The sequence below is a fragment of the Hevea brasiliensis genome, chromosome 13, assembly GCF_030052815.1.
Source record: "Hevea brasiliensis isolate MT/VB/25A 57/8 chromosome 13, ASM3005281v1, whole genome shotgun sequence".
Lineage (NCBI taxonomy): Eukaryota > Viridiplantae > Streptophyta > Magnoliopsida > Malpighiales > Euphorbiaceae > Hevea > Hevea brasiliensis.
In genome coordinates, this window is record NC_079505.1 from 78731648 (window position 1) to 78803736 (window position 72089).

The window sequence follows — 72089 nt, forward strand, 5'->3', positions numbered from 1 at the left end:
ATTTATTGATAATTTTAATTATTATTGTAGAGTGTAATTATTATAAACTCATTACCTTTTTATGGAAATTACAAACTCATTATTATATGGAAAAAAGTCCAATAATTTTTAAATTAAATATTTATTATAAAATTTGTGAATATTCAATGAAAATATACATAATATTAAAATTATAAATATTTAATCTAAAGAATGCATTGCATTATTACCAAACTGATCATTAAATGAATAAATAAATGGAATATTTATGGACGTTAAACGAAAAAAAAATTCTCATTCCCATTTGCTCCTAATTTGGTGGGTGTGGTTGAAGTCCCATATGAGCACCAGGCTTCCATCCATTCTTCTCAGTACAAACCTCTCAACCAGCACGTAACATCCAAATTTCTTCCGCTCACCAATTCCCCCGAATTCCTCCACTTTTTTCACGCTCACTCTCCTCTCTCTCCCACCATCCCATCCCACTCTTTCTTGCTCCCACTTCACTCTCTCAACAACTGCTAAACTCAATCCCACACTTGCTTCTCTTCCCCCATCATCACTGCTCCTAAACCACATCACCCCACCATCAACCACATTCTTTTCATCCAACACACCTTCCCTCCCTGCAACTGCAACCACTTCTTTTTTAACAACAACATCCACAGCCACTGAGTTCTTGCCTTCAATATTATCACACTCAAAAATTCTTTCCCATCTTTGCTCTAGTGTCATCGTATAATACCTTGAACCACTCATCTGACCCTTCAGCTTTCCTTGTTCTTTGATAAACATGAAAGGACAATACCATTTTCCTACTACTACAGGTGCACAAGTTTTTTCTGATAATGGGAAGTTGAAATCTGGCAGGCGTGCACGGAGATTTCTGTCAAGCCCTGGTGCTTCATTCAACGTGAAATCATATGGAGTTGAGGCTGACACTCGCCATCCTTTTCTCCTTAAGAATCTTGGAGGATAGCCATCTGGAGCTACAGACTTGGCAACATAGCCGCCCCAGTCTCTTTTCTGTACCTCAAATTGTTCATATATGTCTCTCGGATCCAAAGCCTGTGGCTCCATATCAGAAATACAGCAACCAAAGCAGCACATTTCCATGTTGTCCTCATCATTTGAGCTTGAATATGCTTTCCTGAATTAAAATATATATTTTTGGAAGATCAGAAAGATTGTCAATTATTGAGCTATTAGTCCAAGGGCATTAACAAATGCATCTTAATGAATATAAACATACCCTTTATCCGATCCCTTTCGCTCAATCACGTAGTACAGATTGGAAGAAAGTGGGAGATTAAGCACAGGAATAAAAAGAACACGGTTAATCGAAACATGATTGTGCTCTCCACCAGAGTCATAGAGAACTTTAAGATTCTTGTTTTGAGGGAAAGGCAGGTTCTTGACTCGATGGCTCTTGAACAATCCAAAACAACAAGTAGGCTCAGCTTCTTCATCTTGGATTACCAAAATACCAGAATTTGGGCCTTCTGGAGGTGGTGATGAAAGGGCTGAGGGATCTCTTTTGTACAAAGAAAGAGGCCTGGTCACATACATTTTCTTTTTATTTTCTTTTCACCTATTCTTCTATTCTGTTTTGGCTTTTATATTGATCGCAATCTTGAAATGTATGTGTGTATATATATATATATACATAGAAGAGGTAAGATATGAAAAGTCAAAATATTTATGAGATTGACAAATAGAAAAGTTAGATGGGGTTCTTTAAGGATTACAAGTCAAAGGGTTTTATTATTATCGGTTTGATCATTGCACACCCAGAAGCTATTTGAACTGGGTAATCCAGCAACAATTCTAGCATTCATTTCATACCCAGAAGCCAGAAACATTTTGAACTTGACCCAATTGAATGCTGATTGGGTCAACATAGCTACACAAGGCATACAATATGTGGTCAAATGCACATGGAAATTTATCAGGTACGAAACCTGAGATTGAGATTTGGTCTAACAAGATGAGGAAACGTAGCTTTTGCGTGCAAAAAAAAAAAAAACGCAAGGTTCATTTCCGTGCACGAGTGATCTGCTTGAAATTATAGGGTAATAATACCAATTTAGTCAACGGATCCAACTATCTCATCTTTCCATGTTCCTTCTTGGATAAACAGGAAATGTCAAATTGATTTACAATAGCCTTCCCTACAGAAACAGGTCCGCAGTTCTGATTTGATCTGTATAGGGTAAATCTAGATGGATATTAAAATCTATTATTGGTTTTTTATCTATAAATTTTGTTATGTTGAGATTTTTTGAGACAGTATTAGAATCTCTTTAATCAAAATATTTTTTACGTTGATGAAGCATTCTTGCAATTGTTTTTTGTAGTGATATACACTGGAAAGGGGAAATATGGCAAAAATCTGGTTAATTTGTTACAACTAATTAGTTCATTATGATGAAAAATCCTATAAGGATGATTAATTGTTAACCTTTTTTCCAATTTTTTTTCTAAGAGCAACTTCAACTCTGAATTTCTGTTCATATGCAAGTAGTAAGTTAAAAAATTGCGGGCGAGTTCAAGCCCAGACATGCTTAACATGTAACAGAACAATCAAACTTAAATTGGTGCAGAAGAACAGCTACTGCAAACTTGGGAAGAAAAATAATGAATGTCATTCTTTATATCCGATGATTATATATATATATATATATATATATATATATATATATATATATTACATTATAAATAGGTTTAATTTTGTCTCACAGGGCATCTATAATTTTCTCATTCCCATTTGCTCCTAAGATGCTGAGTGTGCTTGAATTCATAAGTAAGCACCAAGCTTCCATCCATTCTCTTCAATGCAAACCTCTCAACCAACAGATAGCAACCAAATTTCCTCCACTCATCCATGCCTTGAAGCTCTTCCACTTTGTTCACCTTCACATGCCTTTCACCAACACCAATCCACCCAAACCTCTCTTGCTCCCATTTCATTCTCTCAAAAACTGCTAAACTCAAGCCTAAATTTGCTTCTTCTCCTGCATTGTTAATGCCTTTAAACCACATCACCCCGTCAGCCACAATGCTCCCAGCTTTTCCTCCAGCAACTGCAGCCACTTCTGTTTCAACGACAGCGTCCACAGTCGCAACGTTGCCATTATTATAGCTATTTTCGCAAGCGAAAATTTGTTCCCATTGTTGTTCAAGTGTCATCTCATAGTACCTTGATCTATTCACCTGATCTTCAAGAGTTCCATCTTTGATAAATATGAAAGGACAATACCACTTTCCTACTACCGCAGGTGCGGAACTTTTTTGAGACAATGGGAAGTTGAAGTCTGGAAGGCGGGATCGGAGAATTTTGTCAAGGCCTGGTGCTTCATTTAGCTCGAATTTAGTTGAAGTTGAGGTTTGCACTGCCCAACCTTTTCTCCTCAAGAAATCTGGAGGGAACCCATCTGAAGGTACAGATTTGGCAACAAATCCCCCGCACCAACTTTGAATCTCAAACTGCTGATATATGTCCTGAGCCTGAGGATCAAAAGGTTGCGGTTTCAAATCAGAAATACATCTACAAAAACAGCACGTTGTCATGTCCTCCTCCTTGGAGTTTCTGTAAGCTTCCCTGAAAGTAAATTCAATCAAATGTGAATGAAAATTTCCGAACCAAATTACAAAGCAAGCAAAATAAAAAGAAAGATAATACATGTACCCTTTACGCTTTCCATGTCGTTCTATGCAGTAATATTGATTGGAAGATAGTGGTTGGTTGAGAACAGGAATGAAGATGACAGAGTTTGGGGAAGTGTCTGTTGAATACTCTACCGTCAAGTTCTTGTTTTGAGGAAAAGGTAAGTCTGTAACTTGATAACTCCGGCACAATCCAAAACAACAAGTAGTCTCAGCTTCTTCATCTTGGATTACCAATATTCCAGAATTTGGACCGTCAGGAGGAGGTAATGAAAGAGCTGAAGGATCTCTCTTGAACAAAGACAGAGGCCTCGTCACGTACATTTCTTATCTTCTTCTCCAAAATTTCCTTGGCTCTTCTAAAATACTTATCCTTTGGAATTGGAATTTTAAATGAGTATTTATCTCAATCTTGTTTTGTATAAGCTTGACAATTACAACACAGGATTCCTCCATGCCGGCTGGACAAACCGAGTTGAATATTCTAAGGGTGGAAGGGGTCAATTATTGAAACAGCCCCGCCGGCGCCGCTTTTAACTCAAAATTTTAGAATTAATTTAAACAAAAAATTGAAAATAGGCTAAACTAAACTTCTTAGCGTGAGATTGAAATCCTGATGGTCAGCAGATTGCTTTCTCATTATCTTTGTGACTGGTTTTTTTTTTTTTCTAAATCTTGAAAATTATTAACGAATGAATTATCAGAGTTTAAACACTTACTATCTTTTATTATGAGACATATACTCAATAGTTAAACTACCAAGTAAATAATATTAATTTGTAATTTACTTTCATAAATTTTCAAATGCCTCCTTACCTATTTATATATGAAAGAGAAAAAATATATATCTTTTTCTCAATTTAATGAATTATTAAATGCATTTTTAATCAAATTTAAAATAACAGGGATAATTTTTGCTCTTTTCTTATTTTATTATTCTAAATTCTTCTTATTCGACTCACTTGCTCCCTTCTAGCAATATAAGAAAAAATATAATCCATCTTTCAATTATAGTTACATAAATTGAAACCCACTCTAGCTTCTCCTCCCATGTTATCAAGGCTCTTAAACCCCATCACCCCATCAATTATGTTCTCCTCACTTTGCGGCACAGTTTCTGTTAGAAATTATCCTAGACACTGCAAAAAATAATAAAATAAAAAAAAATATATTGATTTCGTCAATTTGTTAGACGTGCTCTGTTTTTATTTCTTTTATGCTCAAGTGGATTGTAAAGACGTGGTCTGGTATTGTTAGGTAGTCTTTAGGAAGTTTGTTATTCATGTTTGTTTTTGTTTCCATTTATTTTATCATGGCTAGAATCATGGATCATGATCCTTATCGTTAGTTTTTTTTTTCTTTGTATTTAAACAGTGTTTTGTTCAATGAAAATAATTAAGTTGTTTTAGTCTCCATTGTTTTATTATTAACAATTGGTATCAGAGCCCTTATCTTAAGGGACTTGTTATTTGGGCGTGAGTGTTATTTGCAAACACCAACTCTCAAAATTTTAGATTACTCATTCCAATGTCTTCAAAAGATTTTTCCCCTGTTCCACCTCCTGTGTTCACTAGCAAAAATTATCAATCATGGGCAATCAAAATGACTGCTTATCTACAAGCGTGGGATCTCTGGGAAGTGGTTGCTGCTGAAGATCTTGAAATCGATCCACTACTTGAGAATCCAACCATGCAACAAATCAAGATACACAAGGAGAAAAGCACAAAGAAGTTTAAGGCCATATACACAAGTAGAAAAGCACAAAGAAGTTTAAGGCTAAAACATGTTTGTATTCAGCAGTGTCTGAATCACTTTTTACCAAGATCATGAACCTGGAAACAGCTTTTCACATCTGACAATACCTCAAGATAGAGTTTCAAGGTAATGCACGTACCAGAAGCATGCGTGTCTTGAATCTCAGAAGACAGTTTGAACTGCAAAAGATGAAAAACTCCGATACTGTGAAGGAGTATGTTGATAGGCTACTGGAAATCGTTAACAAGCTCGGGTTTCTCGGTGAAGATATGCTTGATAGTAGAATTGTTGAGAAGATTTTGGTAACATTACCATAGAGATTTGAAGCCAAAATTTCTGCCTTGGAGGATGTTCGAGACCTTACAGAAATTTCTCTAGCCGAGCTATTGAATGCTCTACATGCACAAGAGCAAAGAAGGTAGATTAGAGAAGATGGCTCAGTTGAAGGCACAATGCAAGCCAAGTTGTAACTTCAGGACTTTGGAAAAGGCAAGAAGAAGAAAGGAAAGAAGAACAAAAGCAATCCAAGTGCTAGTGTTGGAAATAATTCAACTTCTAAAGCAAGCAGCAATGGTGTAATAGGTAACAAAGGAGGTCATTATCTTCCTTGTCAGCATTGTGGCAGAACCAATCATCCTCATTTCTGATGTTGGAGCAGGCCTGATGCCAAATGCAATGGGTGCAATCAAATGGGGCGTGTTGAAAAGATTTGCAAAAACAAAGGCAACCAGCTAGTGAATGAGGCTCAAGCTGTGCATCAAGAGGAGGAAGAGCAACTGTTTGTGGCATCTTGCTATGTTAGCAATATTTCAGTTGATACCTACCTTGTGGATAGCGGTTATACAAATCATATGTCCAATAATGCAGAACTCTTCAAGGTTCTTGACAAGACTGCAATCTCAAAAGTTCGAGTTGGGAATGGAGACTATATTTCTGTGAAAAGTAAAGGTTCAGTTGCAATTGAAAGTATTTCAGGAACCAAAGTCATTACTGATGTGTTGTATGTACTAGATATTGACAAAAATCTTTTAAGTGTTGGTCAATTACTCGAAAAAGATTTTGAGGTGTGTTTTGAGAACAGGTGCTGTATTATTAAGGATGCAAAAGGACTGGAGGTGTTCGTAATCAAGATAAAGGGAAAAAGCTTTCCTTTTGATCTGATGGAGGAGAAGCATTCGGCCCATAAAGCTTCTGTTAAAACCACAAACCTTTGGCACAAGAGGTTGGGTCACTTTCATCACTCAGATTTGTTGTTTATGCAGAAACATGAGACGGTGCAAGGCTTGGCTTCACTTGAGCAGGAAATATCAAGTTGCAATGCTTGTCAGTTTGGGAAACAAACTAGACTACCTTTTTCCCAAAATGGCTTGGAGGGCTTCTCAAAAACTTCAACTTATTCACACTGATCTTTGAGGACCATACCGAACACCATCACTTAAAGGCAATAAGTATTATATTGCCTTCATTGATGATTTAACCTGAATGTGCTAGATATATTTTCTCAGATTCAAGTCAGAAGTTGTTGGAGTATTTTGGAGATTCAAGGCTTGGGTTGAAAATCAAAGTGGATGCCGAATGTTGGTGCTAAGATCTGATAATGGAAAAGAATACACTTCAAACCTATTCAACAAATTTTGTGAAGAGGCAGGGATTGAGCACAATTGACTACTCCATATACTCCTCAACAGAATGGAGTAAGTGAGCGAAAAAACAGGACCATAATGGAGATGACTTGTTGCTTGCTGCATGAGAAAGGTTTGCTAAAAAAATTTTGGGCGAAAGCAGCTAATACGGCTATATTTCTATTGAACAAATTGCCTACCAAAGCTCTTTAAAAACAAACTCCTTATGAAGCATGGTATGGTCATAAACCCTCTCTCACAAATCTAAAAGTGTTTGGATGTCTTTGTTTCTCTTATGTTCCTCAAGTTAAGAGAGACAAATTGGATAAAAAAAATCTGAGCCTGGAATTTTTATAGGCTATAGCAACATCTCAAAAGCCTATAGAATATTTCAGCCTCAAACTGAGAAAATCATAATCAACAGAGATGTTGTTTTTATGGAGGAATTTCAATGGAATTGGAGTGCAAGTGACAACGGTCAACATTTGGGTATGCAACAGCCTACTGAGAGACTTGTCTGCTATCTGAAATCTATGCAAGTTGCAATGTAGCAGTGTTCGAAACAGCAGGTGTTGCTGAAGTAATGAACGAGCAAATATGGAAGTCTGCCATGGAAGAAGAGCTACGAATGATTGAAAAAAATCAAACTTGGAAGCTTGTTAAAAGACCTTAAAATGGAAAAGTGATTTGGGTGAAGTGGGTTTTCAGGACAAAGCTTAATGCTGATGGTACAATAAATAAGCATAAGGCAAGGCTCGTTGTGAAGGGCTATGCTCAAGTCTTTGGTGTGGATTTCTCAGAGACTTTTGCTCCTATTACAAGGCTTGATACTATCAAGTTATTGTTGACTATTGCAGCTCAAAAAGGCAGGAAGGTGTTCCAACTGGATGTCAAATCTGCATTCTTGAATGGTTTTTTGGAGGAAGAAATTTATGTTGACCAACCAGAAGGTTTTGTTATGCAAGGGCATGGAGATAAAGTGTATTTGCTCAAGAAAGCCCTGTACGGTCTTAAGCAAGCACCAAGGGCTTGGTACAGCATTATAGATGATCACTTGTTGAGCTTAGGCTTTGTAAAATTCCTTAGTGGACCAACACTGTATGTGAAGAAAATGGTACTGACCTAACCATTGTTTCCATTTATGTTGATGATCTTCTTATTACAGGAAGCAATCAGGAGCTCATTGATGGTTTCAAGGCTGAAATGTTGAAAGAGTTTGAGATGACAGACCTCGGATTGATGTTTATTTTCTTGGTCTAGAAGTGAAGCAAAAGAAGAATGAGATCTTTATTAGTCAATGCAAATATGCAAAAGAGATCTTGAAAAAGTTCCTTATGGAGGGATGTAAGTCTGTTGATACTCCTATGCAGCCTAGAGTAAAATTTTATAAAGATGATGGTGCTGCCAAAGTAGATGAAAATCATTATAGAAGCTTATTCGGATGCCCCATGTACCTCACAACCTCTAGACCAGACATAATGCATGCTGTTAGCGTCCTCTCCAAATTCATGCACTGTGCTAGTGAGGAACATTGGCAAGCTACAAAATGTGTTGTGAGATACATTAAGGGGACTGTTGATTTTGGAGTTAAGTAGTTTACTGTCAAAATTTCAAGTTAATTGGTTTCTCTGACAATGATTATGCAGGTTCAGAAGATGATATGAAAAGTACGACAAGTTTTTGCTTTGGTTTTGGATCAAGTATGATCAATTGGTGTCCCAAAAAGCAAGAAATCATTGCTCAAAGTACTGTAGAGGCTGTGTAACACCCCTATATACATAGCTTGGTACATTTTACTGTTATAGTGACCGATGTCGGTCCGGATAATTAAGGGGATTAGAACTACATCTAAGACACATAGATAAGCCTGGAATGAAACTAATTAGTGATTGCCAGATAGGTAAGTATAAATAAAAAAAATAGAACATAAAAGGTTAAATGAGCCAGGAATCACAACGATGGATGACTTTCCTGGGAAGGGACTGCGAGGGCCATCGTAACCCAAATTCTGAATCGAAAAATGTGACCCTGCGGTTCTTAGGACTATTGCGAATACAGTGGAAAAGAGAAAATCATAGAAAAGAATTGTTAAGCAGGTATTAGGTCAGGGATCCGAAAGAAATATCGAATAACTTGTAAATCGGATCGAGTGAGGGGCAATTTAGTCAATTCACCCCTAGAGCTGACTCTTGACCTAACTGTTCGATAAAATCGAAGAAATAAAAATTTTTGAATCGAGAATTAAATTAAAGAAACAAAAAAATCAAAGAAAAAGAAAGAAATTGAAAAAAATGATTTATTACATCATGTGGATGACATCACATATTATGTAATAAGTAATTTTAATTTTAGCCAATTTTTGACCAAGTCAAAAATCATTATTAAAGACAAAATACATTAAAATTAAAACAAAAAAAAATCACTCTTTCTTCCTCGCTAAAATCGGCAGCCACCTCTCCTCTCTCCACCATTGTTCTTCCTCCATGAAAGCTTGATACAAGCTTGTAAACTCCTACTTAACCCTACCTTACCCTTGAATTGTTCCATTAAACCTTGTTAACCTCACTTGAGAAAGAGACTGAAGAAGAAAACAAAAAGGAAAAAGGGAGTGAAATTGAATAATTGGAATTCAAGTGAAGGTAAGCAATTTACTTTGAAATTTTAGTTTTAATGCACATGTATTAAGTTGATTTAACTTAGATTTTAACCTAAAAATCAAAGAAAACAATTGTTGGGGGACTTTTAGTGAATTCAGCTAGCATTAGAGGGAGATGGAATTGAATGAAATTGATGCAATTGAATAGTTAATTTAGGTGAATTAGAGGTGTAGACAAGGAATGTATAATTTCCTTGCATTAATTCTAAGATTTTATAATTAGGGTTCTTGAGCAATTTGAAAATTGGGGAAAAATATGAGGAATTAGTCAATTGATATAATTAACCTTAGTTGAGTTGAGAAATGGTCAATTGGGACCATTTGTGGTGTGTGTGAATTAATAGAATCAAATTACAATTCGGATTGGCTAGTGTTCATATTCTGATAGCTTGATCTAGGTTCCTTTCAGAGATCAAAACTGAAAATTTACTAGCCCAATTGGTGTGAGGCCAATTGAGGATGAAAATAGACACACACATAATGGCACATTTTTCATTTAGGAATTATATCCAGAAAATAACCATAACATAGTGAACAATTAGGTTAAACTCAGGTGTAGTGTACTGCCACTGTACCAAAATAACTAAATAAATAGTGTATATTCATTTGGCCATAACTTGGGCTATATAGGTCCAAATGATCTGATTTTTGTGGCATTAGAAAGGTATGACATAGCACTATAACTTTCATGGAGAACACCAACCCAAATTCTGCCCATATCTAAGTTATTTTGCCATCCAAAGTTAATGGTCCAAAACTGTCAGAACTAAATTGGGTGCCCAGAAATCTGGGTTAAACTAATCCAGCCAGCCATGTTCAAATGGCCATATCTTATGTTACAAAACTCCAAATGGAGTAATTCAAAAAGGGAAGTAAGGTTAAGACAATAAGGAACAAGTTTTATGATGAATACTTTGCCAAATTCCCACAGCAACATGATCAATGAAACAGTACAAAATAGGACATTAAATCTGAAAATTTTGAAATTGTACCTAAGAGACCTAAAATTTGAAGAAACAATCAAAACCAACAAATTAGGCACCAAAAATGTGATATGTAGGTGTAATTGGATTTTTCATACTTATTAAGCATAAGAAAGTCAACATTTTGACTTGAATAGTACCATGAATAGTAACCCCGAAATGAAAATTTTCAAGAACGTTAGTTTAAGCATATTGGGGCTAGAATTGAGCATATATGAATTAATTATTGGATTTATTCAGAGTTTAAATACTAGTAAAAATTTTTGTCTATTTTAATTTTGCCGCAAATTTTATAAAAATTTTGACAGAGTTTCGTCTGTATTTTGAGAAATCAGTTCTTCAAATACCTATGAAAAACACTTCCAATAATTTTACACAACTCCCAACCACCAAATAATTTCAAGTCAACTATTTTGAAAACAAACCATTTCAAATAATTCCATTAACATTTTATGCACAAATTAGATTTACAGATATAAAATCCAAAAATAATATTATTATAATTTATTATACAACTGCTCACTTTACATTGATACTTATGACATTACAGTATTTACATCAAAATAATTACAAGGGTATAAAACAATACCCGTACAAAAATGATCAAGAGTTCTTATCAATCCCGCAGCTCACTCTGCTGCTTTCTCTTTGCTCTTATCTGTGACAGCAAAATAAGCTATCGCTGAGTATAAAAATACTCAGTGGTGCACAATAAAAATTTAAAATATAATACATAAATCATTCATTATCAAATCACAATTTAAATATTTCTTAATCACATTTCACAGGTTACTAGAATTCATAATAACACAATTTGGTCAAATAGTTCAATAAAGACAGTGTTGCTAAATCATACACAACTTAAGTCATGACACAAAATTTTCGATCAATGCCGTGTTGTACACCATGGCAAAGCAATCTATAACCCCACTAATCGAAATCAATAAGGGAGGTGGCTAGCTAGCTAATGAGTACTCATCCGATCTCGACCTCAACTGGTAAGCCAGAGAGGGAGAAAAATGAACGATCTCAACCCCATAAATGGAGGAGGAATAATGTGATACTGTCATGCTAAGTGTGAACACAAAATCAGTTCAAAACAATTTATTCAAATAATTTATGAGAAATTTGGTCAATTTTCAAAGTCATATTCACAATCATAAATGGCAACACAATTCATAATTAACTCAAAAAAATAAAATTTTCAGGAATCATATATTTAAATAAAAATTATTGTGCACAGACCTGACGTGAGTCGCCTTTAGGCCTTGACTCAGTCTCTCAGAGCTTCCAAGTCTTTTTCAGCTGAAACACACAGTTTCACAGTGTTTCAGTACCATAACTTAGCATAAATCCAAAAATAAATTTAACTTCACTTTTAACTAGCTCTAATGTGCTAAACTCGACGTTCTTGAAATTTTATGTTTTGAGTTACTATTCACTATACTATTCAAGTCAAATTGTTGACTTTCTAAGGCTTAATAGGTATGGGAACTCCAACTTCACCCACATACCACATTTTGGTCACCAAACTTGTTGGTTTTGGTCATTTTCTCAACACTTAAGTCTTTTAGGCAAAATTGTCAATTTTCAGTTTTTGGTATATCGGTTTCACTATTCCATTGGTCATTTTACTGTTAGAATTTGGCAAAACTTCCTTCATAGAAAATGTTCCCTATTGTTTTAAGTTTATTCTCCTTTTTAAATCACTCCAATTGGAGTTTTGTAGCTCAAGTTATATGCAAATTACGTTTACTGTTCATGCTGCAGAATTTTTGTTTTGGTAGATTATTGATTCCAAATTCGTTCAGCAATTTGATCAAGTTAGGTCCATAATTTGGTCTAATTTTCTTCATATGAAATGTTCTACTATGCCTTAGGTTTCCATCAGTTCAAGAATCACCTAAATCGGAGTTTTCTAGAGAGAGTTATAGCCATTGAAACTTTACTGTTCATATGGTAAATCTGCAGTCTGCAGATTCAGTGATCCAAATTTGCTCAGTAATTTAATTGGGTTAATGACATAATTTGGGTTGGTGTTTTTCATGAAAGTTTTAGGTCTATATCTCATCTAACCACTGGTAAAATTTTAGGTCATTTTAACCTGCCTAGCTCGAGTTATGACCAAATGAACAAGCACTGTTCATTTGGTCAGTTTGTGCAGGGCAGCCTGCAATTTTTCAACTTTGGTCAATTTGTTCACTAGGTTTTAGTCACTTTTTGGGCAAGCTTCCTAGATGAAAATTGTGTCATTTAGTGCCTATTTTCAGTCCCAATTGGTCCCATACCAATTGGACTTATAAAATTTCATTTTTGGTCCCTCAAAGTGGATTTTTGGTCATGCTGCATACCCAATCTGAATTTGGCTTTGATTCAAACACTTCTAACACACTTAATTAGGTCACAAATGACCATTTCTCACTTCACATTAGGTCAAAAACACCATTTCACCATTTCTCCAAATTTTATCTCCCAAACCCTAGGTCCAAAACCCTAACTTCCATGTTTAGCTCATTTCATGCAATTAAACTATATAAACCTCAACTACACCTTCAATCAAGCTTGCCTACCTTTTTAATTGTATCAAAATCTATCAATTTCAAGCTACCTCTAAGCTGGCTGAATTTCACTATATTCCTAAATATATTGTTTTTATTTTATTTTCATCAATACTAGTTCACTTCAAGTGCAAATTCATGAATATAAGGAGAATTGAGAGGATTTTTTACTAACCTTTAAGGAAGTATTCCCAAAGCTTCAATTCTTCCACTTTCCTCCCTCCTATTCTTCTTTAATCTTCTTTTCTAGGGTAACTTAGAAGCTTTTTAGGGTTTAGGGTTGAAATTTGTGGGGAAGAACTAAGTTTTTTAAGCTTTAAAAGCTTGTTAATGGAGGAACCTTGGGAGAGAAAAGTGAGAGAGAGATGAGGACTTTTTTTTGAAGAAGAAGAAATGATTTTATTTCTTTTTTTTTTATGAATTTTTAAGTCTTATGGAAGACCAAAAATGTAAATAAATAAATAAATAAATTATATTCTTTATGGCATCATGCATGAGGTCATGCATGATGTCATCACCTTTTGATTTTTCCATTTTTCATTTTCTTTTTTTTTCTATTTTTCTATTAGTTTTTTAATTTAATTCTCGATTCCAAAATTTTCTTTTATTCGATTTTATTTGACAGTTAGGTCAAGAGTCAGCTCTCTGGGTCAATTGACCAAATTGCCCCTCTTCGGTTCATCCCGGTTTGCAAATAATTCAGTATTTCTTTCGGCTCCCTGACCTAATTATTTGACTGGCTTAACAGTTCTTTTTCTTGATTTTCTCTTTTCCACTGTGTTCGTAATAGTCCTAAGGATCGTAGCGTCACATTTTACGGTTCGAAATTTGAGTTTAAAACGGCTTTGCAGTCGTTCCTGAGACGATCACCCATCGCTGTGACTCTCGACTCGTTTAACTTCTTATGTCCTGTTCTTCTTATTTATACTTAACTAACTGGCAATTACTAATTATTTGTGTTTATGGTTTATCTAGTTGTCTTAAGTATGGTTCTAATCCCCTTAATTATCCAGACCGACTCCGGTCACCGGAACAGTGAAATATACCAGGCTATACAAATAGAGGTGTTACAGAAACACTGTCATTTATGTGTTTCAGCTGAAAAAGACCCGGAAGGGACAAAGGACTGAGTCAAGGCCTAGAGACGACTCATGTCAGGTTTGTGCACAATAAATTTATGTAATTATTTTCCAATTAAAAATTTGAATTGCTATACTTTATGAAATCGCTGTGTTATTTATGACTTGTGTTGCCACTTTGTGACTGCAAAAATGACTTTGAAAATTGTTTGGGATCTCTCATAAATTATTGGAAATAATTATTTTAAATTGATTTTGGATTCACACTTAGCATGACAGTATCACATTATTCCTCCTCCATTTATTGGGTTGAGATCGTTTATTTTCTTTCCTCTCTAGCTTACCAACTGAGGTCGAGATCGGATGAATACTCATTAGCTAGCTAGCCACCTCCCTCATTGATTTTGATTAGTGAGGTTATAGATTGCTTTGTCATGGTGTACAACACGGCATTTATCAAAAAATTTGTGTTATGGCTTAAGTTGTGTATGAATTGGCAATACTGTATTTATTAAATTGTTTGACTAAAACTATGCTATAATGAGCTTTGAAAAATTGTGAAATGTGATTGCGAGATTTTTTAATTGTAAATTGTTCATAAATGTTTTATATTACACATTTTACATATTATTGTGCACCACTGAGTATTTTACACACAGTGATAGTTTCTTTTACTGTCGCAGATAGAGGCAAAGAAAAAGCAGCAGAGTGAGCTGCTGATTGTGGGGACTACCTAGAGACTTTTGTATGGATATTTGATTATACCCTTATGATTTCTTGTTGTAAATAATTTTGTAGTCATATGTACTTTTGTAACTGAGCAGTTGCATAGTCATATGTAATAATATAGTCTTTTAGCTTTTTATGTCTGTGAACTAAATTGTGAATGTAATTAAATATTTTAAATGCAATGTGAATGGATTTACTTAACTGTCTTGCAAATGTTATGAATTGTGGAGATTCGATAGATTTGTGTTGATTAAGTGATTTGGTGGTTGAGATTTGATGAAGTGCTATTATTGGAAGTGTTTTTTCACAGGTAAATTTTTTGTTTTTCTCAATTACTGCCGGCACTCTGCCGAAATTTTTCCAGAATTTGGGGAAAAATAAAATTGGTCAAAAATTTTACATAGTTTTTCAACTTTAATTAAATATTTTTAGTTCCTACAAAAAATGCTCACCACTTTCAAAAAAGTAAGAAAATGGTTTTAAAGTCTTTTGTAGTGTACTTGATAGGTTATCGGTAGGTAAAGTTCAGTAAGTCATTAGCTATACTACGGGATCATGTTATGCCTTACAGAGGGGTAGGGTGTGACAGACTGAATTTGTTGCTGCAACTACTGCTGCAAATCATGCTTTGTGGCTTAGAAAAATTCTCAAAGATTTGAATTTAGAGCAGCAAGAGCCAACACAAATATCTGTCGATGATAACCAAGCAGCCATTTCAATCTCATCTAATCCAGTGTTTCATGGGAAAACAAAGCATTTTAAAATTAAGTTCTACTTTCTGAAGGAAATTCAAAAAGAAGGAGAAGTGTCCTTGGTCTATTGCAGAACTGAAGATCAAATTGCTGATGCTTTTACCAAAGCCTTGCCTGAAGTTAAATTTGAAGCTTTGCGAGATAAGATGGGAGTTTGCAGTATCAAAGACAAGGAGGAGTGTTAGAAATTATCCTAGACACTGCAAAAAATAATAAAATAAAAAGAAAAAATGTTAATTTCGTCAATTTGTTAGACGTGCTCTGTTTTTTATTTCTTTTATGCTCAAGTGGATTGTAAAGACGTGGTCTGGTATTGTTAGCTAGTCTTTAGGAAGTTTGTTATTCATGTTTGTTTTTGTTTCCATGTATTTTATCATGGCTAGAATCATGGATCATGATCCTTATCGTTAGTTTTTTTTTCTTTGTATTTAAACAGTGTTTTGTTCAATGAAAATAATTAAGTTGTTTTAGTCTCCATTGTTTTATCATTAACAGTTTCTTACCCAGCATCAGCAACTGCTTCAGTTTCAACACCAACATTGACTGTCACAGCATTACCTTCGTTAGAAGCAAAAATTTGTTGCTCGAGAGTCATCTCATCTCATAATATCTTGGACTATCCATCTGATATTTAATTGCTCCATCTCTGATAAACATGACAGGCCAGTGCCAGTTTCCTACTACCACATGTGGAGTGCTTCTATGTGACAATGGAAAGCTGAAGTCCATCAAACAAGAAAGAGACAGCACCTTCCTCATCCACGGTACTCTATAATGTCTACTTCAATGTGCTATGAATTGTATAGAAAATATAAAAATGGCCCTTTTATGAACATGCATTCGGAAACAGCAATTTTTTTCTACTTTCAGGATGTTAAATTGATGGATATATTAAGCCTGAACGTAAATTTTACATTCAAAGAAAGAAAATTCATCGTCCTAGTGTCCAATTTGATCATAGGCTTCTGTCAGGCAAATAATTTAATTAATTAACCCTCTGAGATGGCATGTTTTAAGCGCTGAACATATAGAATTTGTTTTAAGCCTCAAATTTCATCCCTAATTTGTTGCCTTTTTCTTCACCAATCTTGAAGTAAAAGTCAAGCAAACAACTCATGCCTGTTATCTACCTTTGTTTTGTTTTAACTTGATCAAAATAACTACAGATAACAAAGAGGATGTGACCAAATTAATACACATGGAATACCCAAAGAAAAAAGTACAGAATAAGACATGTCTCTAAGCTAAGGGTTTGACCACAATGTCTTCGTCTTTGTTCCTTGCATTAGGATTGTGCCTGAAAATCCATCTCCAACTCTTGAAACTTTTCCCGCTCCTTTTGATTCCTCTGTCACTAACTGTGATCCTACATGAACCTCCATTAGTGAACAGCGCATCTCCCATAAGGGTCCCAAAAGGGCCTCCACATTGATGCTGTGTCAGAAAATCACCGCCTCTCATGCTACCAAAAGCAGAATTTGAATCTGACAAAGCACCACCAATCTTCGCACAAGGTAAATCTGCTCTGGACTCTGACGGCAAATCAAACTTGAGTTCAATGAAGGCTGAATCATCCATAGTAGTAAAGTTGCCTTCTCTAAGTGAAAACACACGTCTAGTGTTTTCTCCATTAAAACCAGGATCAAGCTTTTTGGGATCTGAAACACTAGTGTCTTTCTTTTCAACGTCGAAGCCACTTTTTCTTGGCTCTGCTTCACTGGAGCCGCTTTTTCTATCAGGATCAAAGAGCAGACCACCATTGACACCAGAATTCCTAGCTGCGGAAATGGAACTCCTAGCAGCTGAAATAGAACTCCTAGCACCAGAAATAGAACTCCTATTACCAGAAAAGGCACCATCTTCAGAACCAAAAAAGCCACCGCCTCTGAAACTGCATAGAGACCTGGACCTGGAAACGCTCATGTCATCAACAACCCAAAGATCACTTTTTTCTTCGAAACCGCCAACACTGCTTCTCTCACAACCCTTTTCCCTTTTCTTGCTAAACAGCTTGCCAATCCTCCAAAACCTACCTTTCCTCTTTATCTCAACACAGCTACTACTGCTTCTCTTAAGGAAGAATACTTCATCTGCTTTTTCTCCACTAGTTTTGGGCTTAGAATTTGAATGGGAAAAAACTTCACTTTTTTTATCTTTTTCTATCAAGAATGAAATGAGACCAACACTGCCTACCTCAACAGTACAGGAATTGTGATTGGAAGAGATCTCAGAACAAGAGCAAGAAGAAAGCCTTTGTTCTCCACAGTCTGAGCAGACCAGCTTGACTAAACGATCTTTGAGACAATAAGCACATATACCAACTGAAGAAGATGATGGGTGTTTCTTGCATGGAAGATCAGATGATAAGATGCTGCAATCTTGGAAAAGGTCATTGCTGTACATCTCCACAGCTTTGCCTCTCTCTCTCATAGCTTCCCAAAACTCCAAGGAAAGAAAATGTTACTACTAGGGTTTTGAAGACCAGATTATGAAAGAAATAAGATGCAGAAGGATCTAATTAAATAGCTGAGCAATGAGCGTAGAAAGATCAAATCAAATATTGCATTCAAGTCGCTCTAATGAGTAAAAATGGAAAAAAAAGAAAAGAGAAGAGAAGGAAGTGGCTGCGTGGGGAAGTAGAGTTTAACTTAAAGAGCTGGAGAAAGAGACGAGAGATTGAAAAGGAGAGGACTTTTGGATTTCAAGTAAACCAAGGTACAATGACACTTCGCAGTGATAGACAAGCAGCCACAGAGAGAAGCGTTACCTTTACGCTTTTCTTGCCAAAGAACAGTACCCCAAGCGTAGGGGGGAAAAAAAGAAGAGGAAAGAGTGATGAAGCAAGCACTAGTTCCTTGCAAGTGCAAGGTATAATTGTGTAGGGAAGTGAATGCAACAACAAATTGAGTAAAGAAGCAGGAGAAAATTATACAGCATCACCATGATTCCAACTCAGAATCTGTCTTGGTATGACAACCCAACCTAAAATTTACTTTCTTAGTGAATTCATTCATTCATTCATAATATTGGGCTTTTTTTTTAGTAATTGAGCTCTATTTGATTCTTAAACTCGGTGATTTAAAGGACAGATTTGATGTAATTTTTCATAAATTTGTCATTCATTTTTTTTACAAGGAAACTTAAGATCAAGTTAAACAGAGGAACAGTTAACTACATCAGCAAGCCAAAAAGCTTCCAACTCTACGGGTAGCTTTTCAATCCAAGAAAGAAAACTAGAACAATTAAAAGCAATTTAGTAACAGCCATGTGAGCTAATCCATTGGTTAAGAAAATTCTTGTATGTACTTGGTATATATACATCCAATTAATAGAAATTTAGTAAACAATTATATTAAGTAGAGTTTATCATAATTTTAAATAAAATTATTATAAATTTATATAATATATCGTATTTAGATTGATTGAGTGTATACATTCAGGTATAGATAAAATTCACTCGAGTTCTAATACTAAATTTTCAAGATGTATTAAGCCAATTAAAAATTTTTATCTAGAGTCAGTTCACTATAGACATAAAACACAAACTGACTCATGTATTTAATATGTGAGCTCTATCATATATCTTGTATTTTAAATCTATGACAAACCGAATCTAGGTCATAAAAACTTTATGCATATATGTTATATCTATTTAATTTATAAAAAATTATTGCCTAGGCCCTGTTATCATTAACTCAAAATATAAACATATAAAATATTTATATATTTAATAAATAGATCTCATCGAATATGTTATATCTTAGATATATAGTAAATTAGTTTCAGACAAGAAAAATCTTTATCTCATATGTCCTCAATTTTTGTTTTCGGCCTAGATGAGGCTTTACTGGTTTCATAGTAAAAATCCTAAATTGGTTAATAAAATATAATGTCTTCTATGATTCCCCTTCTCCATCAACCATATTCAATGTGTTTTGCTTAATTTGTTATCATTTGCGGATAAGGTGTTTTAGGAAGATAAACTAATGATAAAATGTCAAATGAGTGATAATAAGTCTCACAAGATACAGTTATTTCCATATGTTAAAAACAATTTTTTATGAGTTTGACCAGTGACAGTCAGGTTTTTCTTAAGTTTTAAATTAAAAAAAAAATTATTTTAAAAATAATAACTGCTTTTTTTAATTTAATTATTATATAATATGTGAAAAATTATATATAAATTTCTTTCATAATTAATTCTTCCAAATTTAAAAATAATTATTTAATTCATCAGTAAAGCACAGGATGATCCTTTTCTTTTTGTACTCGCCTGTAATACGGTGTAGTTTTTCACTAGATATTGGGCACGTGTGCCACAAACAAATACGTCGCATGGTCCCATCGAAAAGTCTAAGATTTTGCTATGGCGAGGGTTGGAAAGGGTAGGCTGTATCGGCAATCATGTATGATTACAGCATTTTATAAACGCGTGCGGTATAGCAATGGAGACCCGCAAAGTCTGAAACAAGCAATCGGATGATGTTTAGATGTGTCACATCCTATCTTTAATTCAATGCACCCTTTAACGTGTCGTGGTGGACTTTCCAGGCCTCCCATCTGTCGTTTACTTGTATCAAAAATATGGGATCCATTTTTCGTATAACCTTATACGATTTATAATCTTTAATTTATAATATTTTTAAATTTAATTTATAAATCTTTTTTAATTGTAATAGTGATTTGCAATTAATTAGTTAACATGATAAGCGACAAAAAAAAAAAAAAAATTCTGTTCTCTCTCTTCATCACTCTTTTTTTTTTCCTTATTTCCCTCTACTCTCTAATTCACCGTGTTCTCTCTCACAATTTGTTTCTCAGTTTTTATCTTCTCCGTGGCAAACATGAACCCAATCATAGTTGAAGTGACAATTTATCCTCTACACGTCTCCTTTTTCTCCCTCCCTCACTTTTTATCTTACTCTCTATCATCTATTGCAATAGAATTTTAATTTATAATTTTTCAATATAGTGATGAGTAAAGGGATAGAATGATTCCACAGGGTCCTCTCTCTAACGTTTGCAAGAGCGAGAGATTCTCTTTGTTTTTTAGAGTCTCGTTTTCTTCGTTGCTCTTGTTCAAACGATTTCTTTTGCCCCATCCGAGAAAGGGAGGCTCTTTCGTCCTTCACCCAATCGTGAGTTTGTTCTCTCTACCATTAGATGGGTTGTAGATATCTTTTGCTCCTTTATTTTTTTTTTGTAGCAAATCCGCACTCAAGGAGTGAGAGCCGCTCTATGTAGATTTGATTGCCTTGTGCTTGGTTTTTGTGTGATGACTCATGCATGGCGTCTTTGCGGTTACGGGTAGTTTTGGAAGCTTGTAGGTCATCGATGTCGACACCATATTTTGGTCGATTCTCGAAATCAACAGACTTTGAAATCGATCCTAGCACCAAGTCTCCAGGACGCTCACTTCATTATCGATCTCTCTTCAAAGAAACCAAACCAACACCAAGTCTCCAGGTCGCTTAATTCATTACCGTTCTCTCAAACCAATTATCGAGTCACCTCGCCAGCCGATCACATTTCCGACCTCCATTTTATAAATGAAGTTAAGGTTTCAATCCGGTCCGATCTCCGTTGTGGATAATTGTTTAATAAAATTAAGGTTTTAATCCGGCTTGATGTTGCTTCCGATCTTAAGTGTTCAAATCAGGTTTACAATTTTAATAATCTTAAGTCCCGTGCGGTATTTGTTCTCAGATGATCTCATGCTTACAATATTTTTCTGACCTCTTATACTTAGATTAATAATCACTTTTAAGTTTGATGTTCTAATTGGTTCAGACAGTCAGGTGCTTGTACAAGTTAGATACTTTCCGATCACATCCAGTCATTGAACAAAAGAGAGAATTTCATTTCATTTCAAAATAAAATACAAGTCATTCGGCTGGAGGATCACCCCCAGCTTGTTCTACATTTCACTCACCCTCTCTATCTCCCTCAGCTTCCTCCTCGCTCTCCTCTTCATCTTGGGGAGCCAGGTCCATCATCCAAGAAAAGTCCTCCTCAGGATAACGCTTCTTGAGCTCGGCCAAAAGGTCCCCGTGGGCGTTCACATAAGCACCGGCCTCCCTCGTCACTGCCTCTTCATCTTTCACTCTAAATTCTTCAGTGAGGCGAGCGACATCAGCAGCTCGGAGCGCCTGAGCTTCTTCAAGAACATAAGCCTGCTCGGCCAATTTATCCTCATAGAATTTCTTCCGCCCCTCAATTTCAGCTATATATTCCCGGGCGGATGAAAGTTAGGCTCGGGCGGAAGCTGCTTCCTGACCCACCTTCTAGATCTCCTGCCTCAAATGATAAGCCTTTTCCCTGATGATGTGCTAGTTCACTAAGCTCTCCACGCTCAAGCTCATCGTCTGGGCCAGGATATCATCAATGTTGCCCAGGGTCAGCCTGTCCCGATCCTCCTGGAGGCATATGGAAGCTCCCAGAACCTTTGCCAAATCGGATTCCCCTGAACAGATCGGTTCTTCTCCAGGGAGTGAATCAGAACCTGAGCGCCGCGGGAGAGGGTCCTCGAAGTGGGTTGGGAAGGACCCCCTTCCGCACTCGAAGCAACTGGTGGAGGTGGTGGCGGCTTTTCTTGTCGAGGAGGATACCGAACCACTTCTACTTCAGGGATCGGCGGTCCTGAAGGTCGGGACGAGCCTCCCTGCATCTCCCCTAGATCGCGCCTTGGCATTTGTGAGGCCTCGGCGCGCTTCATCTCCCGTACTTTCCTAGAGACCTCTCTCTTCAGCTTCCGACTCTCTTTGGAAGCCTCGCCGCTCGCCATACTTGCACAAAGAAAAAGTCAGTGAGTTCGCTAAGGCTCAGAGATTAGAGATGTAGAAAATACCGGGGCCGAGGTCATTGAGCTGAAGCCCGCGCTCTTCGCCGGTAACCAGCCGCATCATCCAATGATGCAGCTCGGCCATCACCGCATCTAAATAGGAAAACTTCTGATTGGCCGCCTGATCCTTTAGCTCCATTACCATTGCGCCCTCTTCCCTACTCAGGGCGATGTGCTTCGAGAGTTATGGGCCTAGATGCAACCAGCTACGTGGGAAACCTTCAAAACCGTTCGGGATCTTGCTCCTCAGAATAAAAAAGCGATTCCTCCAATTCTTCAGCGAGGAGGGCAGATCGGTAAAGAGCCCACAATGCGGTTTCGCCTGAAAGAACCAGTACTCGTCGTCCTTTCGACGAGTTAACCTATGTAGCTCAGCGAATACCTTCGCTGTAGGACTAAGTCCCTTAGCTAGGCAGAGGCCTCTGAAGGCTACCAGGATCCGCCATGAGTTCGGATGTACTTGGGCTATACATACTTGGTGGAATTTCAGAACGTCCATGAAGAAGTCATCAAGAGGAAACCGCAGCCCGGCTTTTAATTGCTCTTCATATATCATGATCATATCAATTTCTTCGAAGAAATGATCAGCTCGGAGATTGCCATGGCATTTGATAAGCTCCTATGAGTCGGTCTGAAGATTGTATTCTTGGCTAATTGTTTGCAGATCGGTTTCTTGAAGGATGGACGACAGCTCATCCACGGGGAGGCTCTCTCTCCCTGAGGAATGCGTTCGTCTTGAGGGTGCCGCTTGACCACGGGCAGAAACGGAGGTGGTAGGAGGTTTAGATCGCCCGCTTGGTCCGACCACCTCAACCTCATCTGACAACCACGAGACATTAACGGAAGGGGGGCTCGTCGCTCTCTGACCATCGGCGCCGCTCATTTTCAAAGAAAAGATAAAATTTAACTAAAAGAAAGATCAAAACCCTTATCGGAGTGTGATAGATGTCGGAAGAACTTGAAAAAACGAGAGAATTTTGGAATCGCTCGCGAGATGCTGAAAATGACATAAGGGAGCAACTGGTTGACCCATCCCCTATTTATACCCGTCTGAGCATTTAATGCTCACAATATCCCAAGCGGCGTATCGGTTAGCGGGATTCGCCAGTTTTTCTGACACGTCGTAAGAACATTTCAGAAACTCCATAAATAAATAAAGGGAGATCGGCTAGTTAAAGCTCGGCGAATTAAGGTAGATGTTCAGAATCACAGATCGGCTAAGGGCTATTTAGTTAGGAATCGGATCGGATAAACACATTTAGAGATCGGAAAATAATCAATGCAATAATAATAAAATGATAATTGTCAAAATAAAATTTCGTTTCCAAAAGGTCGTGGTGGACTTTCCAAGCCTCCCATCTGTCATTTACTTGTATAAAAAAGATGGGATCCATTTATCGTATAACCTTATCATAACTATACGATTTATAATCTTTAATTTATAATATTTTTAAATTTAATTTAAAAAAATACTAAAAATCTTTTTTAATTGTAATAGTGATTTGCAATTAATTAGTTAACATGATAAGCCAAAAAAAAAAAAATTCTGTTCTCTCTCTTCATCACTCAATTTTTTTTTTCTCTTATTTCCCTCTACTCTCTAATGCAACATGTTCTCTCTCACAATTTGTTTCTCAGTTTTTATCTTCTCCCTGGCAAGCATGAACCCAATCATAGTTGAAGTGACAATTTATCCTCTACACGTCTCCTTTTTCTCCCTCCCTCACTTTGTATCTTAGTCTCTATCATCTATTGCAATAGAATTTTAATTTATAATTTTTCAATATAGTGATGAGTAAAGGGATAGAATGATTCCACAGGGTCCTCTCTCTAACATTTGCCAGAGCGAGAGGTTCTCTTTGGTTTTTAGAGTCTCGTTTTCTTCGTTGCTCTTGTTCAAACGATTTCTTTTGCCCCATCCGAGAGAGGGAGGCTCTTTCGTCCCTCACCTAATCGTGAGTTTGTTCTCTCTACCATTAGATGGGTTGTAGATATCTTTTGCTCCTTTTTTTTTAGCAAGTCCGCATTCAAGGAGTGAGAGCCGCTCTATGTAGATTTGATTGCCTTGTGCTTGGTTTTTGTGTGATGACTCATGCATGGCGTCTTTGCGGTTACAGGTAGTTTTGGGAGCTTGTAGGTCATCGGCTTTGAGTATCTTTTGTTATTGGGTGAGAGGGCAAAGATATATGGTTGGTGGCATTTGCTAGACCCCTGAGCCAATACTAAATGGCTGATCCGTAAAGGATGAGTGAGAGGCCGACGAGTTTTGCCACTGCCACTCGTTGTTGGATTCTAAGATGATCTATTGCTACTTCAACTTTCTTGACCAGAGGTTGTTTGTGCTTCGCTTCATGATGGAACATCACCCAGCCTTTTTGCTCCTCTGAGGATGCTTTGATAGGGGACTCCTTAATCCAACTCTTTGCCTTAAATGGTCATCTTGTGCTACTCGGTGAGCAAGATTCCCCGAAAACTTTTTCTTCGCAATGGCGGTGCCTCACTGCTTGACTGCGGCAGTCTTCTCTGTAGTTGTCTATCTCCAGACCTAACTATGGTTCCTTGAGGCTCGGGGCCTTTATTTTTCTTCAAGGCTGCATATTTAACTGCCTTGGTGTAAAATCCTAAGTTTTTTTTTAGCCTTGGCCTTAAGTTTAAACTTGTAATGGGCTCAATGCCCATTAAACTCTTCTAGTAATATCATTTTACCTTTGATAAAAAAAGAGAAAATGCCAAAAAAAAAAGCAAATATGTCTTATAAATTAACTTGATTCGTATATAAATTAAGATAAATACTTCACATTAAAGAAAAATGGTAATTTCAACTCATAAGCCCCCATAACCACAAGCAAAAACACCAGTGCCAACAAACCACAAATTATATCTCTAAATTTGACAATCAAAAGAAAAGAAGAAAGAAAAATTTTGTTCTGGGCGAGTCAGTATAATTGCGCTTTTTCGCCTCTCATCTCCTGCAAGCTTTTATAAACCCAGATTTGGAGCATCTAATGCAGTTCAAGGCCAAATCAGATAGGGCTAACAAGCTCACACCCACTGGCACTACCAACACATGCACATGGAGCGATATCTTCTGTCTCAAAAACAGAGTTTTGCGTCTTGTCCTCGATAGTCTTGACCCTCGTAGTTCATTTCAATCCCTTTACTTCTCTTGCTCAGCTCCGGCTCCTTAGTCTTAAGAGAAATAATTTTTTTGGTCTGCTGCCAGACCTCTCTTTCTCACTATTTGTATTAGCAAATAACGTTGGTTTCTGATCCTACAACAGTTAAGAATGGGGCATAAAAATTAGAAAATAGTAAGGGCGATGGGGGAGAAAAAAACTAAGAAAAATGATAGGAGAGACAGAGAGAGAATGGAGAGAGAGAGAGAGAGAGATAACTTTGTATTCTTTAAAGCTTGCATAAGACTTAATTCTTTAGAAAATCAAAATTAATGGTTGGTTCAGTTTATGCATAGGAATTATGCTTTTAGAAAATCAAAATTCATCTAGTTGAGCAAACGGTGAACCAATCAATTCGATCAGTCCATAAGGAAAGATGGCAGCCTTATATAAGGTGGAGAGAGGGAGATGTGACGAAGAGGGAAAGGAAAAAAAGAGAAAGTAAAAGATGATTAAAAAAAAAAAAAAGACAATCCATATTTGAGGTTTTCGAAGGTAATTTACCTATTAGAATTAGAATAAATTTTGAGTGGTAGGAGAAAATTTTGAAGGGTAACTTCGAATAATTAAAAAAAATTAATTTTTTATGAATCATAAAATAAATATAAAAAGATACTTTGATAAATAAAAAAAATATAAAATGTAAATTTAAATTAGTGAAATGATATGCATTTCAAAAATATTTACATTTTTGTCACAATTATATGATAGTTTAGATAGATTTAATTAATCACATTATTTATAGATTAAATTAATGAGTATTGAGAATTATATAATCGTAAAAAATTAAAAATTAAATTGTATATTTATTCATAACTATATTATTATAAGATTATTTAAAAAATAAATATGCACAACACAAGCAAAAAGCATGTGTGTAGAGAGGCATAATGGCTGAGGGTGCAGGCGCCCCACGCATGCACATCCCTAGCACATCATTGGGGCACTTATAAACAAGTGTTTTTAACGAATGCTTTTCGCCTAATTTAATTCATCTTTAAATGCTCATAATCATTATAATGTTTCCATTTCTCTTGCTTCACTAATTATTATTTTTTTTAACTGCTAATTATTATTATTTTTTTAATTCATCCTTTATATATGTCCTCTTATACCTTTCCTTAGGAATGGTAACAAAGCAGCCAATTAGAAACAAAAATTATCTGTAAAAAATTTAAATTAGAGCAAAAACTTTAGTTTTTTAATGGAGATTTTTTTTTTTATTAAATAATAACAATATTTTATTAAAAAATAGATTATAAGAGGTAAATATAATCTTAATAATAAATATATATTTTTTATAAAAATTCTAATATTTAAGTGCTTAAATATATTAAAATAAATTAATTTTTAATAAATAATAATAATATATTATTAAGTATAACAGGTTTTGAAAATTTGGAACGAAAAGATATTCTCTTCATCCTTAATTCCCACAATATTAAAAGTAGATAAGATTGGAGAAAATTAGTCAGTGCAGAATGGGTTAAGATAAGCCATCATCCTACCTTTTCTTGCTCTTAAGTCACTAAACAAGCAACATTATTGAGTAATTTTAATGTAATTGAAAATAAATCATTAACAAAGTTTAATAAGTAGTTTTGTTTTTCAAATGATTGATCACTAACATAAATTTTATAAAATTTCTTTGTCAATTTTTTAATCTTTAATATAAATAAATTTATTCCAACACATGAAATTGACATCTCTCTTAAAATAAATATTATCCTTAAAATGTGTTCATCATTAATGCAATTACTTCCATTTTATTTAAAAAATATATATTTTTTCCAACATATTTAAGCAACCATCAAGCTCAAATGGCAAATATACTAGTGTTACTGCTTGACTTTTTTGAAATTGGATTTGAAATCAATATTTTATAATCTTGAAAATATTTTTTTGTGACTAATCTTGAGAATAATCTAACATAATTATTGAATTAAATTATGGTGTGTTTTTGCATGGCTATATATATATATATATATATATTTTTTTTTTTTTATTTATTTTTTTTTCTTCTAGTTTTGCATACCTTGTCTTTCTGTACAAGGCCCACTTCTCTTTTGGTGTAAAGCCATTATTATTCTTAACATATGTTCATTAAGCTTGCTGGCTACATGGGAAATGATACTTCATTAGTAACTTAGGGATGAAGCTCAAATTTTAGCATAATAATTATCCCAGACAGAGATCATTAGCTGTGGTATCAAGATATTGTATTACGGTTTTTCTAACAAGTATAACTTTGTACTTATTAAGGATTATAGATATACTTATCGATTTTTTTAATGTGTGTGTGTGTGTGTATATTGAATTAATAACAGCAGAAAATAATAGTGAAAAAGGGAAACCTCATGCAAAGGGCCTAATTAGCCCCTGAAAACCTTGTTTGCAGGAAATTTAAGCCGCCCACTTTTGCCTCTTGGTCAACTTTACATCGAGTTTAATATAGTTTAATATACATTGGGTGTGTGTATATATGCTTATGAAGATAAAAATTAGCTTAAAAAGGATTGTTTTATTTCAAATTTAAGCTGGGACGCACATAAAAATGCAGAACATGATCAAGCACTAGCTTCAACTTCCAATTGTAGAAACAACATTCATCATACATGCTTGCTCTAAAACCATGTGCATTTGAGGGGAAAGAATATATATATATGTGAATAACAGAATTCATGAGAATAATTTCAGATAATTAAAGATCGCATTCCTAATTTTCTAAATCTCCAATGAAGCCAAAAACTAACCAAAATTTCATTGTCAAATCGTAAGACGACTTTCCAATGCAACATCCCAGAAAAATAGGTAGGTCATATGCTAGATCTCAATATAAAATGGGCTTGCTTGTTGATATTAACCCAGTTGCTCTAAGAGTTAGATGCTTTTAACTAGTATAAGTTATACCCAAGCCTTACTACTATTAGTTCCTAAACTCATCAAACAGCAATCCCACTTCCACCCAAAGAGGAAAAAGACCTCTTCCCAGCGTGCAACAAGCTCAAACACCCATCATAAAATTTTAAAAACGTAGGGATAATCATAAAAGGTCTGCATGCCTCAAATTGCCTACTCTACTGTGGTATTTAAAAAATAATATGGTTGAACCAGATCTTGTGCCCTGAATCCAGTGACAACCCCGTCATCAATGTTAAACCAAAATTGATAGATGTGCCAAATCATCAATTTTACTGCATAGCTCCTGACTTGCCTGTTGAATCATTAATTGAGCATACAGAATTCCCATCAATCAAAAGCAGCCCAAACCACTGAAATATAGAACAAACGCAAAACCATACTTGAAACATAACAAATTAACTCCAAAAAAAGGACAATTTATACAGCGAATCACAGGCATAGACCAAGAACAAGGAAATGGCGTACCCAAAATCAGAACCTGCATTTTTCAAGCTTCTTTCCTAGTTATCCTGTCAATTTAGAAAGAACAAAACAGTTACTAACCAAGGTACTGTCTTTGGGAAGAAGGAAATTCACATGACACTCAACCATTAACTCAATGATAAATATACAAGTAGCAAGCAGAACCGAACACCCAATCCAAGCGACATATAATCTCACTCAAAACAGAACAGCTAACAGTACAACCTCAAACATTATTTTTGAAGATTCAAATGCCAAAACCACCCAAAAAAACAATAGAAAACGTGAACTTTTTGACCAGAGGCATCATTTTTAGTGCATCCCATATAAGCAAATTCTCACCTGAAGCAATTAATGCCCAAGGCTGTTGTGATTTCATGAATGACTGATGTGGCAAAATGCAAATAGAGTCCCACTGAGGTGAAAAAAAGAATTGTGAGACAAAAATATAAGAATATGCAAATATGCAATAGGAGCAATTAAAATTAACACATGCATAACTCAAACAAAAAAAAGAGTTCTAAAAAAAATTAAAAAAAAAAACCTCAATTAACATGTTAAAAGGATTTTCAATAGCAAAGCAAATTCACTCCATATGCTCAACTCAACTCAACTCAACTCAATTAAGCCTTTATCCCAAAAATTTGGGGTCAGCTATATAGATTCGCTTTCTCCACTCTAAACGATTTTGGGTTAAATCCTCAGAAATGTGTAATGCTTCTAGATCATGTAGTACTACTCTCCTCCAAGTCAATTTAGGTCTACCCCTTTTCACTCCATATTCTCAGTGTAAATAAATTCAAAAGACAAGGAAAAAGTAACATGCCTGTGAATAAACAGTAACCAAGAAGAACCCAAAATTCATCAACCAAAGGAACTCTGCAACAACAAAGGTGATTATAAAAATTACCATGCCAGCCAAATGATTAAAAGAGATGTTTGTTATGAACAAACAGAAGCTACAACTAAATTATCACATACCCATCATTCAGTTTGGCAGTGAGTGCATTTGCAATGGCAAATGGTAGATATAATAATGACTGCAGAAATTGGAAAACAAAGTTAACTCTCCAGTTAATTAACTTAATATATATACCTCCAACAAATGGAACACAAATTTAAAAAAGTAGTAGAAGCTTTTGCAGGAGATATTAAAAAAAAATCTCTTAACACTGAAGGGAATGCCACAAGCATTCTTCGGAAAGCTCCCACAACCACAAGTGCTAAGCACACACATAACAGAAACACTTGACTGAGAGCAATTGTATGCTATTAATTACAAGGAAGTGGATAGCCTATGGCAAATGAATAATCGTGTATCTGACACGTATCAGATACCATTCAAGTTCAGACAAAGCATTATGCATTGTGGATTTCCATAAAAACCCAAAAAAAAAAAAAAATCACTTTCTAGGTAGACTTTAATACATATGAACAGCCTTTCACATTGCTGAATATTTTTGAGTCAAGAATTTAAATATACATACCATGCACATGTTAGTTTTCAATCCCTTTGGTTCATCACACAAGTGGGCCAGAATCATTCTTCCCTGTCAAATCAAACTCCGTTTCAGCAACAATATATGAAAGTTAATGGTATACTGTTTGTGCTAATTTAGAAAATAAGTTAAATTTCTTACAACAGTAATTGCATCAAAAGTGCACTGAGATTAGAAACCTCCTTAAGCACATGAAAGTAAAGTTGGTCTACCGTTATGCATTACAATATCATATAGAACTACAAGCATCAAATTTTGACCTTCTTAGTTTTTGTTTCTATAAGAAGCTTATCACATCTGTAATAGAAAAAATACACCTTCATGCCATCACAGTTAAGAACACCTTACATGTAAAAAACTTCAGCTATATGTTTTCTAGTAATATTCCATTTGATATTATGGACAAAGTTAAAATTTTTTTTCCCACTTAATGACCTGTGCGTGTATTCTCCACAAAAAACACAGTAACTGTTAAGAGAGGATGTATCAGGTTAAGCATGGAACTGATTGTCACCATTATGTTGCTGCACTGTTCAAAAACATAGTGATGTGATCATGTAGGACAGGCATTTTCCTATAGAATTCTGCTAGATTTTCGTCTGACATCAGCAAACAAGGTCACCTGAATTGCACAATGATTGCCTTTTGTAAAAGTTGTGATTAAAAATGCCTATTTAGAGTCTGTCCATTTGGAACAACCCAACAGGCCCACAATCCATGTCAAGCAACATCTCCTTAACATGAATAAGTTAATGGAATTTTTAATTTATAATGACAAGAAAACAGCATCTTGGAGACACTATCAAATACATACAGACACAAAATCATTATAGTTAAAAAAATAAATAATAAATAAACACATGCGCACACACCAACACACATCTTACCACAAGAAACCCAAATGCAAGTCCAGTCCCCAGTATGACTAGATGAGGATATTTTCCCATTATATCAGATGGAGACAGATAATCCCTGCATATGAAGTAAGATCCTAAATAAAGACCACAATGCACATCAAGAATTGATTATGCACACGATAATGTTGCAGGTTAAATCATACCACACCAAGACGCCTCCCATGAGCACAACAAAAGGGTAAAGCTGATAATACGAGAAAAGAATAAGAAATCTATTAAGCACAAATGTAATTGAGAAATGCATGTTCCAAAAAGTTACAGATTTACCATGGCTAATGCCAGTAACATGCTGCCTTTTCTTGACTGAACAACCTTGTAGACATTGCACACACTGCAGAAAAACACACATCATATTACGCAAGGAGATTCAAGCAGGCCTTCAACTAACAGCTGTAGTAGCATATGTATGACCTCAAGTGAAACCTCACAGGAACAATCCATATAGGAACTTTCACGCTAATCATTTAGACATGAGTGAATCACACTAAATTACATTCAAGCCCATATTGCAACAGCAAAAGTGCCCCCACACCAAAACCACCACCTCACCAGAGAGAGAGAGAGGGGAAAAGAAAGGAAGAAAAGGACTAAAAAAAAGTATCATTTTCACATGGACAACTGAATAACATAGCAAATTAAACTATGTACCACAATTTAGTCTGAAGATCATAATTGAATGGGTACCAAAACAATTTAACATGGAGAATCAAGCAAGAGTTGTCAAATAAGAGCAGGAAATATCATAAATGAGTGTCAAAGTAAATTGCTATAAATGAAATACGCAACAGGGAATTGAAATTTTCAATCTTTTCAGAAGCATTTAAGTGCTTACTTGAATGCAATCGTAGGAATAACACCACAAGCTATCATTATAAACAGCACAGCTCTGAAAGTTGGGATTTCTGAAGTCAAAAGAAAAAAAAAGTGAATTTTTCTTCCTGACAACTGTTAAAAATAAGAAAGCAGCACAAAGGTAAGGGGAAATAAAAGTTCATGAAAAGACAAGGCATCGAGGAAGTATAATTGGCAATTTCGATGTGAAGTTCAGCTATCAGGATAGAGATGACTTACCAATCAAATAGCAGTGTATGTTATAGTAATCCATTATTCCAAAGCAATCAATAGAAAACTCAAAAATAATATTGCAATTAAGCATTTACAAAATAAATTCCAGTAACTTACTGACAACCTACTTCAAATCCTTGACTGATGAAAAACAAAAGGATTAATGTCCAAAAAAAATCTTATTCTTTTCTCAAATCTTGGAGGATACCCATAAAAGACACAAAATGCAGGACAGATCTGGTGACAAATGTATATATAAGCAAATAAGGGAACACTAGATAAGTCCTCCATCCAGAATGCATCATGTAACTAGTATAAATCATATAACTAAATGTTGCATGGCATTTCATTATCATAGTGACTAGCAGGGGAAAAAAATAGTGAACAGTAATTCAGCAACATGATTACTGTCTTCAATCTTCACACATAGGAACTGAGCCCAACTATGCCTTAGTCCCAAACTAGTTGGTGTCTTCAAGTATAGGAAATAACTTGATGAATAAATAAAATGTGAAGCAATCAATTGTAAGAATATTGCAAACAGGCACAAATTATTTAAGCTACCATTATGAAATAACTACAGCATATATCTATAAAATATAAAATTTAGTAAACATAAAGATAACATACATCATCATACTCCATCCTTTCAGGAATAGAAAACAAGCAAAAAATACACAAAAAATAAAGATATTTTTTATGCTAAACATCACAACTTCAAAAACTGGTTTCTGAAGTCTGAACATAACATGGCAAACAACATTCTTAAATTTAAGGACATGATAAGACACAAGTACAAGACAAATTTCAGCTAAAAACTTCCAACAGATATTTCCTTCATAGATTTAAGGGTAGATTAGAACCTTCCTACAGTTTTTAAAGTGTCTATAAACAAGGGGAGTGGGGAATGGTAAGGAGATGAAAAGGAGCATGTATGTACATCAATAAATGAACTGCCAAACATAGCAAGGATTAGGAATTCATAATTCTTACCACTTATAATTGGCACCCAACTTAAAAAGGGAAAAGACTTCCCAAAGTTCTGAACCCACCACTCAGCACCTAAAAAAGATAACAACCCAAGTTAACATCAAAGTAAAAAATGGAAAAGTGAAGAAAGATGCAGAGAAAGGAATATTGAAGAAATAATTAACAATATGATGTGGTAAAGGAACTTCATCCATATGTGAGTTATTGTAAGTGCGACAAAGGAACAGAAAGACAATACCAACTACGCCTGTGAAAAAATGAGCTACATATATCATCATCAGACCCTCGGTTGGTCCATTAATTGCAGGAAGAATAAGAGTATTTGTGAAAAAGCTGGATCAAAGGAAGCAAAAATTCAAGTTATCAGTACAATATCGAATAGTTACAGCAAACAAACCTAAGTATATAACACAATGGAAATAAAAAAAATTCAACGGTTAAGAAAGCAAACAACAGTAGGTCTGACTGAGAGAAAGTGAAATGAAATAAAAGTTATGCAGTAGAATACCATTTCATTCAACTTATACAAAATAAATAAAAGCATCTTAATATCACTAACTGTTCCCATGTTGCGCCGTAGAATGGAACAGCTGATAAAACCCAAAACCAGAAAGTGTCTCTTCCACACATTGCAGTGCTACCAAAAGCCATGCTTTCAAACTGCGGAACACCAAGAATAAATGTTAAAGAAACAACACTCACTGGAGTTAAAAGAACCAAAGATGGAAAATACATACTGCACATGCAAGAGCATCACATCCTGCAATAAATTGGGAAAACCAAAAAAATATACTTAAGAAACATTCAGAAATGATAACTATTAAAAAATGGAAAATCACTAACAACAGAAAATCACCATGGTCAAAAAGTTCTCCCAATGGGCTCGAGGAGCTTGTCCGTCGTGCTTGCTTCCCATCAACAGCATCAAAAGTCTGTGAAATTAACAAGAAGTTGGTAAAAGCCACAGTAAAAACACAGTTTGTCAACCAATGATATGAAACACACAAGAAAAGATTAATGCATGTGAGAATTAAACTCACACCTGATATAAAAATAGAAGTAATCCATGTGCAAAGTGAACCCATCTTGGTGGAGCTGTATCCAAATGAGGTGAATATATCTGTGATGCAAACATAAATTAGGGGAAAAAAAGAGGAAAAAAAAATTGTCACAAAGCAACTTTGTACAAACATGACCACAAAGAACTTCCTACTCACATAGCCAAGCAGTGCAGAAGTAACCAAGAACATGAATCCTGTAAGGGTGATCTTAAAAACCAAAAGCAGAACCAGTTAGTAATCAAAAGCAAGAAAATATCATTAGGAAACTTAGTGTCACAAATCAAAGTACAAAGCATATCATCTTACCATGTTGGGTCTGGAGAAGATCAGGAGGCAAATAGTTTTTGGAAGGAAAAAAAAAAGGCATTAGGAAATATTATTAAATCAATATAAAACTTTCTGTGTGAAAAATCAATGTGAAGCATAAGCAATGAATGCTACTCAGAGTACAAAGTCCAAACTCAAGGTACAATGTAAAACTTTTATAGAATTTTACATCCAGGATGCTGATTTAGACAGTAATGTTCCATCTTTTACCATCATCCCCAAGCGCGACAAAGGGTTATAAAAATGAACAGCAGTTGAATAGCCTTAAACATGAGGAAGTAACCCTGCTAATTGCTAAGTGGTCATCATAAGGTACTCGGTAATGGTAACTGCTTGGATTATCTTCAAAGGTGACTACAATAAATAGTAAAATCCCAAGGAACCTAATAGCAAGAGCTTCCAAAATAGTATCAAGCAATATTCTTAGAGCAGTACCTCAATCCCCTCTTTCTAAGAATAAAGCAAGAAAATGTCCAACTACAGTGGAGGTTTAAGAAGAAAGTGAATTTAGGGGGCGTACATCCACATTCAAATAGGTGGTTCCAAGTCCAACACAAATAGAAGCTATACTAGAAAATCTTAAACACCTGTTATATAACAGCCAGGAAGACCAAGCAATGTCAAGACTCGCAATGAGAATCAACTCATCAGCACTCAACAGCTATTGTTATCATGCTACTTAAGGTCAGAAGGATACATCATGGTCCTGGATTTTGGAACTCTTTAATTTCTACACAAAAAATGCATAGTTTAAGCTTAGGGTCAAATAGCATGGGGCTTTACAACAATATTTTTCATTTTATGCAATGGTGAGAAACTGGGTTATGACCACATGTATCATCAATAAAGTGCTCGCATATTACAATTCACAATTAATTATACTGAACAAAATTAAATAGTACTTTTGAAAAAGAAAATTGTAGAAATAGCAATTAAAGCACATAGGCAAAACCAGCCTAATTTCCTCATTACAGCCATTAGTTTAAAAACCATTTGAGATTGAATATCATTCCCATTATCCTCCATTTGCCAGAGCAATTAAAAGCCCATAAACACTGAAAGATTTCATTCAATTAAAGCAACCAAACCAAACAAATAGCGTTGAATACGCAAAAAGCAGTAAAAAAAATCCCAAAACAAAAACAAATTACTCACGGCATCCAAAGAGGGAAGAAGTTAACGAATCGACTCCAGAAGGGTTGCAACACATATTTAGCAACGTAAGAGTGATCAACTCCACTGTACTTATATCTGTGAAGTGCTGCTACTCCATGTGATCCTATATACCCCATTCCTTCACTCAAAAAAAAAAAAAAAATCAGAAATATTGCTTCAAGAACCTGATCACTCTCTGTACAACCTGCTGGAAAATTGTGAATTTGAGATTATATACTACATTTAACTGATTTAAGCAAATGATTAAAAGGGATTAAAGGAAAGAAGAGCATGCGAACCTGGATTGGCTAGTATAAAAAGTGGATCTAGAATTAGAAACAAGCGCAGATCTAAGGATCAGAGAAGAGAAACTCTAAACGAAAACAACAATGGAGGATTAAAAAGAAACCTTCACCGATTAAAATCGAGAAACAGAGAGAGATATAAGAATTTATAGAAGAAGAGCCTTTTGGTATGGATAGAAAGCTGATGAGAAAAAAGCATAAAATATTGTTAATCTCCCGCCCTAGATAATCACGTTTTATAATTTATGAAAAAAAATTCTTCCGTATAAGATGTGAACACAGACATTAAATATGAATCTTTCAAACGAGTATGATATAAGATTCTTGATGAATTTAAGTTTAAATTTTCTATAATCACACCTTTATATAAATTATAATATAAATAAATAAAATTTTTAATATAATTAATCTGATTAAAATTTATTAAAATAAAAACTTTTAATTAAGACTAAATTAATCAATTAATTAGCTTAATTAATTATAAGGTTGAACAATTGAAAACCATTTAGGATTATTAAAATATGGATTTGGTCACCTAAACTGTAATTAAATTTAAAAGCAGTTCACTTTCAAGGTCTCGTTGAAGAAGCATATTCTCTTAGGCCCTTTTACTTTGTGCAATTTTTTTTTTGTTCCTTTTATTTGGGAAGAAATGGAGCATACAGCGTCCTTGAAAAATTGTACGTGGATTTCACGCGGTTTCTACAGTACGTTTTCTTTTCATTCGTCTTCTATATAAATCGGAAATTTTTCACATAAACTTTATTTTATGGTTTAATATGTAAAATTCATTAATTTAATAAATTTTATTATATATTAAAATATTATTTAATGATATAATATTTATATTATTATTTAAAAATTAAAAATTATTTAAATTTTAAATTTATAATAAATCAAAATAAAAAATCCTTATAATGCTTGTTTTGATCGAATACTTACACTCTGTTTAGAAAATTTTTTAAAAATAAAAAAAAAAAAAAAAAAAAAATTTTTTTTTTTTTAAATTTTAAAATTAAAAAAAAAAAAAAAAAAAAAAAATTTAAATAAAAAAAATTTTTTTTTTTTTATATATTAAAAAAAAAAAAAAAAAAAAAAAATAATTTTTTAATTTTTTTTTATTTTTTATTTTTTTTTTTTTTATTAAAAAAAAAAATAATAAAAAAAAATAAAAATTATTTTCCCTCCTCCTCTTATTTTTTTTTATATTTTTAAATAAAAAAATATTAATCTTAATTTATTTTTTTTTATTTATTTTCTTTTCGCTCCCTTTTTCCTTCCTTGCTTCACGTAGCATTTAAGTTGGGATCCGTCCTTGCTTCACGACCAAACGGTCAACTTTTATCTCGAGAAAAACATCTTTTTCAAAAAAAATATTAAAAAGATTTATTTAATAATATTAAAATATTAGGCTTTTAAAAATAAGTACAAAAATTTAAATGTGTGATGTCTCGCACTAAACGACAAGTAGTTCACGAGGGAAATGGTGAGAAATTATATTAAATGACACAAATGTTGAAAGTGGCTTTGGAAAATGCACTTAAAAAAATATATGAAAAATTGGGATAACATGGCGGATATATCGAATCCAATTCAAAAATTAAATTGAAATTAAAAAAAAAGATATTGTAGAAATTGAGGCAAATTTATTTTATTATTTTAATATAATTTTAGTTTTTCATTAATAATTAAATAAAAAATATTACAGATTGTACCAAATTAAAAAATTAAAGTTATAATTGGCTTTACACATATATTTTTTTATTATTTTTTAATATACTATATAATTTCTATATAATTAATTATATACATTTATCTTAATTAAAAATATATTATATAGAGTATACATATAATAATGGATTATATACACACAGATATTAAATTTAATTTGTAATTTTTCTTCACAATTTATATTGATAAATACATAAAATTAATTCAATTAAAATACGTAATAAAATTATAATTTAATTACATTAAATTTTTATTTATAATTAAATAAAATAATAAAACATGGAATATAATTATAATTTTATTAAAACTTTAGTTGCATCAGCAAAAAAAAAACTTGAAGGGGTCATAATTAACATTTGAGTTAGTTTATTTTGAAAAAAATATATAAAAATGTATTTTAAATTTTAATTTTGTCATACACTTACCTCCATCCATCTATATTTATCGACTTAATTATTAATTAAGGAATTTAAAAGCATTTAATAAGGAAATAAATCTATCTGTATAGATAAATTTTGCAGAATTTTATTAGGTATTGCTACATGGACAAATTAATTATATATATATTAATTTATTTATTTTTTCACATAAAATAGATTACAAAAAATATAAAAAAAATACGATTTTATTGAAAATCTATATTGAATATATACAGATTAACAAGAAGAATTAAAATAAGAAGAATTAAAATGAGAGTATTATAGTTACATATTATAATTTTAATAATTAAATTATATAAAAAATATTGAAAATAAAATATAAATATTAAAATTTAAATTAAATAAATAAAAACTAATTTCTATTAAATTTATGCATAGCAAAGCATTTAACTAGTTGTTAATAATAGTAAGAATTAACAGACAAAAAGTGTATACTAATAAAACTTAAAGACAATAATAAATTACCATAAAGGGTATTAAGATATTTTTACTGTAACACCCCAAAAATTCTAAATTTTATTATTTTATGAGTATTATTGATATTTTAATTTTATTTAAATTTTAAGAAATTACTTGAGATTTTTCAGATTTTAAAAATCGGATTCGATTTTTCGAAAATATAAACTTTGATGATTTTTAAAAATTAATTTAAAGACCACGTGACAAAACTAAAAATATATTTGGAGTCTACAAATTTTTTTGAGTTTTCTAGAATTTTTTTCGGAATTTTTGGACCTCGTTTTCGGTCCCAAGGCATAGTAAAAATTTAAAATTTTTTTATCTTGAATCGAACCGGCCGAATCGAACCCGACCGATCGAATCGGACCGGCCTTTTCTTTTTCTTCCTTCTTCTCCCCGCGCGCGTCCCGACCCTCCTCTCTTCCTCTCCCGTTTTCTCTCTCCTCCCTCCTCCCCTTGCCGCACCGCTGCCTCCCCTTCAACCCCAGCTGGCCGGCGCCTATCCCCAGCCGTCCCAGCCCACCGGCCGCCGCCTGGAACGCCGAAAAATGGCGCTCGAAGCGACGCGACGTGCAAGCGCGCTGCTTCATCTTCCCGGCCGATCCGGCCACCAATCGGACCGGGTCTTGTATCTAAATTCGTCTACTCGTCAAGAGCTTTCCATAGACACCAAGAACAGCGAAATCCATCGAGCGGTTTGTCCAATTTTTGCCTGGGAAGCTTTAGCCCATTTTGACTTTTGGGCTAGATTTCTCACAAACCGTGAACCCCACGAGAAAACCGAGATTACCAGAGCGGTCCACTCGTCGATAGCTTTGCGGCGATATAAATTTCGAATTTTTCTGACACCGTTTTTCGGTGGGTCTCATGGAACTTCGCAGTGTTTTTCCGAGCATTTAATGAGCTTAGAAAATTCCGTAAAATTTATGTACTAACCCCCGTGTTGTGAGCTTCGTGTAGGTATCTTCAATTCGAGGAAATTCGACAGTTGTCCGGGTCTGTGAATTTCCGGCCAGATAGACCGGCTATCGGAAAAAGTCTCCGAATTGAATCGAGGTTTTGGCTACCCCACCATTGTCAGACATTCCGAGCGCGTCTCTAGAGTCAGAATTGGCAAAGGTAAACCCGAACCTTACTTTTTCGTAATTTTCTAGTGCCTAAATAGGATTAAAAATCCATAAAATATTCGTGGTAGCTCAGAAAATTATGATTCTTTTTGCAATAGCCTAGTAATATTGCTAAGGACCGCGGGGAAAAATTTTAGAATTTTTAAAGCTTGTTTGGGCAGTTTTTTTGCAAAAATGATCAATTATAAAAACTAAATTGAAATTTTACATTTTGTGATAGATGACTGATTTGATGGGCCCAGGAGGGGCTGTGTGATGTGATTGAGTTGTGGATATATGAGTTGTGAATATAGAAGTGTGTTTTGAGCCCTTTTGCATGTTGGGTAGGTCCTAAGTATAGGGGAGACTCTGCCGGATTTTCGGCACGACTTAGGACGTATTTGGTCTTTTCATGATTTGTATTGAGTCAATTGTGTTAAATAATTATAATGTAATTGTCAGGTGAGCCGGGACAGCCTTCTTCCTCCGCCCAGCCGCCACAGTGACCGTTGTCAAGTCTATTAGTAAAATATTAATTTTAATTGTAATTTCGATATTATTATATGTTCAAGCATGCCCATGCATCACTTATATGTATATATCTATGTAGTAAAACTTTAGGCACGATTTATGTTGCATTCATAACTGTTAAAGTGCCATGGATGTTGTTGTGGTAATTTGGAGCAGTATGCGTGCGTTAGCGTGCGTGTGATGTGGTGTGGATTATGGATAGGACGGGTAGACACGGCTTGAGATCTTCGCTGGGACCCGGTCCTTCGGGGTAGACACGGCTTGAGTTCTTCGCTGGGACCCCAATTTGGTTATTAAGTGGAAGTCCGAGCTGAGTTCTTCGCTGGCACAGGTTGGATTTAAGAGAGCTATATAGGGGATCAGCTCCCATATATATTATGATTGATATTACTGGGTGTGTGAGTGCTCCAAATTACCTTTTTGCTATTATGATGTGAATTTATTGCTGATGTTGCATTTCACGTTACAGGGTGCATTAGTTTTAGATAGTTATAGAGATTATGGTTAAAATTGATATTTTACTTTCTGAGTTGAACGCTCACTCCTATTCAATATTTTTTCAGGCCACAGGAGGATATTTTTGAGGTTAACCTGCTTTCTCCCTCGCAGGTTATTTATTCATGTTTATGTAATTCTATAAATTTCTAGAATTTCCGCATGTGTTAGAAATGTTTATTTGATTTGGGTCTGTAATATAAATTATTATTTTGGACCTGTAAACTTAATATTTCATGCATGTTTGATGGACTGGATGAGGGAGCTGAGCTCCCATATATTTTTATGATGATATGAGTATGTAGAGGGTGAGCTGAGCTCCCCAATTGATTATTTATTGTGTTTACAGGTCGGGTGAGTCAAAAACTCCCCGTTGAAAGGTCCATTTTATGGCTGGACTGTGTCTAGTTGATTTCTTGAAATTGGGCCCAAATGGGCCTTAGAGTTGGGTTAATGAATAGTTAGGCTTACTACGAGCCTCGGGGGCTTTAGGCTGGCCCAGGTCCTAGTGCTGGCCCAGGTCCTAGTGCCGGTCCGGCTCATAGGTTGGGTCGTGACAATTGTGGTATCAGAGCTTAGGCTCCAGATTCATACGGAAAAATTATCTAAGTGTTGGGAAGAGTCTACTAGGAGTCACATGCGGAAAAATAGGGTCTACATTCGTCTTACATTGTCATCTTTGCTTCTAGTTTCTGCTTCATATATTGTGTGTAAATATGAGTCTATAAAGCTGTGTAACCTGTTGTTTTGAATTTTGTGGGCTAATGCTGCTGAATTTCAAGAAAATGCGTAGAAGCAGGAGAGCTGCCACTACACCAGAACCAGATGTGCCTGACGAGGTGTCAGCACAGGATGAGGTGCCTGCCCCGAGGATGCGGGGTAGGAGGCCTAGAGCTGCTCAAGTAGAAGAGCAGCTGCCAACAGTTCAGGATCAGTCTTTCATGGCACAGGGTCCCATGGACCCCATGGCAGCTACTCTAGCTAGGTTGCAGAGAACCATCGACATGATGGCGCAATATATGGTCCACCCTCCACAGCAATAGCTGTCCACCGCACCAAGAGGGGAACCTTACAAACAGATAATTAATTTCAAGAAGTTGGTGCCTGGAACTTATGATGTGTCAGATGATGCATATCGATTTTTGGATTCCTGCAGACAGGCAGGAACAGAGTTGCAGTTGACTGATAAAAGACTTATAGAGTGTATGCAACATGTCATGGGGCCTATGCCTAGACAATGGATGAATGACTACATATTACCTCGGATGGAGGGTTTGTCGTGGACTCAGTTTGTGGAACTGTTCATCAATCGGTTTGTGCCGAAAAGCTTCAGAGATCGAAAGCAGTGGGCTTTGAGGCCTTAAGACAGAATGGCAGGTCTGTAGATGAATATGCTACAGAATTTCTGGAACTGAGCAGGTATGCCCCTACAGCAGTAGCTACAGAAACTATAAAGGTGAAGAGATTCCTAAAGGGGCTTGACAGGAGGTATGCAAACCTGGCCATGATGTCGGATCAGTCTTTTGATGTGGTGGTTGATCGAGCCAGACAGATTGAGATTAGCTATGCTGTGGATGACAGCGGAAGAGCAAAGAAAAACAGAGCAGAGGGTTCTTCAGGTGTTCCCCACATGGGTACTACGGATAGTGGTGGCCAAACTAATTACAGAGGAAGAAGCAGGAATAAGAGGAGTGGTTTTAGACACAAATCTCGAGGGTTCAGACCAGGGTACGGATCCAGCAGTGGTCACAGTTCAGGGTACAGCAGTTCTGGGTCTGGTTCAGGATCCTCCTTGGCACCTTGTGCACAGTGTGGAAGAGGACATTCAGGACCTTGTATGATGGGTTCAGGAGTATGTTTCAGGTGTGGCCAACCAGGTCACTTTGCTAGGGAATGCCCCGTGTTCAGCGAGCCACAGATGGGGTCACAGGTTTCTGTTGCAAATGTTCCTCGTCAGTTGTATCCGGGTGCTTCCAAAGATGGCGGCCTGGGGCCAACAGGGCCGAGGACAAGGGGGACATGGATTTGGAGGCAAATCAGGAGGTAGAAGTCAGTATCAGGGTTCTGCCACTCAGGGTAGGGGTCAAGCTCGGGTTTTCACCCTGACCCATCAAGATGCTCAGGCTTCAAATGCAGTTGTGGCAGGTATTCTTCTAGTCTGTTCCTATGAGGCTCGTGTTTTAATAGATCCGGGTGCTATGCACTCATTTGTCTCCCCTGTGTTTGCCATGAGATTGGGTAGAAACCCTATAACTTTAGAATGCCCTTTGTCGGTATCTACCTCACTTAGTGACAACATAGATGTAGATATGGTTTTTTCAGGTAGCCTAGTAGTAGTGGATGGAAAGATCCTCCCAGCAGACTTGGTTCCTCTACCAGTAATGGATTTCGATATAATCTTGGGGATGGATTGGTTGGCAACTCATTATGCCACTTTAGACTGCAGGAACAAAAAGGTGTATTTTCACATACCTGGTGTGGAAGAGTTTAGTTTTGATGGTGACAAGAGCGTGGCTCCATATAATTTGGTGTCAGCAATTAGTGCTAGAAAAATGTTGAGGCGTGGATGCCAAGGGTATTTGGCATTGGTGAGAGATACATCTGTAGAAGGTGTCAACATGGAAAATGTTCCGGTTGTCAGAGAATTCATGGATGTCTTCCCAGAGGAGCTTCCAGGGTTGCCACCAGAAAGGGGAATAGAGTTCTGCATTGATGTTATTCCGGGTACAAACCCCATATCAATGCCACCTTACAGGATGGCACCAGCAGAATTGAAAGAGTTAAAGGAGCAACTACAGGAGCTGTTGGACAAAGGTTTCATACGTCCGAGCACTTCACCCTGAGGTGCTCCTGTTCTATTTGTAAGAAAGAAAGATGGGTCATTGAGGTTGTGTATTGACTATAGACAGCTGAACAAGGTGACTGTAAAGAACAAGTATCCACTTCCTCGGATCGATGACCTGTTTGATCAGCTCCAAGGGGCTAGATTCTTTTCCAAGATAGACCTACGATCAGGCTACCATCAGTTGAGAATCAGGAATGAGGACGTGTCCAAAACGGCATTCAAGACAAGATATGGTCATTATGAGTTCTTGGTGATGTCTTTTGGACTCACTAATGCACCAGCAGCCTTCATGGACTTGATGAACAGGGTGTTCAAGCCATTTTTGGACCGTTTTGTCATCGTATTCATAGATGACATTTTGGTATACTCTCGAACCGAGGAAGAGCACGTGTGGCACTTGAGGATGGTGTTGCAGACTTTAAGGGAGCACCAGCTATATGCCAAAATTTCAAAATGTGATTTTTGGCTAGAAAGCATCTCCTTCTTGGGACACATGATTTCTAGTGAAGGTATTCAAGTGGATCCCAAGAAAATTGAAGCTGTAAATGATTGGCTTAGGCCTACAACAGTCACTGAGGTGCGAAGTTTTCTCGGTCTAGCTGGCTACTATAGGCGATTTGTGCAAGATTTTTCCAGGATAGTGGCTCCCCTAACTAAGTTAACTCAGAAGAATGTTCCATTCATTTGGACAGATGACTGTGAGAAGAGTTTTCAGTAGCTTAAGGAGTGTCTAACCATTGCCCCTGTGTTGACACTACCTATGAGTGATGAAGGATACACCGTGTACTGTGACGCCTCTAGAATTGGCCTAGGGTGTGTTTTGATGCAGAATGGAAAAGTAGTGGCTTATGCTTCAAGACAGCTGAAGAGGCATGAGCAGAACTACCTCACCCATGATTTGGAAATGGCGGCTATAGTCTTTGCACTAAAAATCTGGAGACACTACCTGTATGGTGAAGTGTGTGAGATATACACCGACCACAAGAGTTTGAAGTACATTTTCCAACAGAGGGATTTAAACTTGAGACAGAGAAGATGGATGGAGCTTCTGAAAGACTATGATTGCACCATCCAGTACCACCCTGGGAAGGCCAATGTAGTGGCAGATGCTTCGAGCAGAAAATCTTCTGGCAGTTTGGCGCACATTTCAGCAGAGAAGAGACTATTGATTCAAGAAGTACATGAGTTGATGGATCAAGGTTTAATCCTAGATCTTTCAGATGAGGAGGTATTATTGGCTCATTTTTCAGTGAGGCCAGACTTGAGAGACAGAGTTAGAGTTTTCCAGCACAGAGACCAACAATTGATGAAAATCATAGAAAGAATACAGCAGGGTGAAGGTGGTGAATTTGAATTTGCCAATGATGTGAAGTTTTAGAATTTTTAAAGCTTATTTGGGCAGTTTTTTTGCAAAAATGATCAATTATAAGGACTAAATTGAAATTTTACATATTGTGATAGATGACTGATTTGATAGGCCCAGGAGGGGCTGTGTGATGTGATTGAGTTGTAGATATATGAGTTGTGAATATAGAAGTGTGTTTTGAGCCCTTTTGCAGGTTGGGTAGGTCCTAGGTATAGGGGAGACTCTGCTGGATTTTCGGCACGACTTAGGACGTATTTGGTCTTTTCATGATTTGTATTGAGTCAATTGTGTTAAATAATTATAATGTAATTTTCAAGTGAGCCGGGACAGCCTTCTTCCTCCGCCCAGCCGCCACAGTGATCGTTGTCAAGTCTGTGAGTAAAATATTAATTTTAATTGTAATTTCGATATTATTATATGTTCCAGCATGCCCATGCATCACTTATATGTATATATCTATGTAGTTAAAGTTTAGGCATGATTTATGTTGCATTCATAACTGTTAAAGTGCCATGGATGTTGTTGTGGTAATTTGGAGCAGTGTGCGTGCGTTAGCGTGCGTGTGATGTGGTGTGGACTATAGATAGGAAGGGTAGACACGGCTTGAGATCTTCGCTGGGACCCGATCCTTCGGGGTAGACACGGCTTGAGTTCTTCGCTGAGACCCCGATTTGGTATTAAGTGGAAGTCCGAGCTGAGTTCTTCGCTGGCACAGGTTGGATTTAAGAGAGCTGTATAGGGGATCAGCTCCCATATATATTATGATTGATATTACTGGGTGTGTGAGTGCTTCAAATTACCTTTTTACTGTTATGATGTGAATTTGTTGCTGATGTTGCATTTCACGTTACAGGGTGCATTAGTTTTAGATAATTATAGAGATTATGGTTAAAATTGATATTTTACTCTCTGAGTCGAACGCTCACTCCTGTTCAATATTTTTCCAGGCCATAGGAGGATATTTTTGAGGTTAACCTGCTTTCTCCCTCGCAGGTTATTTATTTATGTTTGTGTAATTCTATAAATTTCTAGAATTTCCGCATGTGTTAGAAATGTTTATTTGATTTGGGTCTGTAATATAAATTGTTATTTTGGACCTGTAAACTTAATATTTCATGCATGTTTGACGGACTGGATGAGGGAGCTGAGCTCCCATATATTTTTATGATGATATGAGTATGTGGAGGGTGAGCTGAGCTCCATAATTGATTATTTATTGTGTTTACAGGTCGGGTGAGTCAAAAACTCCCCGTTGAAAGGTCCATTTTATGGCCGGACTCTGTCCGGTTAATTTCTTGAAATTGGGCCCAAATGGGCCTTAGAGTTGGGTTAATGAATAGTTAGGCTTACTACGGGCCTCGGGGGCTTTAGGCTGGCCCAGGTTCTAGTGCCGGTCCGGCCCATAGGTTGGGTCGTGACATTTACATTTAAATAACTGTGAAAATTAAAATAAATTAATAAATAAAATATATGGCAAAATTAAAGATATTTTTATGTGTGTTTTAAAATATAATAATAGATCTATTAAAATTGTAATTTATTGAAAATAAAAGGAATGAGGTTAGGTTGGATTTAGGAGATATAAGCTTATAAGAGTTAGTTGCAAATGAGTGTACATATAAGCTTATAAGAGTTGGCGGATTTAGTAAAATTATCATGATTTTATTGAGAGTGTGTTCCTTCCTTAAATTCTGTGTATGTGTATTAAAAAAATTATTCGTTTTTAGTATTTTTGTAATAAAAATGATAAATTTTAAAAAGAATAAATATATATATTTTTTTTAAGGTAAAAGAAGCAGGGGTGGAGGGAGGGGACTAGGGGGAGGACTCGGCCCAACCTTTTTAAATTTTTTAAAAATTTTCCTATATATATATTTAGAGAAAAAATTATTTTATTTTATCTAAAATAATTTTATTTTTAGCAATTGGCCTCTAGGAAATAATTATATTATTTTATTAAAATATAAGTAATGTAAAATATTAGAATTATTTATTTCTTATTATATATTCAAAAAATTTTTTAAAATACTAGCACCCTTAAAAAAATTCTAACTTAATTACACTCTGTTATGGTATTTTTGAATATATAATGTTCACACTTCAAAATATAAAGGAAATAATAAATATATATGAAATAAGTGTAATTAAATAATATATTGAATCAATTTTATATATAATGTTAGCTCTCTTAAAAATAATGTTTTGGCTCTACCCTGAAAAGAAGATCTATCGTTATGGTAAATAAAATTTTTCAATAATGAGAGAAAATAAGATGTAAAAAAAATATAAGAACAATAGATTGTGCTTCAGCCCGTGTAATCATGTAATAAGATTTCAACGTATTCTAGAAAACAGAGAGAAAAAAAAAAAAAAAAGGAAAAAACACTTGGAACCATACTTGTATAAAGAATTTAGTCATTGCATTGGGTACAACAAGTAGAGAAGTTTCCCTTTTCTTTTGAGAACATAAATTCTTTTTGGGGGTAAATCTTGGTACAAAAGAAAAGAAAACAACATGTGAAAAATGACAGATGCTTTAATCTTCTTGAACTCCTCAGTCACAGCTCTCTCCAGGATGGAATAGAGACAGTAACATAGACCTGATTAATCTTGACAATCAATGTGTCTCAGGCAAATGAGACAGGGAATTACATTTTATTAATATCACAACTGAATTCTCTTATCTGCATATAAATTTCTTGCAATATACAATATATTCTATTCAGTTAATATAATTACTTCTAATCTCAAGTGCTAATTCTTGACGCAACCAACATAAGGCTGCACAGGAGATCCTATCCACAACCCTCCATTGTGTTCTTCAACTTCACTGACTGACTCAAGTATCTTCCCACCATTTCCATCCAACACCTTCAATATATTCCCATCCTCACTGAACTTTATTCCTACAGGATCATTCATAAACCATCCACCATACGTTTCTTGCTTATTATCCAAGCTCTGAATCTTTCCTCTTCCACTATTTAATGCCACCCAAAATTCTCCATTTTTATTCCTCTTGATGTTATCAGGGACTCTTCCAAGTTCAGAAAACACTTCTCCTGGGGCTTGAATTTCAGTATTTACAAGCTTAAACTTCAGGATTTTCATTCTGCCTGATTCTGCAACTATAATAAAAGAATTGTCTTTGCTCAGAGCCACACCATTTGGAAACGCTAAGCCTTCGAAGAGTACTGTTACTTTCTTGCTATTTGGATCATACTTCAATAACCTTCCACTTTTGTCAGAGCTCATGATTGCCAAGATATATACCCTAAATGATCAAACCACGAGTTCATTATATAGCATCTTAAAGCTGATCACACTAAAATAAAATTGAATTAGCAACCAACTAAATAGGTTGGTGATTCATTAAAATCAATTGCTAATCGATTTAGCAACTTATTCAGTCGGTTATAATAAAATCGATTGCAAACAGTAACTGACAATCAAATTGGTTACTAAATTAAATAAAATTTAAAAAAATAAAATTTTTGATAAAAAGTTATCAATTGCTAATAGAAATCGATTTAGCAAATGAAATCGGCCGCTAATAGTAACTGAAACATAATCAATCGTAAAATATTTAATGTCTTTAATTTTGTACTTTTACAATCAGTTTATAAATCGATTACTATTTGTAACTAATTTATCAACCGAACAGTTAATTACTAATTTAAAAAATTATAAAAAAATTAAATTTCTAAATAACAAAAAAAGATTTCAAATAAATAAAATTTTGAAAAATTAATAAAATAATAAATTATTAATAAGAAATTAGTAAAAAATTAATATAAAAATATTATAAAAAATTACTAATAATAACTATTATCAAAAATATCAAAAAAATTAAATATAAAAATATATTTATAAGACATTTAAAAAAATTACCATATATATATTATGAAAAATTACTAAAATTAATATTACAAATAATTTACTAACAAAAAATATATTTGTATAAATATTTGTATTTAATGACAAAGAAAAATAAATTAAATAGAGAAGATGAGAAGGAAAAAGATGATGAAGAGGAAAAAATATGAGAAAAAAAAAAGAAGATGAATAAAATAAATAAGAAAAAATGATAAAAAAATACATAAGAAATAGAAGAAAATAGATGAAAAAAATGATGAAGAATAAAATATGCGAGAAAAGAAAAAGATGAAGAAGAAAATAAATAAGAAAAAAAATGATGAAGAAAATAGATGAAAATAAAAAAGATGATAAAAAAATATGTTAGAAAGGAAAAGATAATGAATGAAATAAATGAGCATGAAAAAGATGATAAAAAAATAAGAAAAAATAGAAGACAGAGAGGAAAAAAAAAAGAGTAGTGGAAAAAGAAAATGAGCAATGGTTTACATAAGCAAATTAGTAATTAATTTTAGCAATTATTAATTTCTTTTAAAAATTGGGTAGAAATTTTTTGGAAGAAAATTTTTGCAATTGATTCACAATTCGTTGCTAATAGCAATTGATTTTAATATATTGCAAAAATTGGTTGCTGTTAGTAACCTATTCGCAAATCTGTTGCAAATCAAAATAAAAAAAATGAGTAAAATTTTTTTGGGGAAAAAATTGGTTGTTGATAACAACTGATTTCACTCAATTGCTGTTAGTAATTGGTTCACAAATGCAAATAAAAAAAAATTGAACTGAAATTTTTAGGGGATAAAATCAATTGCAAATAAAAATTTTTAAAAAAAAATTAAATGAAATTTTTTTCGAGAAAAATTTAGTAATTGATATGCAATTAATTACAAAAATCGATTGCTATTAAAACCTAACAAAGAATTAATTGCAATTAACTTTTGAATCAATTAAAATAATTCTTTAATTTTGCTAACAGCAATAGATTTTAAAATTGATTACTATTAGCAGTAGATTTTAGCAATCAATTTCAAAATTGATTTCCAATTGTATATTTAAGGATTTTCTAATATCGATTTAATAACTAATTATAAATCGATTGTTAATAGCAATCGATTGTTCAATTTATAAAAATTAATTATTTTACTAAGAACTCAAAATCATAAATTAATAATAAAATGAGTTATTAATAATAATTAATTTTAATCGGTTATAAAAATTAATTATAAAACTGATTGTTTTTTTGCGACGTAAAAATTTGAAGGAACTGAACTGACCTTCTCTGGAAGTAAATGCTACTGTCAGTGAAATAAACCACTCCTGTTTTGGGATCAATGTCTAAAGCATTGGTGAATCTGAAGGGGACTCCTTCAGCTGAAGCAGCAAGTAGTGTTGGAACACCTCCTTTTGGTCCTACCACTAGAAGTCCATAGTAGGCATCTGCAATGTAGAGATCACAAGTTGTAGGATTGAATTTGAGGCCTAGTGGTCTTCCACAAATGGTTTCCTTGTTAGGGTCTGTTGAGCCATCACATGCTTTCCTTTCCCTAGTTCATCAAATCATATAAAATTTTATCAACTTAGAAGAATAATGGAGAAACATTTTGTAGCATAAAACATTTTGTAACATTTCACCAAAACATTATCTTGTCTCAACATAATATATCAGTTGTTAGTGTTTGACATATTAACTATTATGAGTCTTCACTTATAAATTTAAACTTTTAAATTGATTTTTTTATATGACCTTCTCATTAAAAATTGCAGAATTTGTATTATAATCATCCATATTTATTAATTAAAAAAGTAAACATATTTTTATTTATATGTATATATATTTTAAATTATTGAATATTTATACTAGTGAGTTAGAGATATAGGTTTCTTTTGGAATAAATTATTTACAATAAAAGAATTCAATTAAATTTTCGCATAATTATACTTGATTGTATTTCTTTTAAATCGAAAATTTTTTTAAATTAAAAAAAATTGAATTCTTTCATTATGAGGGAAATTCTTGTCTAAATTCGGCATAAATATGTGAGACTCATATATTTAATAACTGAATCTTATTATCTTGAGTTTATGATAAATTGAATCTAGGTAAGAAAAATATTAAAACTGAATAATTGTAAAATTTTAGTTTCCAAATAAGGGGATAAAAGTTTTATCAATAGAAAATAATAATAATAATAATAATAAAATTTTAGTTTTAAATTAATTGGAATGAATTATATGAATTCTTTTTATTAATAAGAAACTGATATATATATATATATATATATATATATATATATATATATATATATATATATATATATATGCTCAAAGGAAAATCCAAAAATATTTATGATATTTATATTTTTGGTAACAATTTAATTATTTTGTGTGAAATTGCCTATATAGAGGGTATTTGATTTAATTACTTACTTTTGACTTTTGACTTAAGATATATATTTTTTAACTTATAAGTTAATTTAAAAATAAGTAGTTAATTATTTGGTAAAATTATTTAAAATTAATATTTAAACAATTTAAGTGTTTGGTCCAAATGACCAAAAAAGATATATCATTAAAGTCTTGTTCGGCAATAATTTTTAAGGTAGCGTTTAATATTTTGATCAGAGTCAAAATATTAACTCTCTTATTTGTATTGTTTGATGACATAGTATTTATATTATTATTTAGAGATTGAAGGAATAATTCATGAAAACCTGCTAGCTTTTAAAGGTTGATGAAGCATTTTGACTATAGTCAATAACATTTTATCATTAATTTTACATTTAACAGCTAATCTAATAACTATTTTTAACGAATATTTCTGCTTTAATATCTTACTTTTGCTTTAACAGTTAACTATTAAATAATTAATATATAACAATTAACACCAAGTAAAACACAGCTAACAGCTATTAAAACGGCTAGTGGTAGGATTGTTACGATGGGAATAATATCGATATTTTTAAAAATTATTAAGATAATATAATTTTTTAAAATGATTTTTGATTTATTTTAAATAATTTTTTTTTAACTTATAAGTCAAAATAAACATTAGTCTACTTATAACATTCTATTATAAGAAGGTTTGGCTCAATAAAACGAAACAGCCTTTTTAATCTTTAATACTATTGAACTCACTATCTCCTTCGAGTCAAAACTTGGCCGCCCTAGAGGCTTCATGTGTCAACTATGATAAGTGAACAATTGCCTCACTATTTAAGGAGGCAATTTTACTCAGAAATAAGAATCTCATAACAAAATAAAGAAAAATTAAGAGGAAAATCTAATAGACAGATAAATGAATGCCTATAAATACCCCCACTGACATTAATTTACTCTGGGCCCTGCAAAATAAAAATTGATCAGAGAAGCATTCAAGGAGATATACAGTATCATCATGACATCTAAAATTACCCAGAACCATATCCTTCCATTTATACTTGGTCCAACTCCTCTCTATTCTTAGAATGAATTTATCTAGAGTTACGACTATGTTCTCCCATGCAAGATCCTTGCTGATATATCGTGGATTATGAAATTTTTATATATCATATATATATTTTTTTAATTCTTTTGTTGTATTATTATTACGTTCTCTCATTTGCCGTGAATCCGTCTGCAAGTGAAGTAACACTAGATCATGTAATGCAGGTAGAAACAAGGAAGTAAAGGATGAAGTAAGAAAATAAGTTGTGTTCAGGTTAATTATTTTATGTAATATATATGCAAGGTCTTGCCTGGTAGATGAGGAAACAGCAAACTCTACCCAACCCTGGTCTGGTCCTTGCCATTTGAGGATTCTACCATCAGATACACCAACATATGGCCCTTTGCCATTGCAATCAAAGGCAATGCTTTCTGGGCCAATGACTCCTGGAAGATCAAGTTGAGAGTAGCTCTTGAGCTCATCTTCAGAAAGCATTTTATCAGACCGGATACCCTCTGCAGAAATAAAGAAGAAGAAGAAGAAGAAAAAGAAGAAAAAGAAGAAACAAGAGAAGAATGTGGGAGCAAAAAGAGTATAATCCATGGTGGAGAGAGAAACCAGCAAAGATGATCTCTAATCTCTATGACTATTATTCAGAGACAAAAGATATTGCAGTATCTACTATCATTTATAACCAACGAAGTCTTTGTATTGGTTATATCAGGCCAATAAATATTTAGGTGTATACATATATGCTGATTCTTTTCAACAAAACAGCTAGCTACCTAGCTAAATGCATATCTCTGCAAGATAATTTGAGGCCAGCAAGAATGCATTAGAAACTGCTTTCATGAAATGTTAAAAATGGCCCACAAGGAGATGCTTAAATATAACTCTAATTATAACTCTAATTATTAGTAGGATACTCTTGATTTTTCATCTTTATTTATGGTTAGATTTGTCTCCATATTTATAACTACTTCCCATTTGAAAAGAAGAACATGTAGCAACCTAACATTTTCATCAAATTATTTAACTGCAAATTAAACTTGATTTCATCTCTCAATAATCAAATTCGAGCTCTTGTTGGGAATTTAATTAGGCTAAAAAGTCACACATTAAAAATGTAAATAACATGAAAGGTCATAATATAAATGGTTGAGTTATAATATGAAATTAATCAGTAATATTTAAATAATTCATTCACTTATATAAGTCAATATTAAAATAAATTAAAATATAATACATTTAATATTTTTTCTAAATTTAATATGATATAAGATCTCAGAGTTGATTATGGGTTTCAGTTGTCCTTAATACCATAGAAATTCCTTTTAGATTGATACTAACTAATTATAGAGTGAGAACCATGTATTTATACTTGACGGTAATGTAGGAAAATTAATTAGGCTACAAAAGGTCTCACATTGAAAATATGAGTAATATATAAAATTGTACGATTAATATATAGACAAAAATAATCGTTAGATCATGAAAAAGAGAACTATATTTTCGTTGGGTAAACGATTGGAGTAGTTTGATTTCTTCCCTTGTAGCTATAAATCAAAAATAGACAATAAGCTTATTGAATTTTAGCAGTCAAATCTGCTCCCTTGCTGTCTTTAATTAAAAGTAGAGACAAATCTGCCAGTATATGTCTAACCTGCTAATAAGAGCCCGTTTTCAAGTTAGTAGTTAGGAGTTTTAATGCAGAACCATTTTGAGCTAATTAAAAAAATCTAGCTTTGGCCGATATCGTTTAAAGGGTTTTTAATCAAGGATCCACTGGCCAATTCATATGATTTCTGGTGACAAAAACATGTCCACATGCCTGTTTAATTCAGGTTTGATCTTTTCACTCTGGATTCTGCTGTATATCAAGTCTAACAATGAATTTCATAGAGCCACAAATTCTATTGGTTGGGATCAAGATTCTGTATTTATTGTGACACAGTAAAAATATTCATGTCTCTTGTAATGTCATTGATCCTATGGACGACTTAAGTTGATATTAATACTTAGATCAATGATTCTGAATTGAACTGAACCGTAAATAACATATTTAATAATATTTTATTACGATTAAGAAAAAATTATTTAACTGAATAATATTGAAATTATCTTTAAGATTGTATAATTTTAAACTTAAATTTCAATCAAATAAAAACAAAAATCATGTAGTGAAATGTAAGAGGCTAACGTATAACTCCACAAAAAGGTAATGGATAGATAAGAAGACCATAAATGTCTTGAGAAGGAGCCAAGAGCTCATGAGAGCCAAAAGAAGGTTCCTTTCATGATGAGACAATAACCTCCCAAATGATTAGCTTTCTTGTAAATATCTGAAATCTTCACTTTCCAATCTCTATGAAATTTTAAAATACAATTTTTATATTTACAAATTATTAATAATGATGAGTTTCATCTATATTTTATTATAATTAACTGTCATAATCTATGTATTATAAATATAAAAATTGTATCACACCATGAAATAAGTCTCGTTCACAGCCTCCTCCTCATTAGTACGCATGCTGGCCACACACCTACCGCCAGAATCATAAAATCATAATAATTATATTTCTATCTCAAGGACAATATGTGATATAATTTCTTTAGTATCGTCCCTCCCTCACAATGAAATTGAATCTCCTGTCCCAGTACAGGTGCATAATCCTCTTCACTACAAAAAGTTGATTGTTCGTTGGCGAAATAATCGAGGCCAGTACTCAACCAAATAAGCTAGTATAATTGACTCAATCCAAATGGGGGCCTGTCCTAATAATTGTTAAAGTCATCTTTATATTATAAAAATATGCAACGCTGGTGTATTAATAAAAAATTATATTTATGTATTTTTAAATAAAATTTATTATAATTTAAATTAAAATAGCAATTGATAATTATACTTAGGTGTAAAAAAAACCCATTAAAGGCTCTTATTTGGCACATTATTTAAGGGCAGACAAGAGAAATGATGGATTTAGGCAAAATAATATTTGAAATTAAAATTTAATATATAAAATTCAAATCAAGGCATTTAAAAAAAAGTTTTGTTTATATTATTAAAATTTTCTTTCTTGTTATTAATTGCACCTATATAAAGGAAATGGTTGGTCGATGGAAGTTAATGAAGGAGACAGCACATTGATTATCTAGAACTACATGATAGCTTAATTTCCAGCCATGGCTACGCTAACTCAATTTGACTATAAGCGATGGATTCATACTAATTGGACATATATATATATATATATATATATATATATATATATATATATATTGACTTGTTCCAAAATTAATACAAATTAATAAATATAATTCTTTAATAACGGACATCCTTTTCCTGGTGGATATCATTATCGCTTGGGGAATCAAACTTAGGCCGAATGTATTTGTCAAGAACTCTAGTACCATTTTTTTTTTTTTTTGAGAGCGGTAGCCTCAGCTGCCCGAACAGTAGGATTGATGGGTCATTTATTATATGTGAAATTTATATAAATTAATAAATTTTTTTAACCAAACAAAAGTATTCCATTAAAAGAGAGAAGCTAAACAGCGTAGAAGCTAGGCCAAACATCCCAATCACATGGATTGGCATACATGTGAGTCTTAGCAGCTACTAGATGAGCATGCTCATTACAAGAGCGACGGACCCAAGAAATGGACATCGTGGGAATTTGCTGCAACATTTGATGACAATCTTGGACCGCCAATCCAAAATCTTGCACAGAACCATTAATCGAGCCAGCTACCTCCTGTGCATCCACGCCAACGAGAAGGTTGGAAAAGCTAGCTGATAATGCCCACTGAAGAGCAGAACGGACCACAAGAATTTTGGCAAGCCGAGTTCACACAATGCCATGAAAACAGCTTTTATACAGCAACCAACAAAGCACCAAGTGATGCCGAAATAAGAAGCGGTGTATTTATAATCTATAATGTATAAAAGTGATAAAGGGAATAAAAATATCACGATAATTTGATATTATAACAATTAATGACCAAAGTTGATTGATTATTAAAGATTAATACATTTTAAATAAAATAAAATATTTTTAAAATAAAAAAAAGAAAAATTAAATTAATTAAAATTAATTTGCATTTTTTTATTAATAGTACTGTGAAAGCTTAAAAACTTATTGACATTAATTATCTAATAATTGCATTGTTTTTTTAAGGAAAATGTGTACAGATAAAATAGCTAAAATTTTGTTCATGTAACACTTTTAATTTTTAAATTTATTATTTCATGGGTAATTATTTATATTTTATTTTATTAAATTTTAGAAAATTATTTGAAATTTTTCATATTTTAGAAATCGGGTTCAATTTTTCGAAAATATAAAACTTTAATGATTTTTAAAAAATAATTTAAAGACCACGTGATAAAACTAAAAATATATTTATACTCTAGGAATTTTTTTGAGTTTTTTATAATTTTTTTCGTAATTTTTGGGCCTCGTTTTCGGTCTCAAGGCAGAGTAAAAATTTAAATTTTTGTACCCTGAATCGGACCGGCAGAATCGAACTGGATTGGATCGGACTTGCCAAATCGGACCGGCCATCTTCCTCTTTTTCTTTCCCTCTTCGCTCGTCCCCGTTGTCCTCTCTCTCTCTCTTTCTCCCGTTTTCTCTCTCCTCCCTCCTCCCCTCGCCGGCCAGCCGCCACCCAGCCCTTCCCCACACTCCGGCGCACCTCCCCCGCCTCTCCCCTGCCGCCAGCAAGCCTCCAGGCCTCCGGAAAAGTTGCGCAAAACCTACCCAGCACGCGCTCGCCGTTTTGCCTTCCTGGCCAAAATCCGAGAAGTTTGAACACCAGAGGCCGTTAGGGAAGCTGCAAGAACTCCCTATCCCAGAATGGAAGTGAGAAATGATCATTATGGATTTTATAACTAGGTTGCCTCGTACCATGCGGGGATATGATTCGATATGAGTAATTGTAGATCGTCTGACCAAATCAGCTCATTTCTTGCCCGTGAAAACCACATATTCTGTTGCACAGTACGCCCAGCTCTATGTTCGAGAAATAGTCAGATTGCATGGAGTTCATGCTTCCATAATATCTGACAGAGAGCCCCAATTCACTTCTCGATTTTGGACGAAGTTGCAGGAGGCACTTGGCACACAGTTAAACTTCAGTACTGCCTTCCACCCTCAGATAGACGGGCAATCCGAAAGGACAATCCAAACTCTGGAAAATATACTTCACATGTGTGTTTTGGATTTTGGAGGTCAATGGGATGATCAGCTACCCTTGGTGGAGTTTGCCTACAACAACAGTTATCATTCCAGCATAGGGATGACACCCTATGAGGCGTTATATGGCAGAAAGTGTAGGTCTCCTTTGTAATACCCCTGATTTTAAATATATTATTTTTGGGCAAATATTGATGTTTTAATTTTATTTAAATTTTAAGAAATTATTTGAGATTTTTTTTTATTTTAAAAATCGGGTTCGATTTTCCGAAAATATAAACTTTGATGATTTAAAAAAAAATATTTAAAGATCACGTGGCAAAACTAAAAATATATTTGGAGTCTACAAATTTTTCTGAGTTTTCTGAAATTTTTTCGGAATTTTTGGACCTCGTTTTCGGTCCCGAGGCAGAGTAAAAATTTAAAATTTTGTATCTTGAATCGAATCGGACCGGATCGGACCGATCGAATCGGACCGGTCTTCTTCTTTTTCTCCCCCTCCCCGCGCGCGTCTAACCCCTCTCCCTTTCTCTCTCTTTTTTCTCTCTCCTCCCTCCTCCCCTTGCAGCGCCGCCGCCTCCCCTGCCACCCCACCTCGGCCTCTCGCCTCCCCACCGCGATCACGCTCGAACGCTGAAACGGCTCTAGAAGCGATGCGCAGCGCTCGCACGACCTTTCATCTTCCCGGCCAAAATTCGGGCAATCCGGCCACCAATCGGACCGAATCTTGTGTCTAAACTCATCTACTCATCGAGAGCTTTCCATAGACACCAAGAACACCGAAATCCATCGAGCGGTTTGTCCAATTTTTGCCCGGGAAGTTTTAGCCCATTTTGATTTTTGGGCTAGATTTCTCACAAACCGTAAACCCCACGAGAAAACCGAGAGTACCAGAGCGCTCCACTCGCCGAGAGCTTCGTGGGGATATAAATTTCAAAATTTTCCAACATCATTTTTCGGTGGGTCCCACGGAACTTCGCAGTGTCAGACATCCCGAGCGCGTTCCCCAAGTCAGAATCGGCAAAGGTAAACCCGAACCTTGCTTTTTCGTAATTTTCTAGTGTTTAAATAGGATTAAAAATCCATAAAATATTTGTGGTAGCTCAGAAAATTATGATTCTTTTTGCAATAGACTAGTAATATTGCTAAGGATCGCGGGGCAAAGTTTTAGAATTTTTAGAGCTTGTTTGGGTAGTTTTTGCAAAAATGATCAATTATAAGGACTAAATTGAAATTTTACATATTGTGATGGATGATTAATTTGATGGGCCCAGGAGGGGCTGTGTGATGAGATTGAGTTGTGGATATATGGGTTGTGAATATAGAAGTGTGTTTTGAGCCCTTTTGCAGGTTGGGTAGGTCCTAGGTATAGGGGAGACTCTGCCGGATTTTCAGCACGACTTAGGACGTATTTGGTCTTTTCTTGAATTGTATTGAGTCATTTGTAATAAATAATTGTAATGTAATTGTCAGGTGAGCCGGGACAGCCTTCTTCCTCCGCCCAGCCGCCACAGTGACCGTTGTCAAGTCTATGAGTAAAATATTAATTTTAATTGTAATTTCGATATTATTATATGTTCAAGCATGCCCATGCATCACTTATATGTATATATCTATGTAGTTAAACTTTAGGCACATTTTATGTTGCATTCATAACTATTAAACTGCCATGTATGTTGTGATAATTTGGAGCAGTGTGCGTGCGTTGGCGTGCGTGTGATGTGGGGTTGGCTATGGACAGGACGGGTAGACACGGCTTGAGATATTCGCTGGGACCCGGTCCTTCGGGGGTAATCACGGCTTGAGTTCTTCGCTGGGACCCCGATTTGGTTTATTAAGCGAAAGTCCGGCTTGAGTTCTTCGCTGGCACAGGTTGGATTTAAGAGAGCTGTATAGGGGATCAGCTCCCATATATTTATGATTTGACATTACTGGGTGTGTGAGTGCTCCAAATTTACCTTTTTGCTGTTATGATGTGGATTTATTGCTGATGTTGCATTTCACTCTACAGGGTGCATTAGTTTTAGATAGTTATAGAGATTATGGTTAAAATTGATATTTTACTCTCTGAGTAGAACGCTCACTCCTGTTCAATATTTTTCCAGGCCACAGGAGGATATTTTTGAGGTTAACCTGCTTTCTCCCTCGCAGGTTATTTATTCATGCTTGTGTAATTCTATAAATTTCTAGAATTTCCGCATGTGTTAGAAATGTTTATTTGATATGGGTCTGTAAACTAAATTATTATTTTGGACCTGTAAACTTAATATTCTATGCATGTTTGATGGATTGGATGAGGGAGCTGAGCTCCCATTTATTTTTATGCTGATGAGTATGTGGAGGGTGAGCTGAGCTCCCCAATTGAGTATTTACTGTGTTTACAGGTCGGGTGAGTCAAAAACTCCCCGTTGGTAGGTCCATTTTATGGCCGGACTCTGTCCGGTTGATTTCTTGAAATTGGGCCCAAATGGGCCTTAGAGTTGGGTTAAGTGAATAGTTAGGCTTACTACGGGCCTCGGGGGCTTTAGGCTGGCCCAGGTCCTAGTGCCGGTCCGGCCCATAGGTTGGGTCGTGACAAATGTGGTATCAGAGCTTAGGCTCCAGATTCATAGGGAAAAATTGTCTAAGTGTTGGGAAGAGTCTACTAGGAGTCACATGCGGAAAAATAGGGTCCACATTCGTCTTGCATTGTCATCTTTGCTTCTAGTTTCTGCTTTATATATTGTGTGTGAATATGAGTCATAGAGCTGTGTAACGTGCAGTTTGAATTTTGTGGGCTAATGCTGCTGAATTTCAGGAAAATGCGTAGAAGCAGGAGAGCGCCATCGCACTGTAACAGATGTGCCTGACGAGGTGTCAGCACAAGATGAGGCGCCTGCCCCGAGGAGGCGGGGTAGGAGGCCTAGAGCTGCTCAAGTAGAAGAGCAGCTGCCAACAGTTCAGGATCAGTCTTTCATGGCACAGGGTCCCATGGACCCCATGGCAGCTACTCTAGCTGGATTGCAGAGAACCATCGACATGATGGCGCAGTATATGGTCCACCCTCCACAGCAGCAGCAGTCCACCGCACCAAGAGGGGAACCTTACAAACAGATCATCAATTTCAAGAAGTTGGTGCCTGGTACTTATGATGTGTCAGACGATGCATATCGATTTTTGGATTCCTGCAGACAGGCAGGAACAGAATTACAGTTGACTGATAGAAGACTAATAGAGTGTATGCAGCATGTCATGGGGCCTATGCCTAGACAATGGATGAATGACTACATATTACCTCGGATGGAGGGTTTGTCGTGGACTCAGTTTGTGGAACTGTTCATCAATCGGTTTGTGCCAGAAAGCTTCAGGGATCAAAAGCAGTGGGCCTTTGAGGCCTTAAGACAGAATGGCAGGTCTGTAGATGAATATGCTACAGAATTTCTTGAGTTGAGCAGGTATGCCCCTACAGCAGTTGCTACAGAAACTATGAAGGTGAAGAGGTTCCTAAAGGGGCTTGACAGGAGGTATGCAAACCTGGCCATGATGTCGGATCAGTCTTTTGATGTGGTGGTTGATCGAGCCAGACAGATAGAGATTAGCTATGCTGTGGATGACAGCGGAAGAGCAAAGAAAAACAGAGCAGAGGGTTCTTCAGGTGTTCCCCACATGGGTACTACGGATAGTGGTGGCCAAACTAATTACAGAGGAAGAAGCAGGAATAAGAGGAGTGGTTTTAGACACAAATCCCGAGGGTTCAGACCAGGGTACGGATCCAGCAGTGGTCACAGTTCGAGGTACAGCAGTTCTGGGTCTGGTTCAGGATCCTCCTTGGCACCTTGTGCACAGTGTGGAAGAGGACATTCAGGACCTTGTATGATGGGTTCAGGAGTATGCTTCAGGTGTGGCCAACCAGGTCACTTTGCTAGGGAATGCCCCGTGTTCAGTGAGCCACAGATGGGGTCACAGGGTTTTGTTGCAAATGTTCCTCGTCAGTTGTATCCGGGTGCTTCTAGCATGGCAGTGATCGATGGCCAACAGGCCGAGGACAAGGGGGCGTGGATTTGGAGGCGATCAGAGGTAGAAGTCGATCGTGGTTCTGCCACTCAGGGTAGGGGTCAAGCTCGGGTTTTCACCCTGACCCACCAGGATGCTCAAGCTTCAAATGCAGTTGTGGCAGGTATTCTTCTGGTCTGTTCCTATGAGGCTCGTGTTTTAATAGATCCGGGTGCTACGCACTCATTTGTCTCCCCTGTGTTTGCCATGAGGTTGGGTAGAAACCCTACAACCTTAGAATGTCCTTTGTCGGTAGCTACCCCACTTAGTGACAATATAGATGTAGATATGGTTTTTCCGGATAGCCCAGTAGTAGTGGATGGAAAGATTCTCCCAGCAGACTTGGTTCCTCTACCAGTGATGGATTTCAATGTAATCTTGGGGATGGATTGGTTGGCAACTCATTATGCCACTTTAGACTGCAGGAACAAAAAGGTGCATTTCCACATACCTGGTGTGGAAGAGTTTAGCTTTGATGGTGACAGGAGTGTGGCTCCATATAACTTGGTGTCAGCAATTAGTGCTAGAAAAATGTTGAGGCGTGGATGCCAAGGGTATTTGGCATTGGTGAGAGATACATCTGTAGAAGGTGCCAACATGGAAAATGTTCCTGTTGTCAGAGAATTCATGGATGTCTTCCCTAAAGAGCTTCCAGGGTTGCCACCAGAAAGGGGAATAGAGTTCTGCATTGATGTTGTTCCGGGTACAAACCCCATATCAATGCCACCTTACAGGATGGCCCCAGCAGAATTGAAAGAGTTAAAGGAGCAACTACAGGAGCTGTTGGACAAAGGTTTCATACGTCCGAGCACTTCACCCTGGGGTGCTCCTGTTCTATTTGTGAGAAAGAAGGATGGGTCATTGAGGTTGTGCATTGACTATAGACAGCTGAACAAGGTGACTGTGAAGAACAAGTATCCACTTCCTCGGATCGACGATCTGTTTGATCAGCTCTAAGGGGCTAGATTCTTTTCTAAGATAGACCTGCGATTAGGCTACCATCAGTTGAGAATCAGGAATGAGGACGTGTCCAAAACGGCATTCAGGAGAAGATATGGTCATTATGAGTTCTTGGTGATGTCTTTTGGACTCACTAATGCACCAGCAGCCTTCGTGGACTTGATGAACAGGGTGTTCAAGCCATTTTTGGACCGTTTTGTCATCGTATTCATAGATGACATTTTGGTATACTCTCGGACCGAGGAAGAACACGTGTGGCACTTGAGAATGGTGTTGCAGACTTTGAGGGAGCACCAGCTATATGCCAAATTTTCAAAATGTGAATTTTGGCTAGAAAGCATCTCATTCTTGGGACACGTGGTTTCTAGTGACGGTATTCAAGTGGATCCCAAGAAAATTGAAGCTGTAACTGATTGGCTTAGGCCTACAACAGTCACTGAGGTGCGAAGTTTTCTGGGTCTAGCTGGCTACTATAGGCGATTTGTGCAAGATTTTTCCAGGATAGCGGCTCCCCTAACTAAGTTAACTCGGAAGAATGTTCCATTCGTTTGGACAGATGACTGTGAGAAGAGCTTCCAGAAGCTTAAGGAGTGTCTAACCACCACCCCTGTGTTGACACTACCTATGAGTGGTGAAGGATACACCATGTATTGTGACGCCTCCAGAGTTGGCCTAAGGTGTGTTTTGATGCAGAATGGAAAAGTAGTGGTTTATGCTTCAAGGCAGCTGAAGAGGCATGAGCAGAACTATCCCACCTATGATTTGGAAATGGCGGCTGTAGTCTTTGCACTAAAAATCTAGAGACACTACCTATATGGTGAAGTGTGCGAGATATACACCGACCACAAGAGTTTGAAGTACATCTTCCAACAGAGGGACTTAAACTTGAGACAGAGGAGATGGATGGAGCTTCTGAAAGACTATGATTGCACCATCCAGTACCACCCTGGGAAGGCCAATGTGGTAGCAGATGCTTTGAGCAGAAAATCTTCTGGCAGTTTGGCGCACATTTCAGTAGAGAAGAGACCGTTGATTCAGGCAATACATGAGTTGATGGATCAAGGTTTAATCCTAGATCTTTCAGATGAGGGGGTATTATTGGCTCATTTTTCAGTGAGGCCAGACTTGCGAGACAGAGTTAGAGTTTCCCAGCACAGAGACCAACAATTGATGAAAATCATAGAAAGAGTACAGCAAGGTGAAGGTGGTGAGTTCGGGTTTGCCAATGATGGCGCCCTTATGCAAGGTTCTAGGATATGTGTGCCCGATGTGGACAATCTCAGAAATGAAATCATGCAAGAGGCACACTATACACTGTACAATGTCCACCCAGGCTCCACCAAGATGTACCATGATGTGAAGGATAGCTATTGGTGGAATGGCATGAAGAGAGACATAGCAGACTTTGTGTCCAAGTGCTTGACTTGTCAGAAGGTGAAGTTTGAACATCAGAGACCGTCAGGGAAGCTGCAAGAGCTCCCTATCCCAGAATGGAAGTGGGAAATGATTACTATGGATTTTGTGACTGGGTTGCCTCGTACCACGCGAGGATATGATTCGATATGGGTAATTGTAGACCGTCTAACCAAATCAGCTCACTTCTTGCTCGTGAAGACTACATATTCGCGGGCACAAGATGCCCGACTCTACATTCGAGAAATAGTCGATTGCATGGAGTTTTGGCTTCCATAATATCCGATGAGGGCCCCGATTCACTTCTTGGTTTTGGAGGAAGTTGCAGGAGGCACTTGGCACACAGCTTGAACTTTAGTACGGCTTTCCACCCTCGCATGCACGGACAATCCGAAAGGACAATCCAAACACTGGAGGACATGCTTCGCATGAGTGTTTTGGATTTTGGAGGTCAATGGGATGATCAGCTAGCTTTGGTGGAGTTTGCCTACAACAACAGTTACCATTCCAGCATAGGGATGGCACCCTATGAGGCATTATATGGAAGGAAGTGTAGGTCTCCTCTGTGTTGGACGGAAATGGGAGAAGCGAAGGTGCATGATGTAGATCTAGTGCAGTACACTTCAGAAGTAGTTCCTTTAATTAGGGAACGATTGAAAACAGCTTTCAGTAGGCAGAAGAGTTATGCAGACCCCAGACGGAGGGATGTGGAGTTTGCAGTAGGCGACTATGTATTCCTGAAGGTTTCTCCGATGAAGGGAGTGATGAGATTTGGAAAGAAGGGCAAGTTGGCACCTCGGTATATTGGACCTTTTGAGGTTACTGATAGAGTTGGAGCAGTTGCCTACCGGTTGGAGCTACCACCCAACCTTTCTCACGTTCATCCCGTATTTCACATCTCCATGCTCAGGAAATACATTCCAGATCCTTCTCATGAACTACAGCCGGAGGTAATAGAGCTAAAAGAGAACTTGACATTTGAGGAGCAACCTGTAGCCATAGTGGACTGTCAAGTGAGACAGCTAAGATCAAAACAGATCCCTATGGTTAAGGTTTTGTGGAGGAGTCAGTCAGTGGACGAGTGCACCTGGGAGTCAGAAAGGGACATGCGTAGCAAGTACCCTTATCTGTTCAATGTATAATCATGTACTTTATTCTGCCTTGTATAAAATTCGAGGACAAATTTTCTGTAAGGGGGGAAGAATGTAACACCCCTGATTTTAAATATATTATTTTTGGGCAAATATTGATGTTTTAATTTTATTTAAATTTTAAGAAATTATTTGAGATTTTTTTTCGGATTTTAAAAATCGGATTCGATTTTTTAAAAATATAAACTTTGATGATTTAAAAAAAAATTATTTAAAGACCACGTGGCAAAACTAAAAATATATTTGGAGTCTACAAATTTTTCTGAGTTTTCTGAAATTTTTTCGGAATTTTTGGACCTCGTTTTCGGTCCCGAGACAGAGTAAAAATTCAAAATTTTGTATCTTGAATGAATCGAACCGGACCGGATCGGACCCATCGAATCGGACCGATCTTCTTCTTTTTCTCCCCCTCCCCGCGCGCGTCCGACCCCTCTCCCTTTCTCTCTCTTTTTCTCTCTCCTCCCTCCTCCCCTTGCCGCGCCGCCGCCTCCCCTGCCACCCCACCTCGCCGGCGCGCCGCCTCAGCCCTCCCCCACGGCCGGCCGCCGCCTGGAACGCCGGAAAACGGCTCCAGAAGCGACGCGCAGCGCGCGCGCGACCTTTCGTCTTCCCGGCCAAAATCCGGCCGATCCGGCCACCAATCGGACCGGGTCTTGTGTCTAAACTCATCTACTCGTCGAGAGCTTTCCATAGACACCAAGAACACCGAAATCCATCCAGCGGTTGTCCAATTTTTACCCGGGAAGTTTTAGCCCATTTTGACTTTCGGGCTAGATTTCTCACAAACCGTAAACCCCACGAGAAAACTAAGAGTACCAGAGCACTCCACTCACCGAGAACTTTGCGGGGATATAAATTTCAAAATTTTCCGATACCGTTTTTCGGTGGGTCCCACGGAACTTCGCAGTATTTTTCTGAGCATTAAATGAGCTTAGAAAATTCTGAAAATTTTATGTACTAACCCCCGTGTTGTGGGCTTCGTGTAGGTATCCTCAATTCGTGGAAATTCGACAGTTGTCCGGGTCTGTGAATTTCCGCCGATGCACTGCTACGAAAAGTCTCCGAATTGGACCGAGGTTTTGGCTACCCCCCCATTGTCAGACATCCCGAGCACGTTCTCGAAGTCAGAATCGGCAAAGGTAAACTTGAACCTTGCTTTTTCGTAATTTTCTAGTGCTTAAATAGGATTAAAAATCCATAAAATATTCGTGGTAGCTCAGAAAATTATGATTCTTTTTGCAATAGACTAGTAATATTGTTAAGGACCGTGGGGCAAAGTTTTAGAATTTTTAGAGCTTGTTTGGGTAGTTTTTGCAAAAATGATCAATTATAAGGACTAAATTGAAATTTTACATATTGTGATGGATGATTGATTTGATGGGCCCAGGAGGGGCTGTGTGATGAGATTGAGTTGTGGATATATGGGTTGTGAATATAGAAGTGTGTTTTGAGCCCTTTTGCAGGTTGGGTAGGTCCTAGGTATAGGGGAGACTCTGCCGGATTTTCGGCACGACTTAGGACGTATTTGGTCTTTTCTTGAATTGTATTGAGTCATTTGTAATAAATAATTGTAATGTAATTGTCAGGTGAGCCGGGACAGCCTTCTTCCTCCGCCCAGCCGCCACAGTGACCGTTGTCAAGTCTGTGAGTAAAATATTAATTTTAATTGTAATTTCGATATTATTATATGTTCAAGCATGCCCATGCATCACTTATATGTATATATCTATGTAGTTAAACTTTAGGCACGTTTTATGTTGCATTCACAACTGTTAAAGTGCCATGTATGTTGTGGTAATTTGGAGCAGTGTGCGTGCGTTGGCGTGCGTGTGATGTGGGGTTGGCTATGGACAGGACGGGTAGACACGGCTTGAGATCTTCGCTGGGACCCGGTCCTTCGGGGGTAATCACGGCTTGAGTTCTTCGCTGGGACCCCGATTTGGTTTATTAAGCGAAAGTCCGGCTTGAGTTCTTCGCTGGCACATGTTGGATTTAAGAGAGCTGTATAGGGGATCAGCTCCCATATATTTATGATTTGACATTACTGGGTGTGTGAGTGCTCCAAATTTACCTTTTTGCTGTTATGATGTGGATTTATTGCTGATGTTGCATTTCACTCTACAGGGTGCATTAGTTTTAGATAGTTATAGAGATTATGGTTAAAATTGATATTTTACTCTCTGAGTAGAACGCTCACTCCTGTTCAATATTTTTCCAGGCCACAGGAGGATATTTTTGAGGTTAACCTGCTTTCTCCCTCGCAGGTTATTTATTCATGCTTGTGTAATTCTATAAATTTCTAGAATTTTCGCATGTGTTAGAAATGTTTATTTGATATGGTCTGTAAACTAAATTATTATTTTGGACCTGTAAACTTAATATTCTATGCATGTTTGATGGATTGGATGAGGGAGCTGAGCTCCCATTTATTTTTATGCTGATGAGTATGTGGAGGGTGAGCTGAGCTCCCCAATTGAGTATTTACTGTGTTTACAGGTTGGGTGAGTCAAAAACTCCCCGTTGGTAGGTCCATTTTATGGCCGGACTCTGTCCGGTTGATTTCTTGAAATTGGGCCCAAATGGGCCTTAGAGTTTGGTTAAGTGAATAGTTAGGCTTACTACGGGCCTCGGGGGCTTTAGGTTGACCCAGGTCCTAGTGCCGGTCCGGCCCATAGGCTGGGTCGTGACATCCTTTGTGTTGGATGGAAATGGGAGAAGCGAAGGTGCATGATGTAGACCTAGTGCAGTACACTTCAGACATGGTTCATTTAATCAGGGAACGATTGAAAACAACTTTCAGTAGGTAGAAGAGTTATACAGATCCTAGACGGAGGGATGTGGAGTTTGCAGTAGGCGATTACGTATTCTTGAAGGTTTCTCCGATGAAGGGATCATGAGATTTGGGAAGAAGGGCAAGTTGACACCTCGATATATCGGGCATTTTGAGGTTACTAATAGAGTTGGAGCAGTTGCCTATCGGTTGGAGTTATCACCCAACCTTTCTCATGTTCATCCTGCATTTCACATCTCCATGCTCAGGAAATACATACCTGATCCTTCTCATGTGCTACAGCCGGATATAGTAGAGCTGAAGGAAGACTTGACGTTTGAGGAGCAACCTGTAGCCATAGTGGACTACCAAGTTAGACAGCTAAGATCAAAACAGATCTCTATGGTTAAGGTTTTATGGAGGAGCCAGTTAGTGGAAGAGTGCACCTGGGAGTCAGAGCGGGACATGCGTAATAAGTACCCTTATTTATTTTATGTGCAATTTTGATATTTTATTCTGCCTTGTATAAAATTTGAAAATGAATTTTCTGTAAGGGGGGAAGAATGTAACACCCCTAAGTTTTAAATTTATTATTTTATGGGTAATTATTTATATTTTATTTTATTTACATTTTGGGAATTTATTTGAAATTTTTAGGATTTTAGAAATCGGGTTCGATTTTTCAAAAATATAAAACTTTGATGATTTTTAAAAATTAATTTAAAGATCACGTGGCAAAACTAAAAATATATTTGAACTTTACGAATTTTTTTGAGTTTTCTAGAATTATTTTTGAATTTTTGGGTCTCGTTTTCGGTACCAAGGCAGAGTAAAAATTCAAATTTTTGTATCCCAAATCGGACCGATCGAACCGGACTGGATCGGACCAGCCCTCTTCCTCTTTTTCTTTCCCTCTTCCCGCATCCCCGAAGTCCTTTATCTCGCCCCTTGCTGGCCAGCTGCCACCCAGCCCTTCCCCACACTTCGGCGCACCTCCCCCGCCTCTCCCCTGCCGCCGGCAAGTCTTCAGGCTGACAGAAAAGTTGCGTAAAACCCACCTAGCGCGTGAGCGCCGTTTCGCCTTCCTGGCAAAAACCCGATCGATCCGGCCACCGATCGAATCGGGTTTTGTGTCAAAACCCATCTATACATCGAGAGCTTTCCATAGATACCAAGAACACCAAAATCCATTAAGCAGTTTGCCCAATTTTTGTCCGAAAAGTTTTAGCCCATTTCGATTTTTGGGCAAAATTTCTTGCAAACTGTGAACCCCAAGAGAAAACCGAGAGTACTGGAGTGCTCCACTAGTCGAGAGCTTCGAGGCAATACCAATTTCAAAATTTTTTAATACCGTTTTTTGGTAGGTCTCACGAAACTTCGTAGTATTTTTCTGAGTACTAAATGAGCTTAGAAAATTCTGTAAAAATTATGTACTAACCCCCATGTTGTGGGCTTCGTATAGGTACCTTCAATTCGTAGAAATTCAACAGTTGCCCGGGTCAGTAAATTTCAGGCCGAGTAGACAGGCTACCGAAAAAGTATCAGAATTAGGTCGAGATTTTAGCTACCCCACCATTATCAGACTTCCCGAGCGCGTTCCTGGGGTCGGAATCGGCATAGGAAAACCCGAACCTTATTTTTTCTTAATTATCTAGTGCTTGAATTTGATTAAAAATCTATAAAATATTCGTGGTAGCTTAGAAAATTATAATTCTTTTTGTATTAGCTTAGTAATAATGCTAAGGACCGCAGGGCAAAGTTTTAAAATTTTTAGAGTTCATTTAGGTAGTTTTTGCAAAAATGGTTAATTATAAGGACTAAACTGTAATTTTTCACATTGTTATTGTTGACTGTTTGGATGGGCCCAAGAGGGGCTATGTGATGTGATTGAGTTATGGATGTGTGATTTGTGAATATAGAAGTGCATTTTGAGCCCTTTTGCAGGTTGAGTAGGTCCTAGTTATAGGAGAGACTCTGCCGGATTTTCAGTACGACTTAGGACATCTTTGATATTTTCTTAGTTTATATTGAGTCAAATGTATTAAATAATTATAATAAAATTATCAAGTGAGCCGGGACAGCCTTCCTCCTCTGCCCAGCCGCCACAGTGACCTCAATTTAAGTCTGTGAGTAAAATATTAATTTTAATTGTAATTTCGATATTATTATCTGTTTAAGCATGCCCATGCATCACTTATAAATATGTATCTATATAGCTAAACACTAGGCACATTTTATATTGCATTCATAATTGTTTAAGTGCCATGGATGTTGTTTGTAGTAATTTGGAGCAGAGTGTGTGCGTGGCGTGCGTGTGTATGGTATGGTAATGGACATGGACAGGACGGGTAGACACGGCTTGAGAGATACTCGCTAGGACCCCGCATTTGGTTTATTAAGCAAAAGTCTGGCTTGAGAGACACTCGCTGGCAGAGGTTGGATTAAGAGGGTTGTATAGGAGATCAGCTCCCATATATGTATTGCTTGACAATGTTGGGTGTGTGAGTGCTCCAATTGCCTTTTTGCTGTTATGATATGAAAATTAGGACGATGTTACATTTCACTCCACAGGGTGCATTAGCTTTAGATAGTTGTAGAGATTATGATTAAAATTGATATTTTACTCTCTGAGTCGAACGCTCACTCCTGTTCATCTATTTTTCTAGGCTATAGGAGGATTATTTGTTGTAGCTAACCTGCTCTTCTTTTTCGCAGGTCCATTAATAATATTTAATGTATTTTGTACAATTGAGTTAAATTTTAGACTCTGCATGTGTTAGAAGCACCTATTTTTATTTTGGGCATGTATTATAAAAGTTATGTTATACCTGTAAAATTATTAACTGTATGCATGATGGGATTGGATGAGGAAGCTGAGCTCCCATTTGAATTATGACATTTTGATTATGTGGAGAGTGAGCTGAGCTCCCCAATTTATTATATATTGTGTTTACAGATCGGGTGAGTCAAAAACTCTCCGTTGAATGGTCCATTTTATGGCCGGACTCTGTCCGGTTGAATTCTTGAAATTGGGCCCAAATGGGCCTTAGAGTTGGGTTGAGGAATAGTTAGGCTTACTACGCACCTCGAGGGTTTTAAGCTGGCTCAGATCCTAATGCCAGTCCGGCCCATAAGTTGTGCCGTGACACTTAATATATATAATATTAAAAAAATCCTGAACTATATAAAAAGTAGAGTTAAAGAGGATGATTTAAAAAAAAAATACAAAAATTAAATGCATAAAAAAATTTAAAAAATATAAATCAACTTTAACTAAGTAAAATATAGTCATTATCATTTGTTATTATGATAATGATTGACTAAATTTAATAAGTTATTGAAAATAAATATATTATAATAATATTATATCATATATGAAAAATTAATAAAAAGATATATAAAACAATTAACAAGTAATGAGTATAAATAATATGTATCGCACATTAAAAAGAAATTAATTAAAGAGAAATGCTTTTGGGTTAATGAATTTCTCATATTTTTTCTTATTTATTTGTTATAAAAAAATTGAGAAATCACATTTTATTTGTTTTTTTTTTTTTTTTAATTTCCTCAAACAAAGGTAAGAGCTTAATGGGTCTACCATAGAAGCTAGGAATAATGCTGTTGGAGGTGAAGCCGATGTCAATTAGAGCAAAAACAAACACAAAGAGGGAGACAAGGAGGAAGGTAGAGAGATTTTGGAGTTGAGGGCGAGGAGGCTTTAAATTTAAATTTAATATTTGATTACGCTTTGCAAACCAACCCTAGCTCGAGGGGTATTGCGAGAAAAAT

At 35.8% G+C, this 72089-nt stretch overlaps 5 protein-coding genes across 9 annotated transcripts; all 5 read right to left on the bottom strand.

Annotated features, from left to right (window-relative positions):
* Window positions 1-179: 179 nt before the first annotated feature.
* On the bottom strand, window positions 180-1637 carry LOC110659421 (uncharacterized). The gene is made up of 2 exons (XM_021817346.2): window positions 1232-1637; window positions 180-1129 (listed from the first exon to the last, which is right to left on the bottom strand). The coding sequence occupies exons 1-2, from the start codon at window positions 1546-1548 to the stop codon at window positions 274-276; spliced, it is 1173 nt and encodes a 390-aa protein (XP_021673038.2). The 5' UTR covers window positions 1549-1637; the 3' UTR covers window positions 180-273.
* An 833-nt stretch (window positions 1638-2470) lies between these two features.
* On the bottom strand, window positions 2471-4156 carry LOC110659447 (uncharacterized). The gene is made up of 2 exons (XM_058132331.1): window positions 3668-4156; window positions 2471-3580 (listed from the first exon to the last, which is right to left on the bottom strand). The coding sequence occupies exons 1-2, from the start codon at window positions 3967-3969 to the stop codon at window positions 2737-2739; spliced, it is 1146 nt and encodes a 381-aa protein (XP_057988314.1). The 5' UTR covers window positions 3970-4156; the 3' UTR covers window positions 2471-2736.
* A 12862-nt stretch (window positions 4157-17018) lies between these two features.
* On the bottom strand, window positions 17019-18209 carry LOC110660804 (uncharacterized). The gene has a single exon (XM_021819243.2). It carries the CDS (start codon window positions 18207-18209, stop codon window positions 17019-17021), a length of 1191 nt encoding a protein of 396 aa, XP_021674935.2.
* A 10323-nt stretch (window positions 18210-28532) lies between these two features.
* LOC110660709 (choline/ethanolaminephosphotransferase 1) lies at window positions 28533-36833 on the bottom strand. Of its 5 annotated transcripts, none has more exons than XM_058132334.1 (20): window positions 36494-36833; window positions 36195-36399; window positions 35019-35028; window positions 34869-34919; window positions 34694-34771; window positions 34508-34583; window positions 34389-34411; window positions 34211-34311; window positions 33890-33984; window positions 33655-33723; window positions 32429-32498; window positions 31864-31927; window positions 31740-31780; window positions 31567-31651; window positions 30668-30730; window positions 30162-30220; window positions 30007-30059; window positions 29523-29595; window positions 29184-29227; window positions 28533-29068 (listed from the first exon to the last, which is right to left on the bottom strand). In XM_058132334.1, the coding sequence occupies exons 2-19, from the start codon at window positions 36329-36331 to the stop codon at window positions 29206-29208; spliced, it is 1170 nt and encodes a 389-aa protein (XP_057988317.1). In that variant the 5' UTR covers window positions 36332-36399; window positions 36494-36833; the 3' UTR covers window positions 28533-29068; window positions 29184-29205. The 5 variants fall into 5 exon arrangements, with proteins under 5 accessions (XP_057988317.1, XP_057988316.1, XP_057988315.1 ...); XM_058132333.1 differs by having other exon boundaries at window positions 28533-29010; window positions 36195-36333; window positions 36494-36831; XM_058132332.1 differs by having other exon boundaries at window positions 36195-36333; window positions 36494-36831.
* Window positions 36834-47990: 11157 nt separating this feature from the next.
* LOC110660710 (protein STRICTOSIDINE SYNTHASE-LIKE 10) lies at window positions 47991-53639 on the bottom strand. The gene is made up of 3 exons (XM_058132337.1): window positions 53083-53639; window positions 50623-50892; window positions 47991-48746 (listed from the first exon to the last, which is right to left on the bottom strand). The coding sequence occupies exons 1-3, from the start codon at window positions 53373-53375 to the stop codon at window positions 48227-48229; spliced, it is 1083 nt and encodes a 360-aa protein (XP_057988320.1). The 5' UTR covers window positions 53376-53639; the 3' UTR covers window positions 47991-48226.
* Window positions 53640-72089: the final 18450 nt, after the last annotated feature.

Bases quoted from the DNA above. Each gene is read 5' to 3' on its own strand.
- LOC110660709 (XM_058132334.1), bottom strand. From the start codon at position 36,331: ATGGGGTATATAGGATCACATGGAGTAGCAGCACTTCACAGATATAAG. The intron at 31,781-31,863 runs GTAAATCTGTAA...TCGTATTATCAG, and splicing joins TGTTACTGGCATTAGCCATG to CTTTACCCTTTTGTTGTGCT. The intron at 31,652-31,739 runs GTATGATTTAAC...CTTCATATGCAG, and splicing joins ATGGGAGGCGTCTTGGTGTG to GGATTATCTGTCTCCATCTG.
- LOC110660804 (XM_021819243.2), bottom strand. From the start codon at position 18,209: ATGAGAGAGAGAGGCAAAGCTGTGGAGATGTACAGCAATGACCTTTTC.
- LOC110659447 (XM_058132331.1), bottom strand. From the start codon at position 3,969: ATGTACGTGACGAGGCCTCTGTCTTTGTTCAAGAGAGATCCTTCAGCT. The intron at 3,581-3,667 runs GTACATGTATTA...ATTTACTTTCAG, and splicing joins CGACATGGAAAGCGTAAAGG to GGAAGCTTACAGAAACTCCA.
- LOC110659421 (XM_021817346.2), bottom strand. From the start codon at position 1,548: ATGTATGTGACCAGGCCTCTTTCTTTGTACAAAAGAGATCCCTCAGCC. The intron at 1,130-1,231 runs GTATGTTTATAT...ATTTTAATTCAG, and splicing joins CGAAAGGGATCGGATAAAGG to GAAAGCATATTCAAGCTCAA.
- LOC110660710 (XM_058132337.1), bottom strand. From the start codon at position 53,375: ATGGATTATACTCTTTTTGCTCCCACATTCTTCTCTTGTTTCTTCTTT. The intron at 50,893-53,082 runs GCAAGACCTTGC...TTGATGAACTAG, and splicing joins GCTGTTTCCTCATCTACCAG to GGAAAGGAAAGCATGTGATG. The intron at 48,747-50,622 runs GTCAGTTCAGTT...TTGATCATTTAG, and splicing joins AGCATTTACTTCCAGAGAAG to GGTATATATCTTGGCAATCA.